Source organism: Emydura macquarii, unplaced genomic scaffold (genome assembly GCF_026122565.2).
Source record: "Emydura macquarii macquarii isolate MOO-44397 ecotype Brisbane River unplaced genomic scaffold, CSIRO-AGI_Emac_v2 contig_1253, whole genome shotgun sequence".
NCBI classification, from domain to species: Eukaryota; Metazoa; Chordata; order Testudines; family Chelidae; genus Emydura; species Emydura macquarii.
In genome coordinates, this window is record NW_027131390.1 from 23,752,352 (window position 1) to 23,812,665 (window position 60,314).

At 40.3% G+C, this 60,314-nt stretch overlaps 1 protein-coding gene across 1 annotated transcript; it reads left to right on the forward strand.

Annotated features, from left to right (window-relative positions):
• The first annotated feature begins 18,744 nt into the window (after window positions 1-18,744).
• GPR174 (G protein-coupled receptor 174) lies at window positions 18,745-38,086 on the forward strand. Its single transcript, XM_067547916.1, has 2 exons — window positions 18,745-18,855; window positions 36,468-38,086. Exon 2 carries the CDS (start codon window positions 37,100-37,102, stop codon window positions 38,084-38,086), a length of 987 nt encoding a protein of 328 aa, XP_067404017.1. The 5' UTR covers window positions 18,745-18,855; window positions 36,468-37,099.
• Window positions 38,087-60,314: the final 22,228 nt, after the last annotated feature.

Here is a 60,314-nt window from a genome sequence, read left to right on the forward strand (position 1 = left end):
CATCTTCACAGTAGAATTTAACAAAGTGACACCTGAATAACATGTGAGAAAAAATTGTTCTCCCTGCTGGGAGCCATTGGGGAGATCCTCAGCCAGCAGGGACAGCCAGACAGAGAGAGGAGAAAGGAGGTTTCATTCCTTCCCTTCTCTCCCTTAGCTTCCTGCCTTCTAAAAGCCTGCTCCAGAAGGGAAAGAGAGGGCACCAGTCATCCACTCATCCTTTCCCACCTGAGGGGAAGAAAGATACTTAGGGGTTGTGGTGGGGAAAGAAAAAGACAGGCTGCTCTCACATGGTAGGAACAATGGGGGACCCCGATATAAGGGTTATATAGAATTCCTGCCAGGGAGATATTGGGAGGAATTGCAAGGACTCCCTGAAGAGGGGAGGGGGGGCACATAGGGAGCTTGCGGGATGGAATGGAGGAACACAAGGCCCCCCTGATGTGTGCAAGAAGCTTGTCCTACAGAAGCTTTGAAGTGTGCAACACCCTTGTAAAAATATGTTAATTGGCAATCAATTATCTCAAGGTAAAAAATCTAGTGTTGACATACCACATGGCAATAGTATGTTAAATTTCTGGCCATCACTGGGATTGATGCTGTCTTATTTCCAGATTTTTGGATTAATATTTATAAATACATGTCTACTGCAGAAACTTCGCAGCACCTTTCCACAATTCACACAAAATTTCGAACCAAGAATACAAGAGGAAATATTAATACATGTTGTCTCTGTCTCTCTCAGCCTAGGGTAAACCACAAATGCTTGTTTCCTGGAACAAAACACTTGGGGAGCATCCACAGTAGCCTTTAAAAAAGGGGTTAACTGCCTTGAGTTAGGGCTTATCTACACTTACCTCCGAGATTCGGCGGCAGTCGACCGGAGTTATGCAAGCTACACAAAAAACTTGCGTAACTCCTGTCGACTTCTCTGATTCTGTTCTGCGCGCTGTCTTCACTGCACTGCGCCTACGGGAACCGTGTTCCCGTCGACGCAGCGCTACGCCACTTGAGAAGGTGGTCTTTATACGTCAATTTCTGGATCGACTGAGCGGGTCTTCACTGACCGCTCAGTCGATCCAGAGAAATCGATCTGACGGTGGCAAATTTGCCGCCATCAGTGAAGACGTAGCCTTACTTACATTAGAGCTGATTGCGATACATACCCTAAGAAGACGGGAAGAAATGCAATAAAATGGATGCTTATAAAGCAAAGACGGGGAAGTTAAGTGAGGCACTAAAAAGTGAATGACCTGATTTTTTTTTCAGAAGTGACGAACACCAGCAAGCTCCCCCCACTGCACATACATACATATTCAGGCCTAATAGGTGGGCTCTTGGCTTTCACACAGGTTCTCTTGCGGTCCACAGTAGGCCTTGTCTAGACTGAGATTTGCCCTGTTTGTAGCCATCAACATAGTACATTCGTGCAATCCTAGAGTAGGCAGGTAAAGCCACTGTCATGGCACATGGAATCACAGAGGTCCTTCTTAAACAGAAGGCATCTATTATAGAAAATGACAAAGCACAAACTCAAACAGGTTTTGACATAGCTCAAGTTCCAGTTTTGTAGTAGGGATGACACATAGCACACAGAGCCATCTTGTGACTGAATAATATACTGCAGTTAAACATATTACAGTCTCTACATGCACTGGTTGAGTTTACTCTAGTTGCAAACGGTAGTAAACTCCACCAGTGCAAATAGTAGCTTCACCTGTCTACTCTAGGGTCGCACCAGTGCAGCTACATCAATGGCTGCCTGTGGAGGGCTCAATTTGGAGTTGGTGTCCGGGGTAGAAAAGGTCTAAATATTCTGGGGAGGCAGGAGGGCATCCCACCTGAATAGTTAGCATGTGGCTCAGCATAAAAACAAAAAAAGTCAATAGTCTTATGAAGGGTTAGAAACACAGAAAATCTGGGTGTGAAGAGGAAAGAGCAAAAGATTCTGAACTGGGCTGGAAAGAAAGGAAGGTGGATAAGGATAACTGAGACTCTGTGAAAGCTGTACTGCTTTTGCTATTAAAAATCACATCTTTTCAAAGTCCACATCTGAAGGGATTAAACCTGGTTGTGATCTATTAATGGTTGAGGGCTATGAGCCTACTGTTCAGAGCACTTGCATTCAAATTGTGGGTCTCTCCACTGCATGTGTCTTGACTCTCTTCTCAAGGCTGAATAAGAGAACACATGACATCCTAAAAATAATGCACCAGCTGCAACAACAAAACAGAGATCTGCAGCCAACTACTGTCACGTTCACATGGCTGGATTAGATCTGTATTTGCCCTGGTTAGTGTTAGTGTGACTCACTGTTAGTCCTGTAACTAACTGTTACAGTGTAACTAACTGTAATTAAGGTTAGTCCAACTAAGGCAAACTCTGCTTTGATGTTTTACCTTTATGAAAGCCATGGAGGTGGAGGGTTGTCATAGTCAATGAAATCAGAATGGAATTATGGTGATGGCAAGTGAAGCAGGCTGCAGAATGGCTTTAGGTGACAATGAGACAGACTTCTTAAAACCCGTGATGGATTGAGTGCCAGAGCCCTCATGGAGCCTCAGTTAACACTGTCCACACTGAAACCTTTATTTGGCTTTGATGTTTCATGCATCACCCTTTATAATGATCTTGTCAGTTGTCAGACACATTTGATTATTCTAGACAAATTTAACTCTTTTATGGCTCTAGCTAGAGTGATGTGAATTTTTTGTAATGAAACCGGAATCTGCAAAATTCAGAGACCTCGGAGAATGCACCTTGCAATAGGGAATTCCCAGGATGAAACCTTATTTTACATCCTATTCTAAGGCACAGCAGGCTAGGAGGGATAGGACAGTCTTTTAGCAGCAGCACAGGTTCTGTTCCCAGCCCTGGCACGGTCTTCCCACCTGACCTCAGGCAAGTTACTCAGCCTCTGTCACTCAGTTTCCCCAGATGAGCTAATCTCATCATTTCTTTGGGCCTGACTCACGACTTTGAATGCTTGAGGTTGGCAATACTGTCTGAGGCCTAATTCTTTAATATTTCCATTGAGTTTGCAGTATTTGGTTAGGCGGTAGTATTATTACAGAAATGCAAAGTGTCATTTATCATTTTCTAGGGCAGATGGAAACAGCTGCTGGACCATCTGCGGTGCTTATACACTGCACCAGGGACATTTTTTGAAGCGTTCCCATTACCATTCACACTAACGGAGCTGCACTAGTGTAGCTCTAGAAGAGACAAATGGCCAGCTGCCACTGGCATTTTTAACACACTGATGATTAAACTTGCTCTGACACAACACTGCAGCAGCCAGCAGCCCGTCTACTCTAGGGGTCTGCAACATTGCTACATCAGTAGAGTCGAACTGAAGTTAGCAATAGTGAAAATTTCCTTAGCATAGACAGGGCAAGACTGAAGTTGCAGAAGAGAATCTGTTTGCTGCCCAGCTAGGTATTTGGAGCAGATATGTTGGAAAAATGAAGTTTGTTTCATTGGTTTCACACTAAAGGTTCATGTGAAGTTTGGAGGGGTCTTGTGACTCCAAACCTCAGAGGGTGTGAACTTGTGTGAGCAAGTGAAACCAATGGCAGCAGAACTTTCTCTAACACTTTCACTTTCTAGGAAATATATCCCAAGTATCCAAGTTCCTTTCACTAGATCCAAAGGGAATGTTGTGCTCTAAGCTCCTACACCGTGATAAACAACCAGCCTCTGCAAGAACTATACGGAATTAACTATGTCAAAGGCTATCAATGCAGATCACAAACAGGACCATTAATACGCCTGCTGTCAAATGCTAAACTAAGGATTATGCTATGAAAGATAAACTAGGTTATGTCTGGGAATTGCTACTTTTAATCTTGTTTTTTTGATATAATAGGAGTTTCCTTTATGGTTGAGATTTTCAACGCTGCCTAGGTCATTTGGATGTCCATTTCTCATGAAAATTCATGGGAATTTCAAGTCTATATCCTTTAGGTGGCTTTGACTATTTTGGTCTGTGTGTGTAAGGGAAAAATGGTCACTAAAAAGGAATGAAAATAGTTTAGTCAAGTAACAGGGTGACAAGGATCTTCTCTTGAGCCAGCCCATTGACCCTCCACCTGCCTTGGGTTGCATGTCTCAAGGGTGGGGACACAGGATGAGGGCTGCTCTCGGGCACCCTGGCAACCTGCACAGGGCAGGTGGAGGGTCTGGGGCTCCTCACAGTGGCCCGGGCTCCCTGAGTGGCTCTTACCACAGCCCGGCTTTGGCCTCTGGCCTGGCCAGGGGGCAGAGCCTCGAGGGAAGAGGAGGAGCAGGAGGTGGGGCCCCATCGCAAGCGGGGTCCAAAGCCTACCTCAGCCCCCCCTGGGAAGAGGCCGGCACCACTAGCAGGGGCTGCGCTTCATGGCAGGGGAGCTGATCACCTTATCAGCTCCCCTGCCACAAAGTGCAGCCCTGCTGCTTCATGCCTGCCTGAGGCTACTACGCCCCTGTTAAAAAGTGGGTGGGCATGGCTCCGCCCCCTGCTTCCAGCACCTCTGGGCCCCTAGGGCTTGGGGAGGGGCCATGTTCTTTCTGCCCAGGCCCCCGATAAATTTTAATCCGTTTTTGCACACTAGGGACTTTTGTCTGAACGGCTATGTTGGGCTGGAACGACATCTTATCCCACTCCTGACTGAGCTAGCTGGATCAGAAAGCGTGTCATGCAGAGCTGGCCTCATTGTTGCAGGCTGAGCTCAGGCACTCCTCTCTGCTAATAAGGAAAGGGGGAGAGGCTCTTTGGGCAGAAAGAAGTGGGGTCAGGTCAGGGACAGAGAAGTTTCTGCAGGGAATCCCTATGAACAGCTTGAGTAGAAAGCTTAGCAGGAGGTTTACATATTGGTTGCTACTTGAGTCTTCAGGAAAGACAAACCCCAGAAAGGGGTTATCAGTGTCATATAATTTAAGGCCAGAAGGGACCATCAAACAGTCTGACCTCCTGTGCATCACAGGCCGCCAACAGCAGCCAGCACCAACACAGTAAATCCAACAATCGAAATTAGACCACAGTGTTACAGCCCACAGGAGACTAGACTATTTTATCTCACACGCCAAGAATAGGAGGGACCAAGGTGCACTAATGCGCAAGGCCCCTGCAATGGCAGGAATTTGATTAAGGGAGATATGACTAGATAATCCTGGCAAGCAACCTGCACTCAGACACTGCAGAGGAAGGCAAAAACAACCAAACTCCCAAGCCAACCTGATGTGGAGTGAAAAAATCCTTTCCAAACCCACATATGGTGATCAGTTAGGCCCTGAGCTTGTGAGCAAGAATCAGCCAGCTAAGCACATGAGAGAGAGAATGTACGATGCCACCTCAAAGTCCTGGCACCTCATCCAGTGTCACATCTCCAGCCATGGCCATCCCTGATGATTCAGAGGAATAGGGGGAAACCAAAAAACCAAACATAAACCCAGAATACATTGGGGGATGGGGAAGAATCCTTCCTGACCACTACAGGTGGCTGGCTGAAGCCCTGAAGCAAAAGCTTTTAGGAATGTAAGACACAAACCAGAAGAGATCCACTGGGTTGCCAAACCCTGTCCCCCCCCCCCACCATCACAAGCAACCCTATCATACAATCCCACTCATAAATTCATCCAGCTCACTCTTAAAACTATGTTATGATCAGAAGAATACAGTTTGTATAGATCCTTACTGCAGGGTGGGAATTCACCCTGCTTTAGCTACTCAGATATCCGCTGGAAAAATAATATGGCAAAACACAAAATGTCCAATAAGTTTTTGGAATGTATTGAGGACAACTTTGCATTTCAGAGGATGAAGGAAGTAACCAGGGGAACAGCTATTTCAGACTTGACTGTGACTGACAAGGAAGAATTAGTTGAAAAGCTGGAGGTGGAAGGTAGTTTGGGTGAAAGTGATCATGAAATGATAGGGTTCATAATTCTAAGGAAAGGAAGGAGTAGGAGCAGCAGAATAAGGACAATAGACTTCAGAAAAAGCAGACTGTAACAAACTCAAAGAACTGGTAGGTAAGTTTCTAAGGAAAAAAGGATTTCAGGTAAAGTGGCAGTTTTTCAAGGAGCCAATATTAAATACAAAACTGCAAATTATCCTGATATGATGGAAAGATAAAAAGATTTATTACTACTGACCTGAAATTAAAAAAGAATCCTATAAAAAGTGGAAACGTGGACAAATTGCTAAGAAGGCATTAAAAAAAATTAGCACAAACATGTAGAGACAAAATCAGAAAGGCTAAGGCACGATAGGAGTTACACCAAGCAAGGGATGTAAAAGGCAATAAAAAGTGGTTCTATAAATACATTAGGAGCAAGAGAAAGATGAAGGAAAGTGAAGGGCAACTACTTAGCAGGGAAGGAGAGCCAATAACTGATGAAACCAAGAGGTTTATGTATTTAATGCCTATTTTCAGTTTTCTCTAAAAGGGTAAATAGTGACCAGATACATAACACAATTAATATTAAAATGGAGAAGGAACACAACCCAGAATATGGAAATACCAGATTAAAAATATTTAAATAGGTTAGATGTACTGAGGTCAGCAGGGCTTGATTAAATTTATCCTAGTTCACTGAAAGAACTAGCTTAAGCAACCTCAGAACTGATAACAATTATCTTTGAGAACTCAGAAAGTAGAGGTGAGGTCTCAGAAGACTGGAGAAGGGCAAACAAACATAGTACCATCTTTTAAAAAGGAATAAAAAAGACCTGGGGAATTATATACCAGTCAGCCTAATTTCAAAACCTGGAAAGATACTGGAACAAATTATTAAACGATCAATTTGTAAGCACCTAGAGGATAACAGAGTTATAAGGAATAACCAGCATGGATCTGTCAAAAACAAATCATGCCAAGCCAACCTAAACTTCCTTTTTGACAGGCTTACTGGACCAATGAATGAGGGGGAGAGAGAGGAGGAGCAGTAGATGTGCTATATCTTGATTCCAGTAGGGAAACAGTAGGCATGATATATCTGGATTTCAGTAAGGCTTTTGACACTGTCCCACATGACATTCTCATAAGCAAATGGGAGAGATGCAGTCTAGATTAAATTACTATATGGTGGGTACACGACTGGTTGAAAGACTATTCAATAGTTATCAATAGTTCACTGTCAAACTGGGAGGATGCATCTAATAGGGTCCCACAAGGATTTGTACTAGGTCTAATACTATTCAATATTTTCATTAATGACTTGGATAGTGGACTGGAGAGTATGTTTATAAAATCTACAGGTGACCCCCAAACTGGGAGGGATTAAAAGCACTTTGAAGGACAGGATTAGAATGCAAAATGACCTTGACAAATTGGAGAATTGGTCTGAAATCAACAAATTGGTCTGAATTCAATAAAGACAAGTGCAAAGTACTTCACTTAGGAAGAAAAAAAAACAAATGCACAACTAAAAAAAGGGGAATAACTGGCTAGACAGTAGTACCGCTGAAGAGGATCTATGGGTTAAAGTGGGTCACAAACAGAATATGAGCCAACAATGTGATGCACTTGTGAAAAGGTTAATATCCTTTTTGGGGTGTATTAACAGGAGTGTTGTATATAAGACATAGGAGGTAACTGTCCCGCTATGCTTGGCACTGGTGAGGCCTCAGCAGGAGAATTTTGTCCATTTTTGGGCACCACACTTGAAGAAAGAAGTGGACAAATTGGAGCAAGTCCAGAGGAGAACAAGAATGAAAAAAAGATATAGAAAACCTGACCTATGAGGAAAGATTTTTAAAAAGGCCTGTTTAGTCTTGAGAAATTAAGAGTGAGGGGGGAACCTGTTAACAATCTTCAACTATTTTAAGGGCTGTTATCAAGAGGACAGTGATCTACCATTCTCCATGTCCACTGAAGGTAGAACAAGATGTAATCAACTCAATTTGCAGCAAGGGAGATTTAGGTTAGATATTAGAAAAAATGTTCAAACTATATGGATAGTAAAGCACTGTAATAGGTTTCCAAGGGAGGTTTGTGGAATCTCGGTCATTGGGTTTATTTAAGAATAGGTTAGATAAGTACCTGTCAGGGATGGTCTAGGTATACTTGGTTCTGCCTCTGTGCAGAAAGCTGGCTTAGATGACCTCTCAAGGTCCCTTCCAGCCTTATGTTTCTCTGATTCTACTTCCACTCAGCAAGTGTAACTATACATCGCATTACAGCAAACACGACTGATGTATAACAAGAAGAATGAATATCGGTTAGACATAACTGCAAACCACAAGCAAAACAGGATATAGCTAAGTTCAGAGAGTTACTTCAGAAATGAAAATTCCACATAGCACAGTACACATGCTGAACTGAATACAAGCTGTCCTTTCCTATAAATTAGATGACTAATTAAGAAGAAATGGAAGATCACTGGCTATACATGACATGGTTTCCTTTTATAAGAAAAAAATCACATACTATAAAATAAGCATCTGAGTTCTGCCCAAACCCAACAACTTCATGAATATAGCTTAGAACATAAGCTAATTTCCCTTCCCTTCGAGAATTAGGTAATACTGAGCTCTTCAGTGTATATTTGTTGCTGTTTTACTTTCAGGGAGTAGTGGTTAGGGCAGTGGGTCTCAAGCCAGGGTCATTGGACATTTCCACATGGCCCATGAAGCTACCTCTGTCACAGAAGTTGGCCCAATATAGGGTTATTACCTCATCCACCTTGTCTCAGCGAAAAGGCATGTCAGTTTTCCAGCAACAATGCTCCTTATTAGCTTTAGTCCAATCCAGGGATCTTTTAGCATGTCCTAAGACTTTTAACCAGTTCATCTTAAGAACCCAATCAGCTTTTTGCTACTCCCTTTGCTTCTTTGGCTTAGATTCAACCCCACAATCAAATTTACAAGTGACACCAACTGAAAGGACAGGAAATATGAGGACAGAGCCAAACTGCAAAGCAACTTTGAGAGATAAGAAAAGTGGGGACTGCACGCAAAAAGAGGAGATTTTGTAGAAGATAGAAGCCCTACAGCCTGCACAAGGAAATAAATAGCATAGGTAACAATGTGGTCAAAAGTCACCATGCAGCTGCATCAAAGATTCATTTTGTCTCCTTAGTACTGTAATTTTCAATGTAATGTAATACCTTACTTCCCAAAGAGACCAGGTGGGTGGAGTAACATCTTTTATTGGACAAACTTCTGTTGGTGAAAGAAATGAGCTTATACAGAGCTCTTCTTCAGGTCTCTTTTACTGTATTTGCCACACAGCCAGTGGCCCATGAAAGGATCTCTGCCTTGAGATGTTGTCCACAAGTCTTGGGAGAACCACACAGGGTTAGACGGTATTAATAGCTAAGGTAAAAAGCTAAGCTTTCTGTATGGTTGTCTTAACAGGCCTCAGTGTTTGCAGAAATGAAGCCTGGATCCTAGGACCATGCGAGAGAGGGAAAATAAAAAGTCAGTGAAGTAAAAAAAAAAAAGATCTTTATTTGAAAAAATGGGCCTGAAGCAAAAATAAGCTGACCAAAACCACCAACCCTTCATATTTGAATGTTGGCAAGCTCTCTGAAAAGCTGTATGGTGCAGAGTCCGCTACATAAAGAAATTCTAAGAGAACAATAATAAAAACATTTTTAAAGTGTCCTTCTTCAAGGTCTCATAGCACTTTACAAAAAATCCACAAAAGTAACAGTTAAAACCCATTTAAAGAAGCAATAAAACCAAATCCCTCTGTGTTTTAATCTTAAAAGCAGCAACAGATTAAGCCGTCCAATTACCAATAGAGCCATTTCCATGGTCAAGATACTGCAATGCTAAAAGCTCTGTCTGCTGTAGACTCAAAACTGTAATTAGGGCACATTAAGCAATCAGCAGACTCCAGAGGAAAAGACTGGAAGCATTGAATGGTAAGAGTTTTAGATAATATAACAGACCACAACTATTAAAGTCCTTCATGTGTCTATAAAGCCATCTTGAAATTATCTGCTAGGTCTCCAATTGTCCAGGAAAAGATTTTGAAACAGATGCAATGCGTTGAAAGTAAAGGAAATGATTGGTAAGAGTACTGGCATCTGCATGTTTTAGATTAGAAGCTAAAACCTGTAAACACAGACAGGGACTTTCCCCTTTAAAAGCATAGCAATGTTAAGAAGGCAGTGTATCTAATAGTTATGTTTCCTGCTCCCAGAGCACAGATCTGAGTTCTGCTTCTATTTCTATCACAGTGAACTTGTATCACTTAATCTCTCTGGTCCTCAGAATCCTCATCTCAATAGAAATAATAATACTTACCCACCCTTACAATGTGGTTTGAATGATCACATTGGAAGATAGGCACTATATAGTGCCTTACTAGTTATTAATCAAGCTTTGAAATTACAAAGGTATTTACCAAAAATCTCTGTTATGCCTGCTGAATGGGGGTCTCAGCCTGCAGATCTTACATAGCAGGCTTAACGATATCTACGTACAAATCAAAGGTTTTTAAAAAAAAAAAAATCAATGAATAGATTCATGGTCAATTATACATCAGATTTAAGTACAGATACTACAACCCTTACTCACCTCGAGTTTTCCTTGCTCGTTGAGTAGTGTCACTGAAATCACTGAGACTGCTCAATGCAATAAGGGTGACAGATTCTAGCCCTATATGAAATGCCAGAGATGGAGCCCAGCTCAGCATCAACATCTAGACTTTACTAGCAACACCTCCATTTTATTCAGGAGCAGTTTCAGCAAATAATGCAATACCCCACAGTCCAATAACTCATAAGGAGTCAGTCAAGGATGAGGCCGCATTAAATGAATGATTACATGGCTTTATCTGGGCATCTTCTGATACCAAAGAAACTAATATATGGTGCCAGATCATAGTATCCGAGGCAATCTGTGTAGAGGTGCTAAAAAGAGTGGTTCCAAAATAGATTACTGTGGTATGCTCATTAAAACATATGAATCAGATATGATCTAAAGCAGCCCAAAAAAGCAGCCACCAGGAGTAACACTGAAATCAGTGGAGTTACACCCACATACCGCTGGTGAGAGCAGCAGGAGGCCCAAGCCTCCCTTCTGCTGTTATCAATCAAAGAGCTTTGAAATCTTCTATCATCCTCACCAATGAGCCCAACTTTATACTAAGAAAGTCATATCTGAAGCGTCCATTAACCTCACCCACAGGTTATCCTCCCCTTTTGAATTAGAGTCATCTATCACTAAAAATGATATTTTTCATCTCTCCACTAGTATTGCTGCAACATTATTTCTTTAACTACCAATCTGGAATAGCATTCTGGGAACAGAGTGGATATTAACCTCTCAGGCATTTCAGGGACAGAAAGCACTGCCTCCAGGAAGAAAAAAATTAATATTCACAGGCTCCTAGCCCCTTTTGTGTACCTCCGACTCAGAGAAATAGAACCAAGGTTATTAGAAAGCTTAGTAAGCCAGATGGTTACTCTTTCGGTTTCATTCCTTCTTGCAACAGAAAGAGGCTGTTGGTTGCAACTGCCTCTGAGCATAGGAAGATAGCAAACCAAATGTCTGATACCAGCGTCAGAACATGCAGATGTCTGCCTAAAACTGTTTTCATAGTTTCATGGAGCTACAGTAATGGAGATCCAGAGGGCAGGCAAAAGCATAAAAAGGGGCAAGAACTGACAGGGTATGGACAAGGAGGGGGGGGGGGCAGTGAGAAAGAATGAGAGAGGGGATAAAGGAGGCTCAAAGGACTGATTGCAGTCTTGCCAACTCAAAACTTTTAAAAATCATGAGTCAGGATCCCTAAAATGATGAGATTGCCTTAAAAATCATGAGACTTTAAAATAAAAAATGTTAGGTTCCTTCTATTTGCTCTCTGGCTTCTCAGACCTGTAGGCTGCACTCAGGTCACATTTTAAAGTTTTTCTCTGCAACAAAGAGAGCTAGAGATTTCCTTTGTTTAGGAAATGAAAGCCAAGAGTCTCACCTCATCACATGCTTCCAGGAATTGGGGCTTTAACAAACATGCCAAATATCATGAGACTCGTTACAAAATCATGAGAGTTGGTAACGCTGGGCTGGAAATCCCGGGGGCATGGTCAGAGATGGAAAAGTAGAGAGCTCTCTTTACGTTAAACATGAAACACAAAGTCTAGAAAACATTAAGTATCTCAAGTTTAATATATGGCCAGAACCTCTCCCTTCTTTCCCCTATTCTGAGACTCTCATTCCCCACCCAGTGCCTAGCACGATGGATTTGGGCCTTCAGATGCTACCGCAATTCAAATGATAACTACCTTCCGGCTACTCCTCCTATGGCCTTGCTAATGTCTGTGGGAGAGAACGTTTGATGGGCTCCATGAAGTCTGTCAGAGCAGGGCTGCCAGCCTGCATGTTTGTTTTCATCCTAAATCGGGACAAAGTTGTAATTTTTCACAGAATGAAAGTTTGGAAAAATTCCAACCTGGAAATGTCAGAATGTTTTGTTTCAACATTTTCAATTGAACCTAAACTTTTTGACATTCCCTGAAATTGAAATCTCTGACTTTAGCCTGTTGAAGTGACCCAAAATTTTGCATCAGTTTAAGCTTCAACTGCATTTTCCCATTGTGGTGCATTGCCTAATGGGAGCTGTAGATTATGATCCTGATGTTTTGTTTCTAATTAGTTCAATAAAATATTAAGCTGTATTTCCCTATCGGTGCATTGCTTTTGGGGGGTGTCGTTTGGGACCCCATTCTTCCCTATAAGCCAGTCTCTCTGGTTGGACTGCATTTCCCATGACACTCTAGTCATGTTACTCCCATGATGTACTACACAGAACTTGCACAGAGGGAAACCTGCATTGCATTCAGAGATGAAGATGAAGTCCTCTAGGAAGTTCAGCCCATTAGAGAGAATGGGGGCCCAAAACTACAACACTCATAAGGCAATGTACTTCTAGGGAAATGCTGCTTAATGTTTTATTGAATTAGTTAGAAAAAAAACATTGTCGGTCAGTTCAACAAAACAAAATATTCCAATTTTTGTTAAAATGACCCAAAACAAAATATTCATTTTGCTTTTCCTGATGAAAACAAAATCAAAATTTGGGGGCAAAAAAAATTGAGATTTTGTTGTGGAAAATTAGTTTTGCAGAAAATCATTCTGATGGATAAATTCCCAACCAGCTCTAGTTATGAGTTTACATGGAAGAAGTGAGAAAGTAAACTCATACAGTGAAGTCGTCTATAATTCACTCTAGATCACTCGGTTGGTGCTTTCGTAGTAACGGTTTTCCTTTTGTTGTCATCGCTATTGCAAATAGAGATATAGCAAGCAGGTTCATTAGAGTTTCTGGCTTTGGTAAGCCAGCCTCCTTTAGTTTCATGATGAAGCTTTGACCTTCATTATCTTTCACCTGTTCTGCTGAAAGCAAATTTGCATCCTGTAACTTAATAGATTTCAATAAGAACAACAAATAAATGGAACAAAATCTATAGTTTGGATTTATATAGCATCGACATACTTCATTTCAATCCATTTATCAAAACTGTTAAAATGACAAATGGTACTTCATCACTGGCTGCAAAGTCTGTGGTTCTAGTATCTGTAACAATATTTTTGTATTATATGGAATCAGAGACTAAATATAAAAACTAATTCACTTTATAATCTTTCAGACAAATTTTACTGCTTCAAACACAGTTATAAAATCCAAATTAGTGCAAATTATCTGGTAAAATCTGGAGCCTTTAGGAAACTATTATTGATAACCACAGACAGAAGGAACAAGGGACCAGGAATGATCAGGCCCCATCAATGGCCGGACGTTGCAATGAGTTAAACCAAAATAATCCTACCAGGTGCAACCTGCTCAATGCTACAGAAGAGAAAGAAGTGCAAGGTTTTAGCCAAACTGACCTGGAAGAAAATTCCTTCTTCATCCCAAATCTGGTGACAGGTTGAACCCTTTGTAGATGAGCAAGCATCACACAGCTAAGCATCTGTCAACATAGCATTTGCTATACTGCCTCACAGAATTAGTTCATCTAGTCCTGTGTTTTGCCTATTACTATGGCCAATATTGACTAAATCAGATTAAGGGAAAAACAACCCTTTCCCAATAATTAATCTGGCCAATTGTGAATTGGTGGAGGAAAAAGATCTGTCCTGACCTGTGTACAGGTGAGACACTGAATTGTGAGATTTGATTCTTTTCATTTGATCTATATAGATACAAGTGTTAAAATCATGGGAGCAAAGCAGATGTTTATCTTTTCTCCACAACCTAGAAATGAAGGATGCAAAATGAGGTTTTCATTTTTGTTGAAATCTATGAAGTTTTTTTTTTGGATTAAAAAAGCTAATGAAAAATCACAAATGAAAACTACTTTTGTTTTGTTTTTCAGTTCCCCTATTTCCCCCCTTTCTTCCTTCTTTTTCTAGAGGCAAAATGGGAAAAGGGGAGAAGGAAAAAGGCAGAGAAATGGGAAAAAACACTAAAAGTTTTGTTGGGAAAAAAGGCCATTTTTCACCTTGCACCCAACAAATGTTTGGTGTGACTTGTACCTCTCCCTCATCGAAACCCAATCTCCAGTGACAGGTGCCTGGGAGACAGCAATGGAAAGATGGCTCCATCTTCAATGTGTCATCCTAATAATGCAATCAACTTTATGACAGTTTGAAAAGGTGGGGCCCTTCCTTAGGCATCCCCTTGGGATCCAATGTGGCACCAGTGAGGTTGCTGCATTTTAGCTGATCTCTCCCCTGCATTATACTATTTGGGGATCTGTTCACCCACCTAATTGTCAATAGAATTGAATCCTGGACCCCTATTTTTTACACCTGAAGTTTTCTAGTTTTACTAAAGGGAATTAATTTAATCAATTCATACACAGTAGGGCCAGAAAATTTCATGTAGGCCATTATTTTACTTACTTCACAAAAAATTATACATTTTAGGCAAATAGTTCTAGAAATATTGAAAAGTCACAAATTGAGCACAAAGTGAGAAAATACAAGAGACAGGCAAGAATGACAGAAACAGTGAAAATAAATGTAGCAACAAGGAAGGGAGAGAAAATGTTTAATAAAGAGTTAAGGGAAATAGATCAGACTTTGCCTGATGCCTGTTCATTGACTATGTCATTTCCACTAAACCCTTATCTCAGCTGTTCTTTAATCTCTGCAGCGATGGTACCTCCCTGGCCAGTTTATTCCACTAACCAGTTCCATTCATCAATACTGTTCCCCCTTTGGCCCTAGCGATTAGCTAATATTGACGCTCTCATCAGGTTGTTTCTGTAGGAGAAATTGATTATAACAGTCAGGTATTTCTGTGATGAAATCCTATTTATTTACAAAATTGGACACAAAGTCCTGTTTCCCTGAACACACCAGGAACAAACAATAGGAAGCAGCTTCCTTGTTCACAAATTCAAGCCTGCATTCCAGTCAGTTCTGTGCTAAAAGGAAGCTCTCTCTTTCTTGGATTCTGCAAGGGCCATTCTCACCAGTACTTCTCTGGCTGTCTGCTTCTGACACACACAACTCTCCCAATCAGTGCCCCAGCCTACATTTGCAATCAGTCCCATGGAAACCTCTTATTCTCCCTGCGTTTGTTCTTTTGCAGGCTTTCCTGTGTGATCCAGTGCCTTGACACGTGGCTTCTATTGTTTCAGCTATCTTTAAATAAAGGGGCATTTAATGGTTTCTTCTTTAAACCTGAAGGAAAGGTGGCTAATATTGACATCAGCTTCAGGAGGTCTGTGATTGCCCATAGGTCAAAGAAACGCTTGCTGGCAGCCACCAGCACAATATATGTTCCCAAATGTCTCCACTAAATGTTTTCCTCCTTGGCTTCATGTCATTACTCTTTAAACTACTGTCTGAAACTGGGAATAATGCCCTTTCTATTACTATATTGTTAGTGCTTTATTCACATTGACCACATTCTGTCATCACCTGAGTCTTTTCCACAGGACCAAAATCTAGTACCCATAGTCACTGTCCACATCTTGGACTTTCTTACAAGCTGCTCTTCTCATTTCTGCCTAAATTGAGCTGCACTGACTAGCGATAGATGGGTCTAAAACCAAAATCCTGGATCCATACAAACCCAGATTTTGTGCAGGTTTGGGATGAATCAGGAGGATGACCCAAACATCAAAGCTGTCTCATCCCTTTAGCTAGCTACACCAAATCACTGGATCCAGACAAACCAGTGGGATGTTTGAACTCTGGACCTGAATTTTGTGACTCAGTGACATCTCTGGCATTATTCTCATAGCACTCTGCGTGAGTTCAGGAGACCGTGAAGTCTCTAGTTCTTCCTCACACACATACAGCAGGAGGGAACCCGCAGTAGCTATTGAATGGACAGTCATCTCCACTATTCCCACTTAAGTACATTAAGAGGCTCATTGGACTTACCCATTGGGGTTTTACTGATGATCTCTACTCCTTGGCTCTATCATTATCTCTATACTGATTAGAGATGAGCATGGGCCTAATGCCAGGATCCCAGCACCCTCAAACTTTGGAGGACTGGAGATGAAATCTAGATCTGGATCTGAATTCTTTGGCTCAGATGTCATCTCCAACAGTCGTAGATCCTGGAAGAGCAGGGGAAGCCATGGCTTCTTGGGTGCCCATCTCCCTGCTCCAGTTTAACGCTGAGGGGCAGATATTGGTCCTGACAGGACATCCTGGAGAGTTGTCATCCTCTCTGAATTGCTGTGGACCAACAAAATTCCTGCATTTCAACGGATCTCACAACCAGACTCCCTGCTCTCTGCACTCATGGGACTCATCTCCAAGGGGCTCATTCCTTCCTTTGAGCTCTAGCTTTTCTAATGCCTTTATAGAGAATTTAAATTCTGTATCTGTAACCACAGCCTTCTAATTTCAGTCCCTCCACTGATCCAGCTCCATTGGCTCAGAATAGGTCAGACCTATTATTGGCTTGGCCCTCGTTCAATAATCAATAAAGAAGATGCTAGAGGATTTATATATAGCCAGCATGCTGCGAATCAAGCCTTGATGTTTACAATTTTTAGAAATTCTAAAAGTAGCGTATGAACTGATAACCTGAATATCTAAATGGCCTTAAACAATCTCAGATCTTCCATCTTGACAATGTATCAGGCAAAAAATATTCTTGATTATCCCACAAAGTAACAAAAGACACTGATGGATATGTCAGTGTTAACTAGGTGAAATGATATTCACCTAGTGCAAAACATATCAATGGTAGAGGGGGCTAGATAAAAGAAAGTGGACTATAAAGTAAAATGGACCATCTCTCTGAAGGTCATAAACTCAGCCAAGGGAAATATCCACCTTAAGCCATGCTGATCACTGGCATAATGACATGACCGGAGATAGGTCATTTAAATACACAAGGTAGAACTGTTGACACTCTCCCTTCTTGTGGCATTGTACCATTTAAAGGAGAAGAGGTCTGTAACTAAGCATTCATCCCAGTCAGGTTGCATGGGAGCTCTTCAGTGTATTTAACAGGATAAACTTAAAACAGACAAAGAAAAGGAAAAGACCAAGGATAGTGAAACAGCCCACGAACTCTGAGAATGGAGTAGTATGAATAATCTTGTTGCAACCCTGGCCTGTAGCGTAGATGTTCTTGTTGACCAGCTGAGAAGAGATGTAGCTATGGGCTGAATCATGTGCTCCCATTTCCAAGAGACAGCCCGGATGGAAGACAAAAGAGCTAGCCCCATCGGAGCAGGGAAAGTGAAGGACTGGAGATGATGCCACAGAGACTGACAGAGAAGCAAGGATATACTGCTACCCCAGAAGTCTCCAGCCAGTGAGAAGAGTCCAAACTAAATAAGCAGAACAGTGATGGAGGACATATGGCTACCAAAAACGGTACAGTTAACAAAGGAGGAAAAGAGAAAAGGGGAATGGTGAGAACACAGGAAGAGAGGAGGTGAGGCCTGGGAAAAGGAGGGACTGAGGGACATGGGAAGGGATGTGTAAACTAGTGGAGAGAAGGAAGAAAAAGGGAAAAGAAAATTGTGACATAGGATATGAGGAAGGGAGGAGAGATGATGGACGAGGGGGTGAAGTGAAGAAGAGGGAAAGCATAATGGAAAAGAAATTCAAAAGATTGGGATGAAATAAAGGAGAGAGAGAAGAAAATTCTACTCTCTGGGGATTAAAGGAGACAATAAAAATGGGAAGGAGGAGGGAGGAACAAACTAAAGGAAGAAATGGAAAAGGTCTCACATAGTTGTCAGTACTTTTAACCCTCTCTTTTGCAGAAAAAGGGGCTGTGGAGGGAGAATTTTTCTAAAAATTGCTTGAAAACATTATTTTGCCCCTGAGCCCTAGCACCTATTTCAGCTAACTCAAGCCCAGGTGTTGCCATTAGCTTACAGCCATTAAATTGTACCTGTAGGTACTTGTGGAGGAGAGTGAGGAGTAGCTGCAACCATTAGAGATAATATGGATCTGCACATCTATGAGATTCGCCAGGATGTGTCAATATGCCCTGAATTCACAATTAAAAATGGTGCTCTGTGACTAATAATCAGATCAGATTGTGAACTATCGACTGTCTGATTGGAAGAAAAGACAATGTTCTATAAATAGAAATGGTCACTTTTCCTTCCCTCTTTGAAGTGTAAAGATTGCGTGCATTTTAAACTGTAGCGTCTCATCACTCGTCTGTGCTGCCCACTGGAAAAAGGAAATGTAAAACGTGTAGACTGCAAGTTGCTCTCGGTTGTATTCTGAAGCAGTGACAGCTCTATTACCAGCGTTTCTGAGCTCAGATGTACTCTGAAAGCTCTCAGCAGTTGCACTTTTGTTTTAGGCATCAAACAGGGAGTGCGAACTGTTGTATATGGTCGGTAAAGTCAGTTTCTGAGTGACTCTCGTACCAAAAACTCTCAGAGATAAACAGAAACCAGGAGAAATTGCAAAAGGTAGGATGTTATATTATTTTTTTGGGGGGGGGGGGAGGCTAATTAGTAATCTTTGCTGTACTTTTTCTTTTAAAATGTACCAGTTAACAATACAACATGCTTTATGCTGCATATCTCATTCACATGGCAAGGAGAGGACGGTATGAAAGAATCATTTTCAGAATGGAGGATAGGATAGACAAGTTTCAAAAAAATAGGAGATCATTGCTAAGATTCATGGAGGGCATATAGAAATACTAGGTGGTCATAGTGCTGAGGAAATTAATATAAAAGGAGTAGTATCAGAGCTCTGGAGGAAAGCTAGTTTTTTCTATTTAACTGAAAGGTGGATTTCTTCCAATGTATATAAAATGATTTGTTTATCAGAGTTATGAAGAGTTTACATAATTTTTAGCTGTAAAATTTTGAACCAGATTTTCTACTGTGGCAATGTGACTATCAAGAAAGAAACATTTAAAAAAAGGAACGGAAATTAAAAATTATAATTAAATGTTTTCCCCAACCCTGTATGTTCCAGAGCTGAAATCAATCAGATTTCTAGAATTTTACTGACATCATTTTGTAAAAGAGAAAATTTATATTTTAGAGGGAAATAATTAGTATGGTATAATCTCAACAAATCTATTGGTATCCCAGGTACCTGATATATCTATAAATCATTCTGAAATGTAATTAGGTGTATTTGACTAACAGATTTTTATTAATGACAAGACAATGCCCAGTATAACAAGTTAACTCCTTACTGATGATTTTGCACCTGATCTGGAAACCTGGAAAAAGAAGAGTTCCTTTCTATTCCCATTCCCACTTTTCCAGTTATTTCTAATACTTTTGTTTGTTTGTTTCATTGTACCCCTTATATCTTTCCAGGTGATCAGATACCATAAAGATGTACAAAAATGTAGGTAGATAGATTTACACTTAGCACAATGGTATCTGAAACAAAGTCTAGGTATCATGAAGCACATGGTGGAACTCACAGTGGAGAATGTAAACAGAATAGTCTGGTTAAAAATCATATTGTATTAATGCTAAGTAATTCACCTTTAATATGAGCTTTTTAAAATGATACAGTAATAAAAATAAGAGGAATGTGTTGGTTAGCTGAGAATGTACTTCGTCTTTTTTATTCATGGTAAATATTAAGGAGGAAAAATATTAACTCAGAATTAAAATGCAAAGTATTATGTTTCAAACTGAATTAAGCCAAGACACTGTACCATTTTTGCTTGAATACTCTTGGAATTTATTAAGCCAAAATTCCCTTTCCCCCTCCTCACCACACCATTGACTCATAGTTACTTAAACATGCAGTTTGTCAGTCTCTCTGAGTAAGTAGGGAAAGCACCAGCAGCAGGACTTTGGGAAAGCAGCAGTAACTGTTTCGGGTACAAGCATCTACCATCACTGTAACAGCATGCTCACACAAGTTTTTACAGCACTACCACCCTCTAGTCCTTTGTGAGCACGGGGCTGAGCCATGCTGCTCAACACTCTTTAGTTATTACATTTTCCCCTCCATGCTTTTCTTATACAGTTGTGAACAAATTTGATTTCAATGCAAGTTTTGCCTGAGTAAGGATGTCAGGCGTAGGCCCAAAGTCTTGATATGGGGATAGCACAGGTTACTGCAGTGTAAGCTTCCTCGCAGCTCTGCCAATGAACCCTAATCCTGGTCTGCAACACTCTGTAAACGTTCAGTTATGAGCAGATTTATTTCTCTTGAGTAGAAGCTGCCAGTCATGCTGAACTCTGCAGTGGTTTCTTAATGTGCACAAATGGTGGCTAAGAGACAACCACCACCATCATTTTCACTTAGGATCAAATCCAGAGTCCAGTGTCTGGTCCAAGTAGGCAGGCTAGGTTCTGTGCAATGCATGGAACGGGGTTGGAAGGCAGGGGAAGACGAATCCACCCCACAAGGCTTGGAGCAACAGCAGAGCTATTCTGTGATGGCTTCTCCAGCCCAGTGCGTAGAATAGCATGCCCAAATGCCTGGAATAGTCTCTGTGGATCCTTATGCAGCCCCTACACAGAAGAGGATTGGAGGATCCCTAAGTGGCAGATTCCCATACCCCAAACACAGCTTCCTTGCAAGGGTCCTGTTCAGTACTGCTTGGTTTGCAGCTAGCCCCATCAGAGATGCCCATGAAAATGACTCCTCACATTATAACATAAGAATGGCCATACTGAGTCAGTCCTATGGTCTATCGGGCTCCGTATCTTGTCTCTGACAGTGGCCAGTGCCAGAGATGCTTCTGGCAGTTGGAAGTTTAGGGATACCTAAACATGAGGTTGCATCTCTGACCATCCTAGTTAATAGCCATTCAGGGACCTATCCTCCATGAACTTATCTAATTCCTTTTTGAACCCAGTTATATTTTTGGCCTTCACAACATCCCCTGGCAACAAGTTCCACAGGCTGACTGTGTGTTATGTGACGAAGAACTTTCTTATGTTTGTTTTAAACCTACAGCTTATTAATTTCATCAAGTGACCCCAATTTCTTGTGTTATGTCAAGGATTAAATAACACTTCCTTAATCACTTTCTCCACACCATTCATGATTTTATAGATCTCTATCATATCTCCCTTTCATTGTCTCTTTTCTAAGCTGAACAGTCCCAGACTTTTTAATCTCTCTTCTTAGATACCCCTAATCATTTTCATTGCCCTTCTCTGCAGCTTTTCAAATTCTAATATATCTTTTTTCAGATGGGATGACCAAAACTGCATGAGATTCAAGGTGTGGACATACCATGGATATATAGAACGGCATAATTATATTTTCTGTTTTATCATCTGCCCCTTTCCTAATTGTTCCTAAAATTCTGTTAGCTTTTTTTTAGTGCTGCTGCACACTGAGCAGATGTTTTCAGAGAACTATCCATGATGACTCTAAGATCTCTTTCTTGAGTGGTAAACTTCATAGCCATGGGAAGGGTTCTGGGTTTGCCCCTTAGTGCATTGATCTGGAATTGATCAAATCATGTTTGTAGATGAGAGTTACTATTCATGATAATATTTTAATTGTTATTTTAAAAAGAAATTCCCCCTTTGCTGGGTGGGTAAAGAATTCAATGTATATATTATTGGTGCCATCATCCGTCATTTTTTTCCCCCCTAACTTATGCAGTGACTCATGCACAATCTGCCAATTGGAACTGAATAGTTTTAGCAAAAGCAAACTGACCAGCTTGTTTAGCAGGAGTCACCCACAATCCTTGAGGTTTGTTTGGAGTTTCAGGTTTATTCCTTAAAAGTGCTTGAAAATGCCAAGTGAAACTTGCATAAGTGCATCTCCACCCCCAGCCTCTATTTTATAAGAAACCAGAGGGTTTAGCCAGTTCTGTCTCTCATAAACCCCTAGAACACTTCTCTCAAGAGGCCCTGGACTAGCCCTTACTTTAGATGCCTTCTGGGGTGAGCCCAGACACATGCTCCAACCATGTAATGTCAGCTGAAAACCTCCCCCTTTCTGGATTCATGAAGAGTCACAGACAAGGTCATTCCTCTCATAGGTAGACCTGATCCTCTCTTCAGGGGAACAGGTGTCCTCCCTGCCCCCCATTCAGGAAGAGTAGGACTGGGAAATGCTCTCTGATCTCGCTACTGCCTCTTATCTACCAACTTGCTGCAGGCTGGTGCTCAGATGTCTCACAATGCCCTGCACTATAATTATTGTTCATTAGCTGTAAAGTACTGGCAATCTGCTTGGCATGGCAGAAGATGCAAGTAAAGATAGGCCCAGCCCTAAGGAATTTACACAGCCCCAGTTGGTGGTGGAGTTTAATAGGATGCACTCTGGATATCAAAGGGGACAAAAACAGGACTAGAGCCACAGTCCCTATTCCTGCAACTGAATGGAGATGGTAGGGGCAGGCAGGCTCACTGCTCTTATTAATACCAGTAGTGTCTACAGCCCCGAGCTGAGATCAGGTCCTCACTGCACCAGGCACACATAGATAGTAAGAGAGAGTCTGTCTAGATGATGTTGGAATGAGTTCTGGGGAAGAGGCCAGCCGAACACTCACTTATCACCCCACGAGGGGAGGGGATGAGTTTGTTGCCATCCCAAAGAAGGGAGCCACAGCCCTGCCTTATACTAGGAGACACTTACTTGTAAAGAGAGGTGACCTTGGGCTCTTGTTGGGAGTAGAGAGGTTGTGTCGAAGGAAGTAAGTTCCCAGACAAATTTGGTGCGGTTTCAGGTTTCCATCCTCCAGGCTCAACCGGCCATAGTGAAGACTTCCTGTATAGTTAAATTGGCAAGGACCTGATTATTAATAAAAATGCTACCCTCCATTTATAGGGCGCCTTTACTATCACATCACCTTTCTATAGTCACTCCCCACTGAAGTCCAGTCACTTCATGGATAAAAGCACAGAGAAACAATACACAACAGTTCAGGTCGGGAAAGGGAGGAGAATGCTGTATCCAAATAGAGGGGAAAGAAATTTAGGTAGCGGAATACAATGATCTGGGCTGCAATTGGTTCAGCACCAGAGGGCTAATAGTCCTTCTCAGACAACGTTTAATGACAGCAAATAAGCAGGACCTTCCTATTTGTCTCATTGAAACGAAGATATCGCAAACAGTGCAATACCTCCCAGTACTGGACAAGAGCAACAGTTCAATCCTGATTCAGAAAAGGGGGCTAAATATGGAATCATGAACATCACTTTCATTAGCATCTAGAGAGCTGCCTTCTAAACACTGACTCGGTTCAACATTGCTTAATTTGTGAGACAGGATCACAGCATCAGATCAGATAGCTAATTGCCATGAGTCTCATGCTAGCTTTGTAACTGTCTTATAGCATTTTTAGCTAGGATTTTTTCTCCCAGCTTTTGGCTCTTGCAAAACCTCTAGATGTTTTATGTTACAACAGTGGTTGTCAATCTTTTTATCATTTGTGGAGACCTAAAAGATTTTGAATGGAGATGCAGACCCCTTTGGGAATCTTAGGCATAGTCTGCGGATCCCCAGGAGTCTGCAGGCCACAGGTTGAAAACCATTGTTACACAACATTTATGCACTAGCTCCCACAGCCTGCAGGAGGAAATGTAAGTTTGAAGCCTGTTGGATAGGTGTGCTCAAAATGTGCTGTGTCACCTACGAATTGACTTGATAACTGAAACACATTTCCTTCCCTCGCCCAGTAAAATTGTGTGAGGGGTGGATATGTGGGGAAACTAATAACATTGGCTAGAGTCAGGCTTAATGTAAGGAGGAATTCAGATACCATAATGATGGGCACTCCATAAGAAGATGGATTGAGGAATAGACGGATTAGATAGAAACTCCTTCATGAAGTTATGCCAATGCACCAAAACTATAAAGTGCAAAATCATGGCCCTTCCACCGTAAGTCATCTGGAGCAGATATCATCAGCCACATTGAATCGTGCACCAGATCAGTGGTTTTCAAACTTTCCGCTCCTTTCCGATAATGTAGTCTACTGCATACCCCTATCTGAGATGGGCAGAGGCGATGCATGGGGAGGCACATGGGGTCATGTGCCTCCCTCCCCCCAGATTTCTGCCTTCCATTTAGCAACAGCTTCTAGAGGTTTTCAAATTGTGGGGCGCACCTCTTATGGGGACATGGAGGAATGTTTGGGGCAGGGAGGGGGCCAAGCAGCAACACCAGGTAATGTGGGCCAGCCTCCAACCCCTGACTCACCTCAGCGGGCCACCCAGCATGTCTGGGCTGGGGAGGTGAAAGCAAAAATTGTAACTCAAAGTCGGGGGGGGGGGGGGGGGGGGTGTCAGCTCAAAAAGTTTGAAAAGAATTTCTGAGTAGCACAGCAGAAAGGAAATGTACACCAATGCAGCTGCAGTTTTAATTGAAAGGAGATTAAACATTGATTAGATTGCCAAGTCTTATTAAATAAAATAAGTTGTCCGCCATTACAGGATTTTTCTCGTGCACCCCCTGACAAGACTGCCGTGTACCCCAGTTTGAATACCACTGAACTGGATCAACCGGAAAAAAATGTGCACATCATTCTCTTAGTTTGTTCCGTAATCTGCAACTAACACAAAGAGGACATTAAGACATATCTGCTTTCTCACATATTGGGCCATAGCAATTAAGTGGCTCGCAAAGAGTTAAGTTTTCATTTTTAACGTACAAATGGCAGTCAATCAGAATCCATCCACTCCTGCCCTCCCCAAAGGAACTCCCATAGGCCACAATGCATGGAGCAACTACAGATTCAGACCCTTGTCAGAGTGATAACTGGGTATCTGAATTTATAGTAGAGTGGTACATTTACAGCTAACAGCAAAAGTTCTCTAGCTATGAAATGCCAAATGTTTTCCACGAACATGGAAATGCGATCAGTACCATTCTTGCTATTCATTGTAATTGGAATGCTGATTGAGAGAGAAAGAGGAGTTAAGATTTATAAAACGAAAACTCACTCCCCATCTCCCATTGGTAATTTCACCTCAGGTTCACAACTTGGTGTGTATTAAAAGGCAGACTCATGAATTATTAAGCTTTGATTATTGATGCATGAGGAATCAGCTTTAAATTCTAAGTTAGCTATAAAAAACACAAAACATTCCTGTCTCTCCTGTTCAGTAAGGTAAAGACAGTGTAGACTAATATGTATTTGGCAACTTGACATATTATAGCAACAGCAAAAACTCTGGCTGTATGGACAAATATTCACAGGACTCTTGAACACAGTATAATGCCCTTGACATGATATAATATTAGATGTATCATCTGTATACTCTAGCAGTAAGAAAACATAGGAATTTTGGGTTTCACACACTGTTGTAAATTACTGGAGTCTAACTGTTAACCTGAAACAAAGCGAAGCATGTTAGGTGAGGACAATACCTAGCAAAACTTGATGGTTACTTCTGTGGGAAACCTGGGTTGGGGCTAAAGGAGAGGAAATCTCAGAGAGGTTCTCCTCATGGAGATTTATCCCCAGCTAGTCTGTCAGAGGATGCAGTTTGTCCCCTGCCCCCACAGAACAAGATGGAAAAATAGAGCAAACTATTTGAAAGAGAAAAATATTTCTTCTCAAATGACATTTTTATAAAGACACAACAACTAACAGCCCTGAGTAATTATAAGGCTGAACTTTATTATTACAGTAGGACCTAGACATCCCAAATATATATTAAAAGATGCAATTCCTATCCTGAAGAGCTTATAAAATATAGGGAGCTGTAACCCTCCCCAAACTTAAGGATCACCTCACCACCACCTCTATCTCAGCCCCAGTTGCCATCATAGGAAAGAGAAGTCTAGGCACATCACATTTTTCTGTTTACATGGCATTCATAGGAAACAGTTGTTTTTGCCACTCCTATTCTCCATGTTCTCTTGTATAGGCTCCAGAAGAGAAATAGGAAAAACAGAAGGGTATTATAGATCGTAGTCACCCAAAGTGGAGATCAGTAATAAGCATCTAAATGTTGTGTATAATATCTGATTAACACTCTATCCACATTTGCTTTGTATGATGTTACCGCACATACATTAACTGTACACCGTGTGTGTGTGCGTCCCCGTCCCCAGCAGCAACTTACTGCTCTACTCCTCTGGAGCAAAGGGGGTGCTGGGAGGGAGTTGTAACTCAGGGGTTTCTTTGAGGTACAATGCCTCCTTGAGTGACTCCTGGCATGGTTCATCTTACACACCACTTCTTGCTCAGGGCTGTGCTTAATGGTATGAGCTAGCAGGGGCACCATTTCAGATTTCGGTGGTGATGGGAAGAACAACTTTAACTGTGATTCCAGGATTAGGCATCTGAAAACTCTAGGGGTCTTTTTTTGCAGATAACTTAGAAATTAGCTGACATGAGCACTATATTTAAATCCTATATAAAGAAAAAATATATACAAACACCAATTAAAGTCATATTTTAAGTTTATATATAAATTTAGAACAATCAGGATATAATACAGCAAGATATTCCCAAACTCAAACCTTGAGGTATCAATATTGGAGCGATAACACAGATATCAGAAACACAAGTTTAATATTTCATACACTATCTTTAGTGAGATTAATAAAAATAAATAAATTCTGCTTACTTTCTCTAACAGACACACTGTGTTACTGCCATTATCTACTCTATTTTAGTCAATTGTTTTTCACTCCACTAAAAACTTATTTACTTAATTTTAACATATAGGATTAAGGCTTCTTTTTAAAAAAAATCTTATTAAGAACAGGGATTTATTTTTCTAATTATTTTGGCATTTATGTTTACCAATCACAACCATGTATGTGACTCACTAACATTTGACTCCATCATTACTATTTGTATCAGACTTGGAACCGCATTTATTTTTGTATGAATATTAAATTATTTTACTGATATAATTAAAAATACAATTTGAAAATAAATGATCCTCATCTGCACAGTTGTGCGTTTAGCTATTTTTCTTTAAACGGGCACTGCTAAGATGAGTAGAAGCTAAATTATTTGATTGTACTACTTTAAATAATGAATGACAAAGCACAATATGGTAATAAAAGTAGTAATGATAATTACTCCAGCCAGGGGAAGTTAGGCATTTTAGAACTTGCTACTCAAATAATTACATTTAAACATAAGAGCAGTGGCATAGCTATGGGTGGGCCAGGGCTCACCCACTTTGAAATGAGGCCCACTCAATCAGATTTTTAGCAATTCATCCTGCGTTTTTATCAGTCTGTGTTTCACTTGTGACACAAGGCTTGTGCCCACCTGTGTCAACCACAGGTCCTGCCAAAAAATCAGTTCTGGCTACACCTCTGTATAAGAGAGAAATAAAATTATGAAATGCACAGACCAGTCAAAAAACTAACATAACAGTACTGTGTTCCTCAAACTTTGAAAGAATAAAATTACAGAGAATATATGTGCATTGCACATTTCGACAGGAAGTACCAAGAAGTAACCACACCATCAACACCACCACCAAGTGTGAGAAAGAGAAAGAGAAAGAGCGTGTGTTCAGGGGAGTGTGTGAGGGACACTGTGTGTGCCTGAGTGAGTGTGTCAGTACGATCTCTCTTTGAGTTGGACACTCAGGAGCTTGAAGCCTTGTTCAATATAGCAGCAGCTGCAGCTCCCACTTCTGAGCCAGTGGTACCAGCACAGACTGGATCCCTCTCCCCCCTCCCCAGCTCAATGAAGACCACTCAGGCATTGGTTGAGCTCCCCAAGAGCCCCCCGCTCCCTGTCCAGCCCTGGATCAGCTTCCCACAGAAGGGGAGACTGCTACAGCAGCAGCTGGGCTCTGCTCTGTGAGGGATGGCTACGGGGGGGGTCCCTAAGACAAATTTTGGGTTGGCGATAGCCCCTGCAAGCCCCCACAGTGCCGCTCCAGTTGTCAGGTGTTGGCTGCGTGTGTGTTCTTTCAGTGTGCTGTCCCAGCTCTGCGCAGATAGCTGACACAGCAGACCTCGATCGAACTGCTAATAAGACCAGAGATCTGTCTCAGTAGAGAAGGCACCTGTCCAGGTTTACTGTTGACGAAGCACAGTTCTAGTATCCTGTAGATAGACTCTACAGGATCACTAACACATGTATGCCCGTAACAATGGCCCAGCTCAGTGAACACTAGGACTTTCTATTCCCCACTCGGCCAGACAAAGACACACTGTTTGAGACTCTCTTTTATACACTGATACAAACAAGTTATGTGTTGCCCTTCTGACCTGGCTAGTTACCATCCTCTGATGTGGTTAGTTACCACCCTTTACCTTGTACATGTTGGTTCGATCAAAACATTTTTATTCAACACACAGTCATCCTGACCTTATTTTTAGGAGGGGTCAGTGTGTCCCTGTATCATCTTTGGTGAGTGTGTTTACACCATAACTTTGTATTGGGGTGTTCTGATACTACCCTTCAGAAATGTGTTTCTGTGAATTCTCCATGACCAGTACTTCTTAGGAATGTATGTTTTGGCAATATCAGCCCTCTTCTTGCCAGATTCTGTGAACTTTACAAGCAGGCATGTTTTATAACACAGTCTGAATTTGGTTCACAGCCTGATGTTAGCTAACTTTGCTTTATATCAGTGACTACTTTAGTTCAGGTCTCAGGCCTTGTACAATTCCTGCTATACTAGGCCTCATGTCTCAGGCTCTCTCTTTCTACTACATTCCCCCACTTTTTGTCTTTTTATGGGGAGGTTGTTTACCCATCATCCCAGGAAAGCATAATGCATGGATTGAAGGTGACCTAGTGGGCTAAACACTTTTATATGGCCACCTTACTTTACCATTCACACATTCATGCCCCTTTGTTCCTTGGTTTCCACATTGTCTTTTACGACTGGTGGATAGATTTTATTTTTCATTTGTGTTTAGTTCCTTATGGTGGGCCTGGGAATGTTAGGTCTCGGACTTCGATTGAGGAATGTAGTTTTTATGATTGAGCCTTGGGGGGCATTTCCAAATAATTAATATATATGGATATATATGTATAGTATGTATATGTATATATGACACCACCTCATATTCAACCATCACATTTTTTTTTTAAATTTGGTGTAGTCTTGCCCTTTTACTTTGGTACCGCAGATAGCAATGCATGTTTAATAGGGGCAAATACAGTTACCACCTGTATTATTAGTAGTAGTAGACTGAGTGTTTTTGAAATACTGCGATAGGCATTATTACAGTGTGTTCCTCAGGGCCATGTATATAAAAAGTAAAACAGAAATTTGGAGTAGTGACATTACAAATGAGGTTTTCGTATATAAATGTTTTGTGATTAGTCACTACACAGTACTGTGCTATAACACAGTACTATAACCCATGTTATAGGTTACCCTTACTACTGGTTGTCACCCTCTGGTATGTTTTGCTGGGCAGGAAACAGGAACAGCTAGCTTCTCTGTTCCATTAGTTGCATTGCTCTGTGATATACCATTAGTTGACGTAGATTCAGTTGCTTTTTAAAGATGCTGTCTTCCAGATAACTTACCTAATTTATTAAATATTGCTATGACAGGATTTAATATTAGTACCCAGACACTGAACAAAATTGTTTGGAAAAACATGTGCCTCAGTTAGGATGCAGAGTCACTGACCCCAAATTATGACTGATAGACACAGACTCATAGATTCTAAGGTCAGAAGGGACCAATATGATCATCTAGTCTGACCTCCTGCACAAACGCAGGCCACAGAAACTTACCCACCCACACCTGTAATAAACATCTAATCTATGACTGAGTTATTAAAGTCCTCAAATCATGGTTTAAAGACTTTAAGGTACAGAGAATCCACCAGCAAATGAACCATGTCCCATGCTGCAGAGAAAGGCAAAAAAAACCCAGATCCTTTGCCAATCTGCCCTGGGGGAAAACTACCCCCCGACCCCAAATATGGGGATCAGTTAAACCCTGAGCATGTGGGCAAGACTTATCAGCCAGACACCAAAGAAAGAATTCTCTGTAATAACTCAGAACCCACCCTATCAAAAGTCCCCAGACCATTGGCATATCTACCACCAGCAGTCAAAGATCAGTCAGTAGTCAGAGATCAGTCAATTGCCAAACGAGGCTGTCCCATCATACTATCCCCTCCATGAATTTATCAAATTCAGTTTTGAAACTAGCTAGGTTTTTTGTCCCCACTGCTCCCCTTCTTCTGGAAGGCTATTCCAGAACTTCACTCCTCTGATGGTTAGAAACCTGTGTCTAATTTCAAATTAAGCTTCCTGATGGCCAGTTTATATCCATTAGTTCTTGTGTCCACATTGGCACTGAACTTAAATAATTCCTCTCCCTCCAGAGGTATTTATCCCTCTGACGTATTTATAAAGAGCAATCATATCTCCCCATAACCTTTTGGTTAGGCTAAACAAGCCAAGCTCTTTGAGTCTCCTCTCATAAGGCAGGTTTTCCATTGCATGGATCATCCTAGTAGCCCTTCTCTGCACCTGTTCCAGTTTGAATTCATCTTTCTTAAACATGGGGAACCAGAACTGCACACAGTATTCCAGATGAGGTCTCACCAGCGCCTTGTATAACAGTACTAACACCTCCCTATCTCTACTGGAAATACCTCGTCTGATGCATCCTAGGATCGCATTAGCTTTTTTCATGGCCACATCACATTGGCAGCTCATAGTCACCCTTTGATCAATCAATACGCCCAGGTCCTTCTCCTCCTCTGTCACTTCCAATTGATGCACCCCCAGCTTATCCTGTATGATATCCTGATCCTTCTCTGTATTGGCAATACCTCCCAACTTTGTGTCATCTGCAAACTTTATTAGCACATTCCCACTTTTTGTGCCAAGGTCAGTAATAAAAATGTTAAATAAGATTGGTCCCAAGACTGATCCCTGAGGAATTCCACTAGTCACCTCCCTCCAGCCTGACAGTTCACCTTTCAGTATGACCCATTGTAATCTCCCCTTTAACCAGTTCCTTATCTACCTTTCAGTTTTCATATTCATCCCCAACTTTTCCAATTTAACTAATAATTCCCCATGTGGAACCATATCAAATGCCTTACTGAAATCTAGATAAATTAGATCCACTGCATTCCCTTTGTCTAAAAAATCTGTTATCTTCTCAAAAAAAGAGATCAGGTTGGTCTGGCACGATCCATCTTTTGTAAAGCCACGTTGTATTTTATCCCAATTACCATTAACCTCGAAGTCTTTAAATACTTTCTCTTTCAAAATATTTTCCAAGACCTTGCATACTATTGAAGTCAAAATAACAGGCCTGTAGTTACCCAGATCATTTTTTGCCTTTCTTAAAAATAGGAACTATGTTAGCAATTCTCCAGTCATACGGTACAGCCTCTCAGTTTACAGATTCATTAAAAATCCTTGCTAATGGGCTTGCAATTTCATGTGCCAGTTACTTTAATATTCTTGGATGGAGATTACCGGGCCCCCTGATTTAGTCCCATTAAGCTGTTTGACTTTGGCTTCTACCTCAGATATGGTAATTTCTACCTCCATATCCTCATTCCCATTAGCCACTCTACCACTCTCCCCAAGCTCATCATTAGCCTCATTACAAATGAAGGCAAATTATTTGTTTAGATATTCGGCCATGCCTAGATTATCCTTAACCTCCACCCCATCCTCAGTGCTTAGCGGTCCCTCTTCTTCTTCCTTTGTTTTCTTCCTATTTATATGGCTATAGAATCTTTTACTATTGGTTTTAATTCCCTTTGCAAGATCCAACTCTACTTGGCTTTTGGCCTTTCTGACATTATCTCTACATGTTCTGACCTCCAAGTGATAGCTTTCCTTGCTGATCCCTTCCATCTTCCACTCCTTTTAGGCTTTCTGCTTTCTTTTAATCACCTGTCTGAAATGCTCTCTCATCCAGCTTGGTCTACAACACTTGCCTATGAATTTTTTCCTCTTCCTTGGGATGCAGGTTTCAGATAGTTCCTGCAACTTTGACTTGAAGTAATTCCAAGCCGCCTCCATCTTTAGATCCATTAGTTCTTCAGTCCAGTCCACTTCTCCAAATAGTTTCCTTAATTTTTTTAAAGTTAGTCCTTTTGACGTCAAAGACCCTGGTCACAGATTATTTTTGTTTATCCTTCCATTTAGTTTGAACTGAATTAGCTCATGGTCGCTTGAATGAAGGCTGTCCCCTACAACCAGTTCTTCTAGGAGATCCTCACTACTCACCAATACCACATCTAAAACAGCATCCCCTCTTGTTGATTCATTAACTATTTGATGAAGGAATCTGTCAGCTATCACATCCAGGAGAATCTTGGCCCTATTATTACTACTAGCACTTGTCCTCCAGTCTATACCTGGGAAATTAAAGTCTCCCACAATCACACAGTTCCCAGCAGTATTTACTTCATTAAAAGCCTTAAAGAGGTCTCTCTCCATGTCCAGATCAGATCCCGGTGGTCTGTAGCACACCCCAAGCACTATCCCAGGGGAAACTCTAGTAGTTTTCTTCCCCAACGTGATTTTTACCCAGACAGACTCTGTCTTATCATCTCTACATCTCTAATTTACTGATTTGTTGTTTCCTTGCTCTGTCGTTTGCTGCCATCAGTTTATTAATTTTACCTGTGTGTTGGTTAAAAGTTTAGCAATGTTATACGCATCGTAAATGGTATATCGCAATAACACAGTTGCTTTTACACAGTAGCCATATTTAAATTAAATGACAGTTTAACTTAGTCCTGCTAGTGATTTTTAGCTGATTGCCAACTTAGTTATTCATATATGGTAGACTGAGGTGTAGTTGACCAGTCTGTTATTTGATAAAGCACTATATATTTATTTTAAATTTTATGCCCAGGGGTTTCTTCACTGTGTACTGATTTTTTTTTTGTGTGTGTGTTTCGGGAGTGTGATATTTTCTGGTGTTTTCAGTCTTCAACCTTACAGCTTACATTAATTAACATAATGTTTTTGCTTGTTTGTTTTACCTTTGTTGTATTTGGGAGACAAAAGGTGGTGAAATTGTTTGGTTAGCTTTAACATTTTGCAACATTACCAGATGTGTGGGTGTACATTTATTTAGTTAGTTATTTACCATTTTGCCATAACATTTTTATAACTATATTTTAATACTTAATAAAAAGTGCAAACAAGTTTATAAAACCCCAAAAAGAAACTGACATTTTGCTAATATTACTTTTGCATTATTCTTGAGGTTTCCCCTTACATTATTTCCTTTGACTAAAAAACAAAACAAACCTGTGATTAATAAAAGAATGTTTTGTTTGCAATTGCATTATTTGTTGAGGCAAAAATATGTGTACATAAGTTTATAAATGAAACTAAATACAGGCAGCAGCAGTGAGTTCAGTAAATAGAAGATGCAAAGAGAAACTTAACTAGTATGTAAAAATATTTGAGAAGGAAGGTTGTATTATTAGATTTGAGTGAGGAGTGGGGCTTTGTGGGTTCAAGCAGTTAGGAACCCACACCTCTGTTTTTTATTCTGTCTCTGAGAGGAGCGTGGGGGTCGTTACCTACTTTTGTGAAATCTGAGTTTGTTAATATGTTAATACACTGGGGAGAATAAAAATGTTTTGATTAAACCAACATTTTTATAGTTCCCCACTATCTTTTAAAAATCGATATGGACCTCCTTTACTGTCAACACAGCATGGTTATAACTTATTAAACGCTGAGGATTTGTATGGAGGGATTAAGTGGGTTCTCTAGCTCATGGCCCATTATATTTAAGAGCCCATTTTCTGTGTGAAGAAATGCCTGATGCAGGAAGCACCATTCAGTCTACCATTTTGAGGCTCCAGATTTGATTTTAAATATCAAAGTCAAACACACTTACTCTGCTGTGCTATCTACAGTGAATAGAATTGACTTGTATAAATAACTCCTGTTTGCTTCCTCTTCCCTGTCGTTACACTATGAACTACAAGGGCAAAGACTGTCCCTCCTTGAAAGTATGGGAAGTGCCTAGTGCATTATGAACACTACCATAAACCACTAATGAATAAATAAAATGATAATACAGAATGGAAGATGCTATTAATACCTTTTTTTATTATGTATTAAAGATAAGTTTCTGTGCTGTGCCTGCCAAAATCTGGTCTGTTGATATAAAAATTAAATATTGCCACTTACACAGGAAAAACAAAATAGAAAAGAAGGAAGTTACTTATTGGAGAAGATCTTTATAGTCAGTAACAGAAAGTCTTTGTAACACCAGAAACTAAAGATAAACAGGCACACAGAATATGTGAAATATGATTTCCTCTTTTAGCACCTTGCTGGTTTTTACACTGTATTTTTGGCTAAATGCCACACATTCTTGTTTGGAATTTCCAGGTTGCAGTTTCTCACATTGCTTGTATTCTTTCCTTTTGTAAAAGTTGTCATTCTTTTCCTGGGGTGACTCAGAATATCATGAGCATCTATATATGGAATCCCTGCAGTGAAAGCATAATTTAAAAGACTTCAGTGCTTGATTTTTCTATATTTCTGCTGTGTCTCTTGGAGCTCCACAGTGCACAGGGAGAGGAACACACTGCTACAGCTCTTGAGGCTAAGATTTTCAGGAGAGCCTAAAGGGAGTTTGGTGCCCAAATCCCATTGAACATCACTGAGAGTTGGGCACACAACTCCCTCAGGCTTCTTTGCAATATCCCAACCTTCAGGGGCAAAGCATTCTTTCCCTGTGCCCCTGGCCAGTTCTACTAGTTGATGCCTAGCAGGTGGAGCCCTGGTCCCATCTAGTCTCCACTTTTCTCCACCCTCATTGGGTTCCAGTAGGAGAACAGGTTTGTAAATAGGGAGCAATCCGCGTACTTTCCTGAGTGCAAGGACTGCAATTCTGCTTAGCTGTATGCAGGCTGTGCAAGGCGAGCAAGGTTACTTACTTTTTCCCTCTCACCGTGTGCCTGTTTCAGGACTAAGCAGAATCTACCCTTTGAAGTTATGATGCCTTGGATGAATTATGTAATGTTAGGTAATGTCTATTGTTTTGGCAAGTGTAATGACATTATGATGTTAGTCATGGAATTAAAGGAAATATTTCAGAGGAGTAAATACAGAGTGTATGATCGTGACACATGCAATAAATCAGCGTGGTTCACTTCGATAAAATGGATGGTGGAACTTCTCTAAGCTGTTTGTGTGTGTGGAACATGTGTGGCTTGTGTAAGTTGCATTGCAGTGCAGTGCACCTTCTCTTGCCATTGACTTAGGGCCAAATCTAGCTGGCCTTACTCACCAAGGTAGTCTTAGTGGAGCAACGTGAGTAAGATGTAACCTCCCCGGCTGAATAAATGTTGCTGGGAACCACTATGTAAGAGAGGGCTTGTAAACAACATACCACTGAGTGAAGATTTAAAAAAAAAAAGTCAGTCAACGTTGGTGCAATTCTACTGACTTTCAGTGGTGTTACACCAGGGAGATATTTGGGTCACTCTGGTTATTTACATAAAGGAAGATGTAGGCATTTCTTGAAGGGCTCATTATTTTATTAGTCATGCTGCATGCTAGACTCCATTACAGATTCTCAGGCATAGGAACTAGCCAGTCTATCTACCTAACCAGTGCCTAGGGGCACATAGAGATGCAGGTTACAAAGGCCCCTTGTCAGGATGTCTGCTGCCCCCACCAGGTGCTACTAGGCATAACGGGTGCTTCCCTTTAAACATGTATCTTAGTGCATGGGAGAGAATATGATAAAACCACTTAATCAGCAAATAAGGATGCACTAGGGTCAGAGGAGTTCTGTCTGAAGATTCATTACAAACTCCTGGATTAAATGATGCAGGTGTAGTGATTAGACTGTTCTGTACTTTCTTCTTATTCTGTAGTGGCCTTGCTCTCCCTTTCACCGAAGGTGACGTAGGACTTGATTTTCTGAAGTGCTGAGCACTCACTGATCTTACAGAGGACAATGGGAGCTGTGGTGCTCTTAAAAATCACACCCATCTTGGATAAAAAGTAATTTAATGTTTCCTCCAAGTTGTCATTTTTTTATATATGTGTGTGTGTGTGTGTGTGTGTATGTGTGTGTGTGTGTTTTTGAAAGTTTTATATCTATATCTATACATATACATATCTATACATATATAGATATAGATATAAAAAAACTTGCAAAAACATGCTCCTATGTGGCATTATGATAGTAATTTTCCTCTTGTTTTTTTTCAGCTGCAATCTGCATCTGTTTTCACATTTGGGGGTTGAGAAGACTGGCTGTGAAATGCCTCTAGATGGATAATTTTGAGGATGCAATTGCACATGTATTTACTGGTTACAGCATCCACACAGTGAATGCTCCTTATGCCCCCATGCACACTCCCTCCATGCTGAGCGTCATTCTATCAGCATCACAAGCAATTTTATTCAAGAGACATTTGAGAAGGAACATGATCAGGGTCGTACGTGACTAACTCACCACGGGACAAAGCTCCTTTCAAAATCAGAATAGAAGACATAGAAACTGAAACCTTAACGTAGAAGTTAAGGCTGAAGGAAATGTCATATGCAGCTTGTACCACAGGACAACCTGGTCAGCAAGAAGATTCAGAGGAATAATGTTTTCAAGCCTTGTAAGCAACAATCTTACATAGTTAGATGAACACAAAGTAGACAAAAAAACATACTGTGAAGAGTAAAATAATGCTGGACAGGAAAGCAAGGGGATGCAAAGGAACAAGACAAATAAATGTTAAATTTGCATCTTCTCCAATATTTTTTAATCGTTATCTTTCTAAGAAATGTGAAGGTAGCTGGAAATTCCATTGATAACCTAAACGTCTCAGAGTTCTCATCTGTGCTAAATGAAAACAAACATGACAACTGACAACTCAATCTGTTACAACAATACTGATGTTAAGTGTTACTATGCAATTACATACACTTTGATTCTGATCCCTGGATTAATAGGGAATGTTTTAGCTCTGTGGGTCTTTTATGGCTACATGAAAGAAACTAAAAGGGCTGTGATATTTATGATCAATCTAGCCATTGCTGATTTAGCACAAGTTTTATCCCTGCCTCTAAGGATTTTCTATTACGTGTCTAGAACGTGGCCCTTTGGAGGAGGTGTCTGCATATTTTGTTTCTACCTTAAGTATGTAAATATGTATGCAAGCATCTACTTCTTGGTTTGCATCAGCGTAAGACGATTTTTGTTTCTTATGTATCCCTTCAAGTTCAGTGACTGCAAACGCATATATGATGTGTACATCAGTATCGCTGGGTGGATTGTAGTCTGCATTGGCTGTTTGCCTTTTCCTCTTCTAAGATTTAACCATAATGAGACGAATATCAGTAATAAGTGCTTTGCAGACCTTCCCGTAAATTATATTAAACTTTCCAACTCCATTGTGATGATGACCATAGGTGAACTGATTGGGTTTGTAACTCCTCTGCTGATAATTCTGTATTGCTCTTGGAAGACTATCCTATCATTAAAAGAAAAGAATTCCATTTCCCATGACTTTGGAGAGAAAAAAAAGGCTTTAAAGATGATCCTCACCTGTGCTGTGGTATTTCTGATTTGCTTTGCACCTTATCATATCAGTTTTCCTTTAGATTACCTTGTTAAATCACAACAGATAAAAAACCCACATGCCCGAAATGTGATTTCAATATTTCATGCAGTGGCTTTGTGTCTTGCCAGTTTGAATTCCTGTGTAGACCCAATCATATACTACTTTACTACAGATGAATTCAGAAGACGACTTTCAAGACAAGATTTGCAAGACAGTATTCAGTTACACAACAGAAGTTATGCGAAAAAGCATTCCAGAACTGTGTTATAAGATAAAGTGGTAGGATATTAATATTGCACTTTCTGAAATAATTGAAAGAACGTCAGTGTTCAACATCATATTCATGTGGCCCAGCATATTGGAGAAAATTCTGAGGTCCTTTCTCAGGCAAACATCTGTTTATTTCAATGATCATGTGACTGATTAAAAAACTGACAAAGGACTTGAGGCTTTCACATTTTTCTTGCAAAATTGTTGTGAATATTGAATTTAAACAACATATTATGTGTATTATAAAAAGAATTGATATGGTGCCCAATCCTGAACTGGCCAAGCCAGAATAAAATAGCTTTGTTTATGTGAAACTGATGAGTTTAAGGTTGGGATTTCACTTGTTGGATAGAGGTCAGGCCAGAGTACTAATTCTGCATGCAGCTATTGCTGTGTGTAGGACAGAGAGTGTAAAGGATGTGACCTGCCACTACCCTCCTGTTTCAGCTTTCAGCCACATGATACGCAACGTACATTGGCCCACTGGTCACAACCACAACATGCCCACTTCTCCAACTCTGCAATGTCTTGCAGAAGTCTTCAGTATATTTCTCAACTGTGTCCACATGCCCCCTGAGTGAATTCTCTGCTACTTTGGCCAACAGTGTAGAAGAAATGCATCATTTCTGCTGATTTGCATCGTAAAGCGCCTACATAAGGCGGCTCAATATTTGGCTCATGGTTAGGAAGCCACTAAGGGCCCAAACTACACCTACGTAGGCAAGTGTGTTAGGGCCCCCGCCAGCAAAAACCGATTGGCTACAATGCACAAATAGACCTAGTTGTGGAGAAAACACCCAGCACAGTTCTGGTGAATTATGTAAAGAGGAGAAAGTGATATGTTGGCAGCACGGCCAGTGAGGCTGTGGGTAGTGCAAATTCTGTAAAGATTAGGTGCAACAGTCTACGTCCACTAGCCATCTCCATCCCTTTCAGTAATATCTGCTACCCTGTCACATGCTGGCGACTGCTAGCTGGGGTGGAGCATGACACAGCAAAGCTCTTTGATTTGGATTTTGCTATATAACTTGGATTTGCCCCTAAAAGAGAAGCACTTGGCATGATATTATTTATTTTTGTGAAATAAATGTGCAGTATGATGGGTTATGAACAACACTGAATTCAGAAAATTTGCCAAAACTTTGAATCAAGTAAAATTATCTTCATATTGGGCCAATTCCTGAAGTCATTGGGCTCCTTACTCAGACAAAATTCCCTTTGACTTAAAGGAGAATTTTCGCTAAATAAGGGACTTCAAGATTTGGCCCCTTACTAAAATGTTTATTTAATTTGTATAGAGTGCCAAGAGTCTGCTTAATGAATACTAACCATATGGAGAGGAAGAGGAAGTTCTTGCCTCAACAAGTTTACAATTTAAATATTAATTCACGTTGCATAATATTTTTTAGGAGATCATGTTATATATTCCGTCACCTCGGCTTTAAGATATGGTTGGGTTAATCTATTAAGAAAAAGGTAAGGATTTACTTGTGCCTTTACCTGTCTCTAGAACCAAAAGTCCTAAAATATCTAGATCGCTTTTTTTCTCCAGCTCCTGTTTCTGGCTCAGAGATGAAAGTACCAAAATACTATGAGAAAGATTTCATAGCTAATTTTGCAGACTCGGGTAACCTTCCAATAAAAGGCTCCACACTTCAGGATGTTTGTCCAAACGAATGTCAAACAAATCTTCTAAGGCTCATCCACTGCTGAAGGTGCTGAGTGAAACGATTTATTTATAACTGACTTTTTTTTACTATAATATCTACCTTCTGTGGCGTCAGTTACCTTGAAGGTGCATTTTCAAAATGTTCAACATGAATCCAGGTTTACGAGTCCACTTTGCGTTTTATGATTGATCGGAGAAGATGTTCTCTGTAATTCTACCAAGGCCAAACGCTGGCCTAGTGGAAACCAATGAGAGCTTCACCCCTGACTTCAAATGGGCTAACACATGGCAAGAGGATCCTAAACTCTGCTTTGGGCTGGTTTGCATGTTGTAATGAAAAGTTGTTTAAAGTGTCATTTTAATGTAGACGTTTAACGTAATTGGAAACAAAGATATTATAAATAGCTTTGGAGAGATTTTTACAATGAATGTTCAGACATATTTTATGTTTTGTTTAAACAATGTCTTTAATACCAAATATCAAAAACCTGGGACTGCTGTTTGGACTTAACTCTGCATTTCACTGGCGACCTTCTGTGAAATTTATTTTGTATGTAAAGATTTTTTTTAATGTTAAAAATACTGTGAAAAAAGTAGAGTTTTAATTTAATGCCAATGAAGTTTTGTTATATAGGAGCATAATTTATAAAATGTTTACTTTCCTTGGAACTGATTGATGTGTAAATTTAAGGCTGTTAGGGCATAAGGTTCAGTTTTATACATACACTCACGCACGCACACAATAATCCCTTTGTACATGCATATGCATGAGCCAGTATGCCTGTATTTGGCTGAGTACATAATGCTAAACAGGATATTTCATGGAAATGGAATAGGAAATTGTTTCTATTTCTATTGACAAGTTACAATCTATTTTCCAGCTTCCTGACTGTATATAGTTAATAAAAATTCCAATTTTTATAAACTAGTTCTTGACCAACTTGTACATCTCCAAATTTATGCAACCTCCTCCGTCATTTGTTCACCCTGCCGCAGAGACCAATTCCAGGAAATTAAATCTAACTGCTGGCACCTGCCTGTCAATAACACTATAGGGACCTGTGGAAAATCCTACTTAATAGGGACCGAATAGCTCGGTAGAGAGCAAAGACCCATTTTCTCTGGTCCATCACAGATGGCCACTGGTTACTAGAGCTGGTTTGTCAAAGTCATTTTCATCCCAAGAGTTCCAAAAAAGGGATGATTTCCATTTATTCAAACTAGCATTTTTATTTTCATTTTTTGTTTGTTTTTATTGGGGGGGGGGTTGTTTCTTTTCTTATTTTCTTCTTCCTTTTATCTCCTGTCACCAGTTTTCCTTTTTGTTGTTGGTGGAAAAGAAGTTGGGGGAGGGAGTGCAAAGTTAGGAATAAAAGAAAGTGAAACAGGGAAAAAAGACAGGCAATTGGCAAAAAAAAAAAAAAAAATCATTTTCCAATTTAATTAAAATAATTAAGTGTGTGAGAGAGAGTCACCAGCTGTACTGGTTATTCACACAAGGCCACAGCTATTCCTGCTGTTACTCTACTGACTTTGCTGATGTAAGCCCAGCAATGAGTTGAGCTCTCTGCTTGTTTCAGACTAGTAACTCCCCACTCCACCACCTCCTTCATGTTCTCTACTGAGCACTGCAAGGAGTTTGACATCCTCTTTCAATGTTGTTAAGATACATGTCTCCAATATTGCCTCCAGCCTACATGCAGCTTTCACACCCCTGCATCAAATCCATCTTGGGTCTTGTATGATCTCCTCACAGGGCCATCTTGCAACCTCAGTTGCCACCTCCGCCTCTCTACTTATTTTAGGATGTAACATATGGAGAGGCAGAATTCCTTTTACACACCTTGGACCAGATGTAGCTCTGTGGAAAGTGGACACAATTCCATGGAAGCCAATGGAGCATTTGCCAATCATTTAGATCTCTCATCTATGAATGTCTACGACAGATGGAGAGGTACATACAGAGGACCAAATTCTAACAGCTACACGGCACCCTGTGTTCATTACAGGCTTAAGTGCACTGAGTCAGTAAATCATATTCTGTCTATCCATCTGTGTTTCATCATCACACCCAGCATAGCTTTCAAAAAGTGAGTGCCACTTTTCTGGTTCTTGGTTTGGTAACAAACCCCAAAACGAGTCCACGTTCATCAAAAGATCAGTGAGTCTTAGCAATCCTTCTCCGTGAAGGTTTCAGATCAGTTTTGAGCAAACCTGGGCCAATGTATAGTTTTGCATCAAAACTAGGAAAAATTTTCAACGTAGCAGTGAGTTTCACTTTGAGGTTTTGGATTTCGCCAAAAACTAAAACAAGACTAAGACAGAAACGTATACAAAACAAAACCAAAACAAAGCTTCATAGGAACCACTCTCAACCACAACTGATGAATTTCACACGAAGTCCAGAAATATGGGCTATAGCCATACTTTTCTACGGGGATTTTATACGTGTTTTTAATGAGGGATTTTTCATACAATTCTATGAAAGAGCAAGAGATGAGGCCCTGCAGGCAGCATAATCCAGGGTTTAAAATTTCCCTCCTCTAATCATAGAGCCAAGTGAAGGATGGACCTTAGCACCACTTGGGAATCCCCAAAAATCTCCACATCCCTTCCACCAACTTTGGGTTAACACTCCTTTTGTGGGCAATGTGACGTGGCCAGCAGAATTCTAGAAAAGTGGAAGCAAATCCATGCTGCTCTTCAACTGACCAGAAGGTTCAGTGTTAAAGAAGGCATAGAAGGCCACTTGCCTCCACTGGGATGGAATATACTGCTCAATGGCAGGTTTTCTGGCATAACACTATAGTAGCTGCCAAGATTTAGCATTTGTAGACCTTTTCTGCCTGTAATGGACACCCATGGATGTTAAAGGTGATTTCATTTAAAACAGCCCCCAAAGAGAGCATGATTTCTAGCTAGAGGGAATCTTATTATTCGTTTAGCACCAACTATATGTTTTATTCTGTACGGGCCACAAAAATAAGATAGGCCCTTCCCAAATAGCTTACAATCTAAATGGAAGACCTATAGAAGACAGAGATCCCTGAGAAATCTAGAGGTGTGGAGGATTTAGCTCATAACATATGTTAGAGATACACAGAGACTATACCCTGTGTAGCAACTGAATTCATCTTTTTTCCATTTGAATTTCTCTCTCCTTCTCTCTATACCTTCTCTCTCTTTCATATTCTGCATGAGTTTTTCCTTCTGGCCAGATCCAGTCCTGGTTAAGAGGGCTACTTACTCAGAGGTACAAGTCATGTGAGTAGGGACTTACCAGATCCAGCCCACGATCTCGGAGGACCTGCCTATGGTAGACAGTTGGTAACATCAGTTCAGTCTATCATGGTAAGCAGCTTATTGGAATCCATAGTGCAGATGGGCTGCTAGCTGCTGCCACTGTATTATGGAACCAGGTCAATTAGGTAGATCTGCTTGGAGCAGGGTTAGATGACACCATGCTTAAAATGGGAGCAGAAGCACTACATTAAGGGTCCCAGTATTTCCGACTCCAGTGGAGTTGGGCTATTGCTAGCAGCAGTGGGATATTTTTAGACAATTTCCCTCCTACTGATAAAATCTAAGAGTGAGTAAAGCGCCCATACAGAAATTCACATATTTATTCTAAATGCCATCTGTGTGCCCGCGTTGATGCTAAAGAAAAACATGTTGAGAGTAATTTGCACAGTTCAACTGATCTATTGTAAAATACAGTGAAATCATATTTCTGTTCATTCAAATAGCTTTCATTAAATTTTTACTGAGAAATGTCTCTAGACATCATGTATTGAGCTAATTTAATTTCCTTGTGTATGGGAAATGGTTTGCCAATTTTGGATGATGGATGTGGGAGTATTTTTGTTTTGTGCAACAAGCTGTCTGCCTTCTGTACTATTGGCTTACAAAATGCTTATCTCTGTACATTCCTTCTCTGTGGAATTGTTTGGTGAGAGAGACCAAGAAAAAAAGGAGCAAAAAAGCAAAAGGATCAATCATTTAATTATGTTCAGGTAAGAAAAACAATGTTGATTTGGTGGTGCACGTTCCTTCTCAGGGTTATACTAGCATTTCTGAGATACCAAACAATTCTAGTGGGTAGCTTTCACCAGACTACTTCTCAGCTCTTTATGATAAAATACTACAGTAATTCAATTCTATAGCCCTACCATAATTCTTGACAGCATATCTACAGCACCTTCCAACTGCGGCACTTTACAAAATGATTAATTAGCAACACTCTTATGAGACATATTATCCCTGTACTAGAGATGGGGAAACTGAGGCACTGAGAAGTGACCATAAGTGACATATCCAAGGATGTACAGTGTGTCCATAATACAGATGGGAATGCCATTTCACAGGTTCAGGTTGAGGGGGAATATGCCATGGGGCACTCTCCATTTCCATGCTCCACCACCTGAATCCATCACTCAGAAAGTGGAATGTAACATTTGGCTTTACTAAAATAAATCTACTCTTGGTTTAGATTGAGAATAAAAAAAAAAAAAGAAAAAGAAACAAAGAAAGCGGTTTGAAAGGCTACACTCTAACTTTTCACACCTAGAAAATAAAGTGGATGCAAAAATAGCAATGTGGTTTATTCGTATTAGTATAAAATAACGGTTTCTTTTTACAGGAAAGAGAGTATGATTTTTCAGTATATCACTTGAGCTGATTTTATAATAGAGATAACGATTGCCTCACTCCCCACTCCATAGTACTTATGATGATCCAAAAGGGGGTTTTCTTTGTGTAGATTCTACCTTTGCATACAGCAGAAATGAAAATTACATCTTCAGAAATGAGAAAATAATTTCTCCTCCAGATTTGTTTCCCCAGATGTTCCCAAGCACATTCCCAGAATCCAAAAGGATGACAACTGTAAACATGCCTCTGGCTCCCTAATTCATGCCTCACAATTAGATCAGTGGTTCCAGCCCAGGGTACAGGTACCTCTGGGGGTACACAGAGGTCTTCCAGGGGGGTAAATCAACTCCTCGAGATATTTGCCTAATTTTACAACAGGCCATATAAAAAGCACTAACAAAGTCAGCGCAAACTAAAATTTCACACAGACAATGACTTGTTTATACTGCTGTATATACTGTACACTGAAATGTAAGTACGGTATTTATATTCCAATTGATTTTTTTTTTATATAAAATTTATAGTAAAAATAAGAAAGTAAGCAATTTTTCAGTAATAGTGTGCTGTGACCCTTTTGTATTTTTATGTCTGTTTTTGTAAGCAAGTCGTTTTTAAGTGAGATGAAACTTGGGAGTACGCAAGATGAATCAAATTCCTGAAAGGGGTACAGTAGTCTGGAAAGGTTGAGAGCCACTGGTTTAGATGATATCGAATATGATTTGTGCAAACATCAATACTGTGTTAACTAAAAGGGCCCAGTAACAGAACTGCCCTGGGCAGCGAACTACTAAGATTCTAATGGGCTTAAAAAAAAAAAAAAAAAAAAAAAATTGTTGCTCTTGCTCCTTCAAATTTTCTTTACTCCATTACCCTGGAGCTTCTGATTGCGTTCATGGCAAAAGGAAAAAAAGGCTGATGTGCTGGAGGAAAAAGGCTCTTTGCATATGACAAAAATCTTCAAACCATGCCAGTTAGAAGTGACATTTTGAGAATGTCTCAGAAGACTTGCATGTGTATGTGATTCTTTTTAGCATACATTACTATGATAAGCATTAAGGAGATGAGCAGTGTGTGAGGCTACCTTTACTTTAGATAACCCAAGGTTATTTACCTTTGAGGTTGAGATTTTGAAAGCCATCTGGATTAGGCATGCATTTTACATTAGAATTAACAACAGAAACATGTTCAAATCCCTGACATGGCTTTGAAAACCTCAATGCTGTCAAGCTGCATTTACACTTCAACACAGTCACTTGCAAACAGAGAAGGGTGTTGCTGTATCCCCATAAATCTTGTCCAGTAAGAAAACTTTAACCATTTAAGTTGGGGTCACCATTGGGAGGTTTGGAAAAAGGACGGTGAAGAAAGGAGCAATAGCTTTCATTTTAAAGGCTGGACACAGATGCATCTGGGTTTATGAATAATACTTTTATAGAAAACTGTTGAGTCTATTTCTGATGGGCTAAATTCTGTTTTCCTTCCTCAGCTTTTACTCAGTTCTTGTTTGGATAAAGTTTTCATTGTTTTGAAGATTTAACTCTACATTAATTCATTTTGCTGATGATCTTAGGGTCATCGGCAACAAGATTTGCCTAAATAACCATAGCCAGTCTTACCTCCTGAAAGTCATCAAGTTGAATGAACGACAATGCCTGTGATGCTGAGTTTGGGTACTTAATGAGAATATTGTTTTAAGGATCTTCTTTTTGAGAACAGGAGAAATGAACAGGAGACATTTACTAAACTGATCTCCAAAACCAAAGGTGCTTCCTCTTGTTGCTCAACAAGCACAGTTCCCTTACAGGAAACTACTACTGGGGAAGGAGGTGGGTAGTAAGAAGTACACATGTGGGAAATGTACTAAAACCAGCTTAATCATTCTAGCCGTGTTCTGGAGTTATGACTTCATTTCATATGCTAAGTTAGATTTAACATCTGCTAGTCAAAAGAAAAGGTATAATGTACAGAGAGGGCTTGATTCTCATCTCACACTTACATCTGTGTGTTTTCTGTGGAGGGATTCTTCATTTACAGCAGTGTAAGAAGAATCAGGCCCAGAGACTCACACTGAGACAAGTAGTGACATTTCCTTGGAGCATATGACACACTGAAACACTGACAGTCTGCCTGGGGGCTGAGAAATGACTAATGAGAAATGAGAAGTGAGCAGAAAAGGACTTTTGGCTTTGCTATACTCTAGCTAAAGTTCCATCAGAGCTAGTTGTGATATTGCCTCCTGACCCACCCACCCACCCATAGAAAATTTTGATTTTTCCATTGTCAATAAAAAATTTTTTTGGCCAAAACCTGAAAAATTTTCAGTTGGGGTGTGTGCGCTTCGGTACCTTGACAAGAAACTGAAAATTTTCCAAGGAAAGCACACACTTCTCATGAACATTTTTTGTTTTGTCAAAAATCCAATTAAAAAAAAAAAAATCAACTGACTCTAGTTTTAATACCAAGTAATGAGAGTTTGATGCCCACAAAGTAACGATTTCCATAGTATCAGACAAGATGCATTGATTTATTGTGTGATAGTGCGAGTCTCTCTCTCTCTTTCTGTAATTTGCCAATAAAAGCCACTTTCGTTGGAACCGGATGGTGAGCACCATCAAGCCAAAGCAATTGCTATTCGGGTGATTCAGAGAGAAGTCAGCTTCAGGGGAGGAAGAATCTGAACTGGGCAATGGCTTGACCGCAAGTTCACATATGGAAGAGATTGTTACCTCCCTCTTCAGAGGCAGAAAGGGCCAGCAGAGACATGAGAAAAACCTTATGGCTAGGAGGATATAGGGTGCCATTACACCAGGCTTTTCAGACATTAAAAATGACCTGAGGCAGAGCCATGAAGATGGGAGTTTTGGGGAAACTTGTTCAAACTTGGTACTACAGCCGACATTTGCATGACATGCCTTTGGGTCAAATAACCGGGCTCTCAGTTTTAACCAACACGGAAGTTTATAGATAGAACTAGCCTTCACAGGCTGGTTTCTTTATGTCTCAGAGCACAGTCCCTTGAACTTCTGTTTCCATAGACTCCCACTCAACCGTTTCTTTGCTAAACCGCACTCTTAAAGACAGCGTATGTTGGCTGCAACAGCTGGAAAGCATTTCATCATGTGTCTACTGCATTTTCTCACAGCTTCCTTTCTGTGTGTCAATATGTTAGAAGGAAAAGACAAGACATGACTGAGTATTTTGAAGCTTCAGGACTTAAAAACAGTAAATATCATGCTGTTTGGAAAGTGCTAAAACTGCTGGAGAAATGGAAGAATTTTTTTTTTTTTTTTTTTTTGAGCCATTCATTGTCTGAGGTTGAAAATTTAGCTTCTTGCCTAGGAGAGGCTGTCAGTGTCACCAAACCTGCTTTACAGCCCCTGGAACTGTGCATACAACCCACACACCAATCTGATCACTCTAAATGGGTGAAACTGTTGCAAAAGGGGAAGGCTGTGTGGGCACTGGAGAGGAAAAGTCAGAAGAAAATACCATAGATACTCTTGTATAAGTCACTCCTCAAATGTCACAACCTGAAAAAGAACAAAAGCAACTGACCCACATATACACCAACCCTACCAAACTTAAAAACAATCAAAATAAAATCCTGGTAGTGAACTGGAATGATTAACCTGAAACACTGGAATCAGACATAGAATTATTTCAGTTTCTGGCTCATATTTAGCACAGCACACGCTTCTTATATTCTTTATAACCCTTATTTAATTGGTGCAGTAATTGTGACATTGGGTTTGTCCTGACAAGCTGACCTACTTATAAACATGAGTGTCATAGATGCAGGGTGACTGCACCTGTTTTACTCCCTCCCCCTGCCGTGGTCCACTCCAGGAGTTTCCAGTCAGGTCTTAGGTCGCCAGCCATCACCTGTCTGTGGGTAGGGACCCTTGTCCCACTCACTTCTGAATGGGGGGTTTTAAGGCTGCTCAGCACACTGCCTTACCTTGCGATATCTCCAGCAAGACAGTCTGCCTAAGACAAGGTGGGCAGGGATTGTGGGAGGAAAAAGTATAAGCAGAGAAAAAAATATGAATGTTAGCTTAAGTGCAGTCAGTGTCACATTACCTGTTGACTTTCTTTCGGGATGGGCAATGGCCAGCTTTGTTGTAGCTTCCTTCTGCAAACAGATTTTTCTGTTTGGAGTGTACAGGACATTTGGGGCTTCCTAGAGAGGGGTCCTCCAGCCCTACAGCACCTCATCCCAGTGATTCTTCCAAAACTAGGCCCCACTGAGCCAGAAGGTGGCGTGGTGCTTTTTGGCTTAAATTCCTGCTAGTCAGTTGCCTATTATAAAAAGTGAGTTATAAAAAGATTAAGCTTCCCGATCAGAGTATGCCGTAAGGTGCAGTTATTTAAGTCACTCAGACTGAAACGTGCAAGGAACGTATGCGCAATGCCTGTTGTACAACCACCCTCTGTTGTAAATATTTTGAAAAAATCCAATATTTACAATGAGCTTACATTATTCTACTAACCCCACATGGTGATTCATTGGTTTATACTTACTAAGTATTTGAATATTTAAGGTAACCGCTCTGAAGTATTTGAATAGAGAAGAAAAACACCTGCTCTCACCCCCAAAATAAGAGAGAAAGATTCAATTAATGATAGTCCCTGCTACCGTATTTATCTATCTTCTCACACAACTGACTGAAATGAGTAGAAAGATTCCCAGTTGATGTCAATGGGCACTGGATTAGGTCCTAGCTTTGAGAGATTGGCCTGCCTGGGGTGGAAGGAATGGACCAGATCCTTCTCTAGAATCACTCCGTTGACTTCAGTGGATGAATGTGGTGCACTGTTCATTGCAGGCTAATCCCACTTCTTACATGAAGACTAAAAACACTCTACCAGACAAAAACATGGCATGTGCATGAGAGAAAAAGCAATACACAAGTCTATCACACCATTGCACCTCCACCAAGTGAGAGGATAGAGATGAAAGATGGTACAGTTCGAGGCACCACAGTGGCTACCCCTTCATGTTCTCACTCAAGTTGATTACACTTGTGAACAATTTTTAAGCACTGTTATGAGACTATGATTTTGGCCAATGAAATGAAGTTTGAAACTTTCATCGTTTGCATCATTTAGACAGCATTACTCAAATAATAAGAAATGGTGTCTTGATCAACATAGTCTGCATTTGTTTTGGAGACTAAACCGACTTATCCTTTATGCCTGTGTAACATGTAGGTGTGAAGTCAAAGGGATTATATCGGTGGAACTGAACATGACTATTTGTGAGATTTATAATAAGAATTAACAAGTGTCACTGTGTTAATTTGTCAGCACTATAATTCTCACTCCAGCAAACTCAACAGAGATTTAATAGGGGCATGCGGTAGGGAGGTCCCATAGGGCTAAAATGTCATTACTTTTACAAAATATACTATACTACAGTTAGTGGTAAACGATGAGATATCTTTGATAATAGCAATAATACAAAATAAATTATACATCATAACAAAGTCTGTTTTGTGATGCTTTACAAAACATTACACATTTGCTAGTAAGCGTAACAAAGGTAAATATTTGGAACCCACAATAAGTCTCGCAGCCATTACTGTGATTTAGTGACATTCTCCTGTGTAGAAAAGCTTGACTAGTACATGATACAAAATAGATATGTAAAGAAATGGTAACCCCTTGAGGTCAGGCTGCTCCTTGAGCATTTAGCAAGAAAGTTCCTGGGAGACTTGTGTAAAGCAAAACCAAAAATCACTTAATCTTGGGTTTCCAGTTTACTTAGAGGTTTCTTGTTTAACTAAAATAGCACAAACCAACAGACTGCCTGGCCACTTCCTTTCCTGCAGGTCAACAATCAGTCAAATCCAAACCAATAACATAAACCCTGACAAAAACAAAACAAAACCACACAAAACACACACTGGGCAACTCTGATATACACAGAGCTCCCTTCCTGGATTCTGTTTAGCAGCCCCATCTCTCTCCCGCCCATGAGAGTAGTCCAGCTCCTTTTGAGGGATTTTTGCCTAGCTAAGCTCAGTTGTACCTGACTGACTTCTCTCAGGTAGGTACTCTCAGCTGCTTTCTGGCTCACCTTCCTTTAAGGACATCATTAAGATGGAGGTGAGTCAGAGCTCTCTCCAGAGGGCACTGAAAGTTCCAGATTCCTGCCTATCAGTGTTTGCTGCTTTGATTTTACCGTCCCCAAAGAAAGCTGCCTGGTATAAATGTGCTGGTGGTGGAATTAGCTGCAGAATGGGAACATCCAAAGAACTGTCCTCAGAGAGACCGCTAAGAGATTTTCTTGGAATCTATAGGCCAAAAGTTCCCTTTTGCTGGTAAGCCTGATGTGCTGTAGCTATAGCAGTCACTTAAGAGGAAACGGAGTTCTGTATTCTACAACAGTGACTTTGGGGATATTCTGCTCCCAAGAGCCTAATGTGCTGAAAGTGACTGTTTTACAGCTATGGCCATGACATAGCAGGGTGTAAAATGTCAGAGTGGTCCCCAGATGGGGAAGCTGCCACTGGAACATGTGATGAACCAATTACGTCTCTAAGCCACTAGACCTACAAGACAGACTCCAAAAAAACCTCCCACTTCCTGATTCTGTGTACAGACCAACAGTTGTAAGGGAGAAGTCAATGCAGCTGAACTACTGGCACTGTCTGTCTGGAGAGTTATCAGAAAAACCTGAGCTGAATAGAAGAGGAAACAGTGTTTGTTTCTAAACACACTGACATCCTTTTGCAAGCACTGTGCTTGCCAAGAGCCTGCAGAGCAGAACAGAGAGGCAATCCCTCCACAGGGAGATCCCTGAGTCAGTAGATCTCCAGCCTCAGCAGACACAAAGGACCATGGTATCTGACCCCACTGCAATCGTCATGCGGTTTCTCCGTCAATAATTGTTTATTCCCTCATTCACACTACAGAATTGAGGAGGGGTCGGGGAGGAAGGGCCAGGGCAAAAAAGAGGTCAAGGGAGCTTTTGGAAACATGAAACCAAACACCCTTAAAAAAAACAAAAAACAACCCACACACACACTAGAAAGGTTTTTTCAGGCCTCTTATTTACGGCAAAGAAACAAGAGGACAGGCACAAATCATTGTTTCTCACTGTTAAGGAGAGCTGGCTGAAAAAGGGGAAACATTTTGCACTACAAATTTCAAAGTCAGTTTTGCTCTGCAAAGAAATGATTTTCAATCATTCAACGTTTGAGAAGTGTTTTATAGGAAATTTCCAGTCTAGAATATTTCCCCCCAATTTTCTACTGAAAGGCAGGGAGGAAAATAGAAGAGAAAAGTTGGGGGGGGGGGGGGTTGGGGGAGGTTTTTTTTTTTTTTTAAATGGACAATTTTAAAAAATAATTTGTTCATGAAAATGTCTGAGTTTGAATAAAAAGGTCTTTTTTTAACAAAAACCTGTTTCATTCAAAAAAATTTTACCAGCTCAATCTGATCCTGTGAACTTAATGAGAGGAATCTCCCATCAAATCTGTCTATGGGTTTCCCCACTCCTTTCATCAACATGGTATCTTGTCTCACTGAGGGCTTGATCCTGCAAAGTGCTGAGTACTCAGCCTCTAGACCTGATCTGGCAACACAAACATGTGAGTAGTTCCACTGAAGTCAATAGGACTACAGGCATATGAAATAAGCATACTGAACGTTAAACACATGAGTAGTGTTAGGTTCAAACCCTATTAATGACCTGTGGAGCAGTTTATTACATATGATTGTAGCCTCCCTTGACTTCATTACAACTACTCACATGTTTAAGTGCTTTGCTGAATCGAAGCCAGTTTGCTCAGCACCTTTGCACCATTGAACCTTGTCTCTCATACTGATTGCCATAGTCAAAACTCTCAGGACGCAACTTCACCAGGCCAGCCCAAAGGTAGCTGTGTTTATCTGGCTGTAGGTCAATCACTGCAGACATGCATGAATCTGCATAGATTCAGCTTGATGCTTTTCATTTTGGAAACTCTTGTAGTTGAAAATGCTTAATAGACACTGTTAAAAAAGGTGTCAGTACACTCAAGGCCTGACAATGTATTTTATATGCATACTTCACCATGTTGCTTTTTACTGTAATGTTCATGTTGTATATCCTTAGGATCAACCCTGCTGACCCCAAAAAAGCCCTCTTCCTTTGATTAAAGCAACACAGGCGTTAGCATTTTGTTGCATAATACCACAGTTATGCACATTGTGGCTTAACACAGTTTTATTTTTAACTTGCAAAATATCAAGCATATGTATGTAAATGGCAGGGCTGTGTAGTGAGATGAGATAATTATGTACACCCTGAACTAAGGGCTTCGCTTCCAAAAAACAGGCCCCTGTCTTAATTAACCATTTAAATATATCTCCACAATTTCCAGTACAATTTTGGTTTTTTTCTGGTCTCAGGGCTGAAGGTCAGCCTGACTAACTCATATGGTCCTTTTTTCTGGAGCTACTGTCTACGATTCTATTAAATTAGGATTATTCTTAGAGGATTTATATATTATTGAAGTGAATTACACTGAGCTCCAGTAAAAGCCAAAGGATTAACTACTACCACAGAAGGATGTAATTGGAAATTAGTACAAACACACGAAGGGAGAGTGCCATACGTTTCTTCTGAACTGAGATCAGGTGGGCTATTTCCAGAAAGATTCCATTTGCTTTTATTTTTCTGCTTAAAGTTTATAAAACACATGGGGGAAAAATCCCACACTGGTTTTCATATGGGCAGTTTGAAGGGGATTATTTGGATTTTTGTCCCTACTTTCATAGTTTTTTAGAAGGTGCAAAAATGCCTAGAACCACTGGGGAAAGGCCCTTTAAAGAGACCCAGACAAATATAATAAAGATTCTGCCTTCTAGGAGGAGACTACACCCTGTAGCAGTAGACAAGAACAATATAGGTTTGCAAAACTGTATTAAAAAAAATCCCATCACAAAATGCTGTCCAAAGGCTACATTTGTGACATATTGTATGGGGATTCTGATCCTGCATTTGGATCTGCTCAGATAGACCTTTACCGAGCATAGAGCCAAATGCAGAATCAAGGACCTAAATTTGCAACATGTAAAGTGCATGGAGATCTAATCCATTCCACTGCCATCCGTGCCAGTAAGCAAAGCTAACCCCCATAAAATACATTGGTATGTGAAATAAAACAAATAACTAGGCGATGCTTTAGAATGGCAGAAGAAAACATGAATTGAACAAGTAAAAAATGTCAAACATAAAACAAAGGTTGGTGAAGTATTGGTGGACAATGGAGTACATGTATCTCATTGTAGTACTCAATGATACACACTAGGGCTTCCAGCTCACCATTCATCAGAATATGACACACCAGTTAGCGTAAGTAAGGATAAAATACAAGAACAATATACAAAGCTACCATCTCCGTCCCAACAATTTTTTTACTATTGGAAACACTTCCAAACAGCGCCGAAGGATCTTCACTCCTGGTTAGATGCTACCTAGAACTCCATCCCACCAATCATTTGGCACTCATTGCATTCAAAAGTCAACAGTGATAATACACTGTAGTGGTGAAAAGAGCACCAGGGACTGGAGGATGTTAAGGACAGCAGTAGTGCAATGGAGCATTGCTGTGCAATATCAGTTCAAGGAGAGAGAAGTTAATTTCACTAGTTGTGTCATGGCTGAAAGAGGCTGACAATTATACTTTGAATCAGAACATGAAAATATTATTTACATAGTGCAAGGAGGTCATTCCCCTTTTTTAATTAGTATTTGGTGAAGCGACAGAGAAGCTAACTGCTAGAGGTATTTACATAATCTGTGAGACGAGTACATATTGCAGATATGAAAGTCATTCTATTTGCTACAAGTGGAACTCCCTGGATGGAAACTCCCACTTTCCCTTCACTTTCTTCCTTGGGAGAGGACTAAACTTCCCAAAAGCAAGTGATTGAGAAACTAGGATACTAAAAGTTGATTTGTAGTCTTTGATTCAGTACTTGGTAAGGGTAGTACTAAACCACTTACCTGCATGAATGAGAATACAAATAATGTTGCCACGTTACAACCAAGAGAGATACAAATGAGGAGTTCACTGTAGTCAAAAAACAAACTAAGGGCTTGTCTACAAGTAAAATTGTTTCTGATTAACTCCATGTGGACACCCTTATTTTGGAATAAGAGTGCCTTGATTCTGTTTATCTTAACACCCTTACAAAGTGGAACAAATACTCTCATTCTGAAATAAGGGTGTCCACACATGGAGTTAATCAGGAATAACTTCACCTATAGACAAGCCTTAAACTGGAACAACTCTTAATAACTTGTCTCTAGAAGAACTCATAATGAATGTTTTAAAATCATAGTTAGACTAAGAAATTCTTGGCTAGTAATCCTAATGCTTCTGTTAGTGGGAGGGGGTTGTGTATCAAAGTAATAAATATGAAGAGTATTTTAAGGAAAGAAGATATAAGGCAAATAAAGGTGGTTAAGGTATACCAGAATAACTTACTTTTGAAACAAAACAATACCATGGCAGTTGTGTTGTTTGACTCAGACAGGAAACACACCCCTTAACATTGTCTAAGTAGTGTCAAGAATAGATACACATACTGTAATGTGCCAATTTTAATATAATAATTATTACATTATAGTTGCATAGGATGGAATTATTTTCGCTAGACTTACCATTTCAATGACTGCTAGCATCAGGTCCCTAATGTGGATTTCACAGCAGGTTAAGCTCTGTATGGATCATGTACAGAACTGTCCTAGTAGAGGCAGAAGTAATAGAAAGACACCTTTGACCCTGCCCACAAAGCTCATCTCAGCTCAGCTGCAATGATAATTCAGCCCTGTGACAGGGTTGTCTGTCTCCTGGATTTTTTCTTTGTTTTTCCCTTTGAAATTCAGTTTTTTTCTGTTCTGGGTTTCCTTGTTTGGGTGGCATGAGTGAATGTGATATGAAAGGTAGTACTTTTTTTTCCTTGTTAATCCCTGCATGGTTCTTTCTTTCTCTCCTTCCTAGAAAAATAGGTGAAAAGGACAAATAGGCAAATGCATTTGCCTTTTTAAAAGCTAAAGTTGATGACAGCCCAGACTTATGGATGACTGGAAGAGTCACATTAGCCTAGCCCTGCTGGAAGCACAGCTGCAGCAGGTTAGCAAATGGGAACAGGAGGCACAGGAATCAGTTTTAAAAAATAGCAAAACAAACCTCAGGAGAAAGTTGGCTAGCTAGGAAGGCTCTGGTTCAGAGTTGATTATTGAGCCTAATACATGGGCTAAGACCCTTCTGCCATTATTTATGGTAACCTTTGCTGTGTGTTCTTGTGTGTGGTACCTTTCTCCTTGGTAGAAAATTAATACATTCTAGTTCCTTTTATCTTGACTTGTCTGGAGCCTCCTCTTCTTTTAAAAGCCAACCCAGCTGCTTAGTCTTAAAGAGAGATGGGGTCAAGTGCAGGATGTTTTTTAGGTTTTAAAGAGACAGGCCACCCTGTTAAATGCCCTAAGAGTTTGAAACTGTCTTAATCAAAATCACTCTCCCTCTCAGTTTGATTGCATTCCACTTGTTTGGTCATAATAATCCTACAAGTTCTCCAGTCATTCATAGTGTCTTCCAGGAAAAACAGGATCATGTAAAATAACCATCAGAAACATTTTTTGGAGGAAAAAATAATCTTTTTAGTCCTCCTGTACCTGCCATAAGAACATAGGACTGGCCATCTTAAGTGAGATCAATGGTCCAGTTAGTCCAGTATTTTGTATTCTGACAGTAGCCAATGCCAGATGCTTCAGAGGGAATGAACAGAATAGGGCAATCATCAAGTGATCCATCCTGTTGTCCAATCTGAGCTTTCGGCAGTCAGAGGATATAGGACACCCAGAGTATGCAGTTGCATCCCTGACCATCTTGGCTAAAAGCCATTGATGAACCTATCCTTAGTGAATGTATCTATTTCTTTTTTTAACCCAGTTATACTTTTGGTCTTCCCAACAGCTGCTGGTTGTGTGAAGTAGTACTTCCTTAAAGCATAAAGCAGCAAAAAAGAAACAAACCTATTTTTCACTTTGCAGCCCATATTTAAAAAACAATATTTTAATCAGCAAAGTAGATTGTAAGCTTCTTGGGCCAGAGGCTGTGACTTCTGTAGGTTTGTGCAGCGTCTAATGCCAGGAGGACCCATCCTTGATTGGTTCCCGTGAGTGCAACTGCCCTACTCATAAAACATCCAAATTTGCAAGTAAAATCAAGTATCAGTTTTCTCTTGGTATGTTAAAGATATGGGAAGGATACTAGTTAAACATGAGGTGATGATATTGAGATACTGCCTAAGTGAAAACTCTTACTCATGTCATGAGTTTTATCTTCCACCCAGAATTGTAATGTTACTCTACTTTGTTCAAAACAACGTCCCGGCTACAGTTCTTAATTAAGTCTGACCTTTTAGCACTTCCCTGATACATCTGGCAAAAGTCTTCGCTTACTGATTTGTTTTGATGTGCATTGCACATAGGGCCCATTCTTTTCTTTTGAGCATTCGCTCTCCGGTAGTGGCTTAAACCAGAACATAGTCTTTATTTAAAAACAACAGGGCACAGTTTCATAATTTCAGCTAGTTCCTCTTAAACACCTTTCCAAACACCTTTTTGCCTCTTACAGTCTATTTCTCTGACATATTACTTTATCTTTGCTCTTAAGCTTAATTATGATGAAAATAAATTCTTTAAAGAGACTGCCCCTTGCAGGTGAGGAATTTTCATTTCTTTTGGGGTGGTCTGTGAAATTATCCAGTGTAACAATAGTTTTCATTAAAAAAACGTTTATTAAAAAGAGAGAATGGTGGTAAAACAGAACAAAGGGTTGGCATAACATATCTCATCAGAATACTCAGCAAGGCCCAGTGAAGTTAGATACCCTTTGCTGAGTCACAAAGAAAAGCAAATAAAATATTACGTCTCAAAAATTAAGTCCCCTCTAGCCCTATTGGCCTTGTCTGCACTAGGAAAAAGAGTTGTGTTTTTAGCATGTGTTAACCTCCCAAGGTAGACAAAGCAGTTGTAGTATTAGCATGTCTGTTAGCTGGTCAAGGTAAATTCTAGGCTCTCCCCCAGTCTGTGTCTTCACTAGGAAAAATGGTGTGTTCTTAAACAGAGTTAAATAACTCAAGGCAAAATCCTACTGAAGACAGAGTGGTTTATAGTTTAAACACGTTAGCAGGCAGAATTAGACTATGAGGGAGCGTATGGCTTACCTTGATCTGCACTCTCATGTGAAAACTACTGACTGCTTTACCTTCACTAGGATTTTACCTTGAGTTAAGAACACACCTTATTTTGCCTAGCGAAGACAAAGCTATAGGCCAGGTTTACTGTGGCCATCTAACTACTACCTTTTGTCTAGACTAGGGTTTTAACCCATTAGTTAACATGCAAGAACCATGTGCTTAAAAACCCACTTTTTTCTAACTGTAGACCCTGTTCAGCCTGACAGTCTCTCTTCGCTATCAAGAAGTCCCCCCCTCCTTCATCCCACCGAGTCCCAGTTCCTAGAATTCATTATCCTATCAGGGTGAAGTTATTTCAACATTTACACCAAAGGTGTTTTGTCAGAAGTAGCATCTAGAGCAAATGCCAGTCTGTCCCCTGTGCAAGGACTATTATCACTCCCATTATCTCAGGAAGGTTCCCTCATGTAGCATTTCATCAGCCACTTTATCTTCCTATGCACAACTCACTTGTCAAGATCACTGATTTTTAGTTGTGTCCCCATTGTTCTTGGTTATAGGAGTTAGATCACTCTCTTGCCAGATGTGTCCAGTTTGTATCTTAGTTAGCTATCCCAGAGGTGATCAATTTTCCTCTGTCAAGGCAGTTTAATTTTTAGAAATATAGTAAGTATGGTATCTGTAACCGCACAGTCACTATCATCTACCCAGAACTGAGCATAACACCTACTTTTGATGAAGGTAGATTCACACATAGCTTTAACGAGTGCCACTAACAGCATGTGCCTGACCATTTACAAGTGCATATTAAGTGGAGACTTATTAAAGGCTGTTGCAAAAGTCAGTAGTACCTCAGCTACATAAGCTATTTTAAGTCTGCCATGAGCAGCAGCTTTTTTTCCGTTAGCATACCTACTTCCTGGTCAAAGTGCAAAGAAATTCTAAAAATCTCACACAGATCATGAGCCATCTACTACATTGGGTTTATGTGCACAAGGTAGTTTCCTTGACAATTTCATAACATTTTCCTCGCTCTTGCACATGGATTTTCAAAACTTAGCACTAGCTGAAGATGTTTTTAAGGGGTTAGGAATGTAGCCTGCATATTAGCATCAAGACAACTTGTCAACTAGCAGGTATCCCCTGGGCAGTAGTTTTCTACTGACAGACTTTTGGTGGACACAGACTACAATATAAAATAATGACTGACCAGGAGCAGAGTTTTCATTTCAGGTATAAGCTTCATTTACTACACTGATTTTTGAAGAACCATCTCAACCAGTTAAGTTTTTTAAAAAGGAGTTACATTGTAGTTTACATCCACTCTACAAAGTATTCTTTAACAGGGATAAAAGCCATACATGATAAAAGGATGCTTGCTAAAACACTATACTAACGTCAGATACAAGCAGTTTTCTTTTTCAGACCAAAACAGTATTAAATGGTTTATATTATGAGAGATCACTATACAGTCAGTGTAAAACGTGAGCATCCCGATTTATATTTTGCCAGATGGTTTGTAAAGCAGAATGTCTACACTGATACATTAAATAAAGTATTTGAGGTTTGGGAGATTTCAAAGTACATAAAAATAGAGGAATATTACTTTCACTAAGTTGTTTTAGTAGTAGACTTCACTAAATACAAAAGTTAGCTTAAAGAGCCATCTATTGGTCAAATGTTTATTTACTACTATGTAAAAGGTAAGCATATACTTTAAAGCAAAGCAAAACTGATGCATGGGTTGCAAAGAAGAAATCCAGAGAGAAGGGTTATAGGAGACAGAGTAAGTACTATCTTACATCCTGGGTGAATCTTTGAACTACTGGCTGTATGAGACCCTAGTTCAAATCCCTCCTTGGCTTAATTCATAGACTTAAATCCAGGATTCCCATTAACTACTGGCTATATAGTCTCTCCCTGGCTCTGTGACTATTTTAAGTATTTCATATAAAATGGAACTGCTTCAACAGGAGAGTGCACTAACCCTCCGAGTTATTGATGATATAAGCAGGCCACCGCTACTTCCTGCCTTTTGTGCTCTGAGTACACCTACCGGATCAGATCACACTGGGGCAATAAGGGGGATTCACAAACTAGGCAGTCCCTCTAGGTGGCTTTGCACCTGCCCACCATCGGCAACTGAAATGCCAAGGGGATTTTATTAGTGGAATCTTAGGTGTTTAAGGTGCCTACACCAGGTTAGCTAGCAACCATTTTGTGAATGCCAGTGGCACCTTGGTGTTGAATTGATGCACCTAAAGGAACAGTTAGGCATTAAATTCCCTTTATGAATCTAGGCCTTAGAGTCTGATCCTCCCATTCTTATATCTGTCAATACATACAAAATTGGCAAGAGTTCTCAAACATTAGGCTAAGCGCCAACCTTATTTAGAAGTGTACAGCTGAAATTTCAAATAATCCTGCAAAACAAAAAACGAGTAGATAGTCCTCTACAGCCAAATTTCTGAATTATCAGCACCATTTATTGCAAGCTGGCAGCTCAAAACAAAGCAAAAAAGTCCACCTAGATCTGTAAGTAGCGCCATTCCGAGTGAGGAAGCTTTTTTTTTTTTTTTTTTTTTTTTTTAAATAGCTGTATTTGTGGACTTTAATGGAAATTCAACTTAAGTGTGGTAGCTACCTGGGTATTCTGAGACACTCATCTGCTCTATTATCCTTGCTATGTGTTCTAGGTTAGCCGACAAG

What these genes read in the sequence shown, in the direction of transcription:
- GPR174 (XM_067547916.1), top strand. Translation starts at nt 37,100, where the DNA reads ATGAAAACAAACATGACAACTGACAACTCAATCTGTTACAACAATACT.